Raw genomic sequence first — 72089 nt, forward strand, 5'->3', positions numbered from 1 at the left:
CATTTGTATTGAAAACAACATTGTCATATATCTTTTCTTGGATCTAAATAATACGAAACCTCGCTCTATGATTTGAAGTTAAAATCTTTAAATATTGTATAATAGTGACTTTTTCACGTTAATCATGTAGTTTGATATTACGTAAATATATTCATTTTTACCAATATTTCGATACTATTTCATGTAGTATCACGATATGTGATTTGGCCTTCAAATCTCAGAATGTCGCATAAAATTGCATTTTAAGCAAGTTTTCTTGCATTTTGTTTCGTACGAAAAATCATCGAATTTAGCAATATTTTGACATTTATCATCCCCTTTTCCTTTATGTGATTTAAACCAAATATCATCAAATTAAGCAATATTTTGCCGTTTTCCACGCTTTTGTGAATTTTCAGTTTATGGGTATTAATTCATTATACATACGATAGAAATGATGCAAACACATAATTGATTAGATAATAACCTTAAATACTTCATTTTCAATCAACTATTTGTTTCTCGTTATAATACTGAGTAAGATATTAAAAAGGGGAGAAGTTCTGTTTTTATTGCATATATCGACGTTTCAGCCGGATTAGAGCGTTTTACGTGTACATCTTCCATCGGTAATATAAACGGAAAATCAAGAACATTTTAGTTAATGCTAATGAAAACACATTGTTTTTTATCATTTGTATTGAAAACAACATTGTCATATATCTTTTCTTGGATCTAAATATTACGAAACCTCGCTCTATGATTTGAAGTTAAAATCCTCATATATGGTAAAATAGTGACTTTTTTCATGTAGTGTGATTTTACGTAAATATATACGTTTTTACCAATATTTCGATACTATTTCATGTAGTATCACGATATGTGATTTGGCCTTCAAATCTCAGAATGTCGCATAATATTGCATTTTAAGCAAGTTTTCTTGCATTTTGTTTCGTACGAAAAATCATCGAATTTAGCAATATTTTGACATTTATCATCCCCTTTTCCTTTATGTGATTTAAACAAAATATCATCAAATTAAGCAATATTTTGCCGTTTTTCCACGCTTTTGTGAATTTTCAGTCTATCGGTATTAATTCATTATACATACGATAAAAATGATGCAAACACATAATTGATTAGATAATAACCTTACATACTTCATTTTCAATCATCTGTTTGTTTCTCGTTAAAATACTGTGTAAGATATTGAAAAGGGGAGAAGTTCGGTTTTTATTGCATATATCGACGTTTCAGCCAGATTAGAGCGGTTTTACGTGTACATCTTCCATCGGGAATATAAACGGAAAATCAAGAACATTTTAATTAATGCTGACGAAAACACATTGTTTTTTATCATTTGTATTGAAAACAACATTGTCATATATCTTTTCTTGGATCTAAATAATACGAAACCTCGCTCTATGATTTGAAGTTAAAATCCTCAAATAAATTTCCGTTTATAATAGTGACTTTTTCACGTTAGTCTACTTTCAAGTGTGGTCTAGAGCAGACACTTGCGAGATACTGTACCAACGCTCAGTGCGCTCAACTCACACCAACGTATCACCTGTGTACTTCTGTATATTCGACCAAATATATATATAGTATCTTAGTGTCTGTGTTTATTTGTCACCATACTTTACGTAACAATAGAACCGTTACATTATGATCTATGATTTGAAGTTAAAATCCTCAAATAAATTTCCGTTTATAATAGTGACTTTTTCACGTTAGTCTACTTTCAAGTGTGGTCTAGAGCAGACACTTGCGAGTGTATAGTTTGATATTACGTAAATATATTCATTTTTACCAATATTTCGATACTATTTCATGTAGTATCACGATATGTGATTTGGCCTTCAAATCTCAGAATGTCGCATAATATTGCATTTTAAGCAAGTTTTCTTCCATTTTGATTCGTTCGAAAAATCATTGAATTTAGCAATATTTTGACGTTTATCATCCACTTTTCCTCCCTGTGATTTAAACAAAATATCATCGAATTAGGCAATATTTTGCCGTTTTTCCACGTTTTTGTGAATTTTCCGATTATGGGTATTAATTCATTATATATACGATAAAAATGATGCAAACAAATAATTGGTTAGATAATAACCTTAAATACTTCATTTTCAATCATCTGTTTGTTTCTCGTTTAAATACTGTGTAAGATATTGAAAAGGGGAGAAGTTCTGTTTTTATTGCATATATCGACGTTTCAGCAGGATTAGAGCGGTTTTACGTGTACATTTTCCATAGGTAATAAAAATAGAAAATCAGGAACATTTTAGTTAATGCTATTGAAAACACATTGATTTTTATCTTTTGAATTGGAAACAACATTGTCATGTCTTTTCTTGGATCTAAATAATATGAAACCTCGCTCTATGATTTGAAGTTAAAATCCTCATATATGGTAAAATAGTGACTTTTTTCATGTAGTGTGATTTTACGTAAATATATACGTTTTTACCAATATTTCGATACTATTTCATGTAGTATCACGATATGTGATTTGGGGTTCATATCTCAGAATTTCGCATAATATTGCATTTTAAGCAAGTTTTCTTGCATTTTCTTTCGTACGAAAAATCATCGAATATAGCAATATTTTGACGTTTATCATCTCCTTTTCCTTTATGTCATTTAAACAAAATATCATCGAATTAGGCAATATTTTGCCGTTTTTCCACGCTTTTGTGAATTTTCAGTCTATGGATATTAATTCATTATATATACGATAAAAAGGATGCAAACACATAATTGATTAGATAATAACCTTAAATACTTCATTTTTAATCATCTATTTGTTTCTCGTTAAAATACTGTGTAAGATATTGAAAAGGGGATAAGTTCGGTTTTTATTGCATATATCGACGTTTCAGCCGGATTAGAGCGGTTTTACGTGTACATCTTCCATCGGTAATATAAACGGAAAATCAAAAACATTTTAGTTAATGCTAATGAAAACACATTGTTTTTTATCATTTGTATTGAAAACAACATTGTCATATATCTTTTCTTGGATCTAAATAATACGAAACCTCGCTCTATGATTTGAAGTTAAAATCTTTAAATATTGTATAATAGTGACTTTTTCACGTTAATCATGTAGTTTGATATTACGTAAATATATTCATTTTTACCAATATTTCGATACTATTTCATGTAGTATCACGATATGTGATTTGGCCTTCAAATCTCAGAATGTCGCATAAAATTGCATTTTAAGCAAGTTTTCTTGCATTTTGTTTCGTACGAAAAATCATCGAATTTAGCAATATTTTGACATTTATCATCCCCTTTTCCTTTATGTGATTTAAACCAAATATCATCAAATTAAGCAATATTTTGCCGTTTTCCACGCTTTTGTGAATTTTCAGTTTATGGGTATTAATTCATTATACATACGATAGAAATGATGCAAACACATAATTGATTAGATAATAACCTTAAATACTTCATTTTCAATCAACTATTTGTTTCTCGTTATAATACTGAGTAAGATATTAAAAAGGGGAGAAGTTCTGTTTTTATTGCATATATCGACGTTTCAGCCGGATTAGAGCGTTTTACGTGTACATCTTCCATCGGTAATATAAACGGAAAATCAAGAACATTTTAGTTAATGCTAATGAAAACACATTGTTTTTTATCATTTGTATTGAAAACAACATTGTCATATATCTTTTCTTGGATCTAAATATTACGAAACCTCGCTCTATGATTTGAAGTTAAAATCCTCATATATGGTAAAATAGTGACTTTTTTCATGTAGTGTGATTTTACGTAAATATATACGTTTTTACCAATATTTCGATACTATTTCATGTAGTATCACGATATGTGATTTGGCCTTCAAATCTCAGAATGTCGCATAATATTGCATTTTAAGCAAGTTTTCTTGCATTTTGTTTCGTACGAAAAATCATCGAATTTAGCAATATTTTGACATTTATCATCCCCTTTTCCTTTATGTGATTTAAACAAAATATCATCAAATTAAGCAATATTTTGCCGTTTTTCCACGCTTTTGTGAATTTTCAGTTAATGGGTATTAATTCATTATACATACGATAAAAATGATGCAAACACATAATTGATTAGATAATAACCTTACATACTTCATTTTCAATCATCTGTTTGTTTCTCGTTAAAATACTGTGTAAGATATTGAAAAGGGGAGAAGTTCTGTTTTTATTGCATATATCGACGTTTCAGCAGGATTAGAGCGGTTTTACGTGTACATTTTCCATAGGTAATAAAAATAGAAAATCAGGAACATTTTAGTTAATGCTATTGAAAACACATTGATTTTTATCTTTTGAATTGGAAACAACATTGTCATGTCTTTTCTTGGATCTAAATAATATGAAACCTCGCTCTATGATTTGAAGTTAAAATCCTCATATATGGTAAAATAGTGACTTTTTTCATGTAGTGTGATTTTACGTAAATATATACGTTTTTACCAATATTTCGATACTATTTCATGTAGTATCACGATATGTGATTTGGGGTTCATATCTCAGAATTTCGCATAATATTGCATTTTAAGCAAGTTTTCTTGCATTTTCTTTCGTACGAAAAATCATCGAATATAGCAATATTTTGACGTTTATCATCTCCTTTTCCTTTATGTCATTTAAACAAAATATCATCGAATTATGCAATATTTTGCCGTTTTTCCACGCTTTTGTGAATTTTCAGTCTATGGATATTAATTCATTATATATACGATAAAAAGGATGCAAACACATAATTGATTAGATAATAACCTTAAATACTTCATTTTTAATCATCTATTTGTTTCTCGTTAAAATACTGTGTAAGATATTGAAAAGGGGATAAGTTCGGTTTTTATTGCATATATCGACGTTTCAGCCGGATTAGAGCGGTTTTACGTGTACATCTTCCATCGGTAATATAAACGGAAAATCAAAAACATTTTAGTTAATGCTAATGAAAACACATTGTTTTTTATCATTTGTATTGAAAACAACATTGTCATATATCTTTTCTTGGATCTAAATAATACGAAACCTCGCTCTATGATTTGAAGTTAAAATCTTTAAATATTGTATAATAGTGACTTTTTCACGTTAATCATGTAGTTTGATATTACGTAAATATATTCATTTTTACCAATATTTCGATACTATTTCATGTAGTATCACGATATGTGATTTGGCCTTCAAATCTCAGAATGTCGCATAAAATTGCATTTTAAGCAAGTTTTCTTGCATTTTGTTTCGTACGAAAAATCATCGAATTTAGCAATATTTTGACATTTATCATCCCCTTTTCCTTTATGTGATTTAAACCAAATATCATCAAATTAAGCAATATTTTGCCGTTTTCCACGCTTTTGTGAATTTTCAGTTTATGGGTATTAATTCATTATACATACGATAGAAATGATGCAAACACATAATTGATTAGATAATAACCTTAAATACTTCATTTTCAATCAACTATTTGTTTCTCGTTATAATACTGAGTAAGATATTAAAAAGGGGAGAAGTTCTGTTTTTATTGCATATATCGACGTTTCAGCCGGATTAGAGCGTTTTACGTGTACATCTTCCATCGGTAATATAAACGGAAAATCAAGAACATTTTAGTTAATGCTAATGAAAACACATTGTTTTTTATCATTTGTATTGAAAACAACATTGTCATATATCTTTTCTTGGATCTAAATATTACGAAACCTCGCTCTATGATTTGAAGTTAAAATCCTCATATATGGTAAAATAGTGACTTTTTTCATGTAGTGTGATTTTACGTAAATATATACGTTTTTACCAATATTTCGATACTATTTCATGTAGTATCACGATATGTGATTTGGCCTTCAAATCTCAGAATGTCGCATAATATTGCATTTTAAGCAAGTTTTCTTGCATTTTGTTTCGTACGAAAAATCATCGAATTTAGCAATATTTTGACATTTATCATCCCCTTTTCCTTTATGTGATTTAAACAAAATATCATCAAATTAAGCAATATTTTGCCGTTTTTCCACGCTTTTGTGAATTTTCAGTTAATGGGTATTAATTCATTATACATACGATAAAAATGATGCAAACACATAATTGATTAGATAATAACCTTACATACTTCATTTTCAATCATCTGTTTGTTTCTCGTTAAAATACTGTGTAAGATATTGAAAAGGGGAGAAGTTCTGTTTTTATTGCATATATCGACGTTTCAGCAGGATTAGAGCGGTTTTACGTGTACATTTTCCATAGGTAATAAAAATAGAAAATCAGGAACATTTTAGTTAATGCTATTGAAAACACATTGATTTTTATCTTTTGAATTGGAAACAACATTGTCATGTCTTTTCTTGGATCTAAATAATATGAAACCTCGCTCTATGATTTGAAGTTAAAATCCTCATATATGGTAAAATAGTGACTTTTTTCATGTAGTGTGATTTTACGTAAATATATACGTTTTTACCAATATTTCGATACTATTTCATGTAGTATCACGATATGTGATTTGGGGTTCATATCTCAGAATTTCGCATAATATTGCATTTTAAGCAAGTTTTCTTGCATTTTCTTTCGTACGAAAAATCATCGAATATAGCAATATTTTGACGTTTATCATCTCCTTTTCCTTTATGTCATTTAAACAAAATATCATCGAATTAGGCAATATTTTGCCGTTTTTCCACGCTTTTGTGAATTTTCAGTCTATGGATATTAATTCATTATATATACGATAAAAAGGATGCAAACACATAATTGATTAGATAATAACCTTAAATACTTCATTTTTAATCATCTATTTGTTTCTCGTTAAAATACTGTGTAAGATATTGAAAAGGGGATAAGTTCGGTTTTTATTGCATATATCGACGTTTCAGCCGGATTAGAGCGGTTTTACGTGTACATCTTCCATCGGTAATATAAACGGAAAATCAAAAACATTTTAGTTAATGCTAATGAAAACACATTGTTTTTTATCATTTGTATTGAAAACAACATTGTCATATATCTTTTCTTGGATCTAAATAATACGAAACCTCGCTCTATGATTTGAAGTTAAAATCTTTAAATATTGTATAATAGTGACTTTTTCACGTTAATCATGTAGTTTGATATTACGTAAATATATTCATTTTTACCAATATTTCGATACTATTTCATGTAGTATCACGATATGTGATTTGGCCTTCAAATCTCAGAATGTCGCATAAAATTGCATTTTAAGCAAGTTTTCTTGCATTTTGTTTCGTACGAAAAATCATCGAATTTAGCAATATTTTGACGTTTATCATCCGTTTTTCCTCTATGTGATTTAAACAAAATATCATCAAATTAAGCAATATTTTGCCGTTTTCCACGTTTTTGTGAATTTTCAATTAATGTGTATTAATTCATTTTACATACGATAAAAATGATGCAAACACATAATTGATTAGATAATAACCTTAAATACTTCATTTTCAATCAACTATTTGTTTCTCGTTATAATACTGAGTAAGATATTAAAAAGGGGAGAAGTTCTGTTTTTATTGCATATATCGACGTTTCAGCCGGATTAGAGCGTTTTACGTGTACATCTTCCATCGGTAATATAAACGGAAAATCAAGAACATTTTAGTTAATGCTAATGAAAACACATTGTTTTTTATCATTTGTATTGAAAACAACATTGTCATATATCTTTTCTTGGATCTAAATATTACGAAACCTCGCTCTATGATTTGAAGTTAAAATCCTCATATATGGTAAAATAGTGACTTTTTTCATGTAGTGTGATTTTACGTAAATATATACGTTTTTACCAATATTTCGATACTATTTCATGTAGTATCACGATATGTGATTTGGCCTTCAAATCTCAGAATGTCGCATAATATTGCATTTTAAGCAAGTTTTCTTGCATTTTGTTTCGTACGAAAAATCATCGAATTTAGCAATATTTTGACATTTATCATCCCCTTTTCCTTTATGTGATTTAAACAAAATATCATCAAATTAAGCAATATTTTGCCGTTTATCCACGCTTTTGTGAATTTTCAGTTTATGGGTATTAATTCATTATACATACGATAAAAATGATGCAAACACATAATTGATTAGATAATAACCTTACATACTTCATTTTCAATCATCTGTTTGTTTCTCGTTAAAATACTGTGTAAGATATTGAAAAGGGGAGAAGTTCAGTTTTTATTGCATATATCGACGTTTCAGCCGGATTAGAGCGGTTTTACGTGTACATCTTCCATAGGTAATATAAACGGAAAATCAAGAACATTTTAGTTAATGCTAATGAAAACACATTGTTTTTTATCATTTGTATTGAAAACAACATTGTCATATATCTTTTCTTGGATCTAAATAATACGAAACCTCACTCTATGATTTGAAGTTAAAATCTTGAAATATTGTATAATAGTGACTTTTTCACGTTAATCATGTAGTTTGATATTACGTAAATATATTCATTCTTACCAATATTTCGATACTATTTCATGTAGTATCACGATATGTGATTTCGCCTTCAAATCTCAGAATGTCGAATAATATTGCATTTTAAGCAAGTTTTCTTGCATTTTGTTTCGTACGAAAAATCATCGAATTTAGCAATATTTTGACGTTTATCATCCGCTTTTCCTCTATGTGATTTAAACAAAATATCATCGAATTAGGCAATATTTTGCCGTTTTTCCACGTTTTTGTGAATTTTCAGCTTATGGGTTTAATTCATTATATATACGATAAAAATGATGCAAACACATAATTGATTAGATAATAACCTTAAATACTTAATTTTCAATCAACTATTTGTTTCTCGTTATAATACTGAGTAAGATATTGAAAAGGGGAGAAGTTCTGTTTTTAATGCATATATCGACGTTTCAGCAGGATTAGAGCGGTTTTACGTGTACATTTTCCATAGGTAATATAAACAGAAAATCAGGAACATTTTAGTTAATGCTATTGAAAACACATTGATTTTTATCTTTTGAATTGGAAACAACATTGTCATATGTCTTTTCTTGGATCTAAATAATACGAAACCTCGCTCTATGATTTACAGTTAAAATCCTCATATATGGTAATATAGTGACTTTTTTCACGTTTTTCATATAGTGGAATTTTACGTAAATATATACGTTTTTACCAATATTTCGATACTATTTCATGTAGTATCACGATATGTGATTTGGCCTTCAAATCTCAGAATGTCGCATAATATTGCATTTTAAGCAAGTTTTCTTGCATTTTGTTTCGTACGAAAAATCATTGAATTTAGCAATATTTTGACGTTTATCATCCACTTTTCCTCTCTGTGATTTAAACAAAATATCATCGAATTAGGCAATATTTTGCCGTTTTTCCACGCTTTTGTGAATTTTCAGTTTATGGGTATTAATTCATTATATATACGATAAAAATGATGCAAACAAATAATTGGTTAGATAATAACCTTAAATACTTCATTTTCAATCATCTGTTTGTTTCTCGTTAAAATACTGTGTAAGATATTGAAAAGGGTAGAAGTTCAGTTTTTATTGCATATATCGACGTTTCAGCCGGATTAGAGCGGTTTTACGTGTACATCTTCCATCGGTAATATAAACGGAAAATCAAGAACATTTTAATTAATGCTGATGAAAACACATTGTTTTTTATCATTTATATTGAAAACAACATTGTCATATATCTTTTCTTGGATCTAAATAATACGAAACCTCGCTCTATGATTTGAAGTTAAAATCCTCAAATATTGTATAATAGTGACTTTTTCACGTTAATCATGTAGTTTGATATTACGTAAATATATTAATTTTTACCAATATTTCGATACTATTTTATGTAGTATCACGATATGTGATTTGGCCTTCAAATCTCAGAATGTCGCAAAATATTGCATTTTAAGCAAGTTTTCTTGCATTTTGTTTCATACGAAAAATCATCGAATTTAGCAATATTTTGACATTTATCATCCCCTTTTCCTTTATGTGATTTAAACAAAATATCATCAAATTAAGCAATATTTTGCCGTTTTCCAAGTTTTTGTGAATTTTCAATTAATGTGTATTAATTCATTATACATACGATAAAAATGATGCAAACACATAATTGATTAGATAATAACCTTAAATACTTAATTTTCAATCAACTATTTGTTTCTCGTTATAATACTGAGTAAGATATTGAAAAGGGGAGAAGTTCTGTTTTTAATGCATATATCGACGTTTCAGCAGGATTAGAGCGGTTTTACGTGTACATTTTCCATAGGTAATATAAACAGAAAATCAGGAACATTTTAGTTAATGCTATTGAAAACACATTGATTTTTATCTTTTGAATTGGAAACAACATTGTCATGTGTTTTCTTGGATCTAAATAATACGAAACCTCGCTCTAAGATTTGAAGTTAAAATCCTCATATATGATAAAATAGTGACTTTTTTCATGTAGTGTGATTTTACGTAAATATATACGTTTTTACCAATATTTCGATACTATTTCATGCAGTATCACGATATGTGATTTGGGCTTCATATCTCAGAATTTCGCATAATATTGCATTTTAAGCAAGTTTTCTTGCATTTTGTTTCGTACGAAAAATCATCGAATTTAGCAATATTTTGACGTTTATCATCTCCTTTTTCTTTATGTCATTTAATCAAAATATCATCGAATTAGGCAATATTTTGCCGTTTTTCCACGCTTTTGTGAATTTTCAGTCTATGGATATTAATTCATTATATATACGATAAAAATGATGCAAACACATAATTGATTAGATAATAACCTTAAATACTTCATTTTCAATCATCTATTTGTTTCTCGTTAAAATACTGTGTAAGATATTGAAAAGGGGATAAGTTCGGTTTTTATTGCATATATCGACGTTTCAGCCGGATTAGAGCGGTTTTACGTGTACATCTTCTATCGGTAATATAAACGGAAAATCAAGAACATTTTAGTTAATGCTAATGAAAACACATTGTTTTTTATCATTTGTATTGAAAACAACATTGTCATATATCTTTTCTTGGATCTAAATAATACGAAACCTCGCTCTATGATTTGAAGTTAAAATCTTTAAATATTGTATAATAGTGACTTTTTCACGTTAATCATGTAGTTTGATATTACGTAAATATATTCATTTTTACCAATATTTCGATACTATTTCATGTAGTATCACGATATGTGATTTAGCCTTCAAATCTCAGAATGTCGCATAATATTGCATTTTAAGCAAGTTTTCTTGCATTTTGTTTCGTACGAAAAATCATCGAATTTAGCAATATTTTGACGTTTATCATCCACTTTTCCTCTATATGATTTAAACAAAATATCATCGAATTAGGCAATATTTTGCCGTTTTTCCACGTTTTTGTGAATTTTCAGTTTATGGGTTTAATTCATTATATATACGATAAAAATGATGCAAACACATAATTGATTAGATAATAACCTTAAATACTTCATTTTCAATCAACTATTTGTTTCTCGTTAAAATACTGAGTAGGATATTAAAAAGGGGAGAAGTTCTGTTTTTATTGCATATATCGACGTTTCAGCCGGAATAGAGCGTTTTACGTGTACATCTTCCATCGGTATTATAAACGGAAAATCAGGAACATTTTAGTTAATTCTAATGAAAACACGTTGATTTTTATCATTTGTATTGGAAACAACATTGTCATATGTCTTTTCTTGGATTTAAATAATACGAAACCTCGCTCTATGATTTGAAGTTAAAATCGTCAAATAAAATTCCGTTTATAATAGTGACTTTTTCACGTTAATCATATAGTTTGATATTACGTAAATATATTCATTTTTACCAATATTTCGATACTATTTCATGTAGTATCACGATATGTGATTTGGCCTTCAAATCTCAGAATGTCGCATAATATTGCCTTTTAAGCAAATTTTCTTCCATTTTGTTTCGTACGAAAAATCATTGAATTTAGCAATATTTTGACGTTTATCATCCACTTTTCCTCCCTGTGATTTAAACAAAATATCATCGAATTAGGCAATATTTTGCCGTTTTTCCACGTTTATGTGAATTTTCCGATTATGGGTATTAATTCATTATATATACGATAAAAATGATGCAAACAAATAATTGGTTAGATAATAACCTAAAATACTTCATTTTCAATCATCTGTTTGTTTCTCGTTAAAATACTGTGTAAGATATTGAAAAGGGGAGAAGTTCTGTTTTTATTGCATATATCGACGTTTCATCCGGATTAGAGCGGTTTTACGTGTACATTTTCCATAGGTAATATAAACAGAAAATCAGGAACATTTTAGTTAATGCTATTGAAAACACATTGATTTTTATCTTTTGAATTGGAAACAACATTGTCATGTCTTTTCTTGGATCTAAATAATACGAAACCTCGCTCTATGATTTGAAGTTAAAATCCTCATATATGGTAAAATAGTGACTTTTTTCATGTAGTGTGATTTTACGTAAATATATACGTTTTTACCAATATTTCGATACTATTTCATGTAGTATCACGATATGTGATTTGGGCTTCATATCTCAGAATTTCGCATAATATTGCATTTTAAGCAAGTTTTCTTGCATTTTCTTTCGTACGAAAAATCATCGAATTTAGCAATATTTTGACGTTTATCATCTCCTTTTCCTTTATGTCATTTAAACAAAATATCATCGAATTAGGCAATATTTTGCCGTTTTTCCACGCTTTTGTGAATTTTCAGTCTATGGATATTAATTCATTATATATACGATAAAAATGATGCAAACACATAATTGATTAGATAATAACCTTAAATACTTCATTTTCAATCAACTATTTGTTTCTCGTTATAATACTGAGTAAGATATTGAAAAGGGCAGAAGTTCTGTTTTTATTGCATATATCGACGTTTCAGCAGGATTAGAGCGGTTTTACGTGTACATTTTCCATAGGTAATAAAAACAGAAAATCAGGAACATTTTAGTTAATGCTATTAAAAACACATTGATTTTTATCTTTTGAATTGGAAACAACATTGTCATGTCTTTTCTTGGATCTAAATAATACGAAACCTCGCTCTATGATTTGAAGTTAAAATCCTCATATATGGTAAAATAGTGACTTTTTTCATGTAGTGTGATTTTACGTAAATATATACGTTTTTACCAATATTTCGATACTATTTCATGTAGTATCACGATATGTGATTTGGGGTTCATATCTCAGAATTTCGCATAATATTGCATTTTAAGCAAGTTTTCTTGCATTTTCTTTTGTACGAAAAATCATCGAATATAGCAATATTTTGACGTTTATCATCTCCTTTTCCTTTATGTCATTTAAACAAAATATCATCGAATTAGGCAATATTTTGCCGTTTTTCCACGCTTTTGTGAATTTTCAGTCAATGGATATTAATTCATTATATATACGATAAAAAGGATGCAAACACATAATTGATTAGATAATAACCTTAAATACTTCATTTTTAATCATCTATTTGTTTCTCGTTAAAATACTGTGTAAGATATTGAAAAGGGGATAAGTTCGGTTTTTATTGCATATATCGACGTTTCAGCCGGATTAGAGCGGTTTTACGTGTACATCTTCCATCGGTAATATAAACGGAAAATCAAAAACATTTTAGTTAATGCTAATGAAAACACATTGTTTTTTATCATTTGTATTGAAAACAACATTGTCATATATCTTTTCTTGGATCTAAATAATACGAAACCTCGCTCTATGATTTGAAGTTAAAATCTTTAAATATTGTATAATAGTGACTTTTTCACGTTAATCATGTAGTTTGATATTACGTAAATATATTCATTCTTACCAATATTTCGATACTATTTCATGTAGTATCACGATATGTGATTTGGCCTTCAAATCTCAGAATGTCGCATAATATTGCATTTTAAGCAAGTTTTCTTGCATTTTGTTTCGTACGAAAAATCCTTGAATTTAGCAATATTTTGACGTTTATCATCCACTTTTCCTCCCTGTGATTTAAACAAAATATCATCGAATTAGGCAATATTTTCCGTTTTTCCACGCTTTTTTGAATTTTCAGTTTATGGGTATTAATTCATTATATATACAAAAAAAATGATGCAAACAAATAATTGGTTAGATAATAACCTTAAATACTTCATTTTCAATCATCTGTTTGTTTCTCGTTAAAATACTGTGTAAGATATTGAAAAGGGGAGAAGTTCAGTTTTTATTGCATATATCGACGTTTCAGCAGGATTAGAGCGGTTTTACGTGTACATTTTCCATAGGTAAATTTTGCGACAAATCTCAGAATGTCGCAAAATATTGCATTTTAAGCAAGTTTTCTTGCATTTTGTTTCATACGAAAAATCATCGAATTTAGCAATATTTTGACATTTATCATCCCCTTTTCCTTTATGTGATTTAAACAAAATATCATCAAATTAAGCAATATTTTGCCGTTTTCCAAGTTTTTGTGAATTTTCAATTAATGTGTATTAATTCATTAAACATACGATAAAAATGATGCAAACACATAATTGATTAGATAATAACCTTAAATACTTAATTTTCAATCAACTATTTGTTTCTCGTTATAATACTGAGTAAGATATTGAAAAGGGGAGAAGTTCTGTTTTTAATGCATATATCGACGTTTCAGCAGGATTAGAGCGGTTTTACGTGTACATTTTCCATAGGTAATATAAACAGAAAATCAGGAACATTTTAGTTAATGCTATTGAAAACACATTGATTTTTATCTTTTGAATTGGAAACAACATTGTCATATGTCTTTTCTTGGATCTAAATAATACGAAACCTCGCTCTATGATTTACAGTTAAAATCCTCATATATGGTAATATAGTGACTTTTTTCACGTTTTTCATATAGTGGAATTTTACGTAAATATATACGTTTTTACCAATATTTCGATACTATTTCATGTAGTATCACGATATGTGATTTGGCCTTCAAATCTCAGAATGTCGCATAATATTGCATTTTAAGCAAGTTTTCTTGCATTTTGTTTCGTACGAAAAATCATTGAATTTAGCAATATTTTGACGTTTATCATCCACTTTTCCTCTCTGTGATTTAAACAAAATATCATCGAATTAGGCAATATTTTGCCGTTTTTCCACGCTTTTGTGAATTTTCAGTTTATGGGTATTAATTCATTATATATACGATAAAAATGATGCAAACAAATAATTGGTTAGATAATAACCTTAAATACTTCATTTTCAATCATCTGTTTGTTTCTCGTTAAAATACTGTGTAAGATATTGAAAAGGGTAGAAGTTCAGTTTTTATTGCATATATCGACGTTTCAGCCGGATTAGAGCGGTTTTACGTGTACATCTTCCATCGGTAATATAAACGGAAAATCAAGAACATTTTAATTAATGCTGATGAAAACACATTGTTTTTTATCATTTATATTGAAAACAACATTGTCATATATCTTTTCTTGGATCTAAATAATACGAAACCTCGCTCTATGATTTGAAGTTAAAATCCTCAAATATTGTATAATAGTGACTTTTTCACGTTAATCATGTAGTTTGATATTACGTAAATATATTAATTTTTACCAATATTTCGATACTATTTTATGTAGTATCACGATATGTGATTTGGCCTTCAAATCTCAGAATGTCGCAAAATATTGCATTTTAAGCAAGTTTTCTTGCATTTTGTTTCATACGAAAAATCATCGAATTTAGCAATATTTTGACATTTATCATCCCCTTTTCCTTTATGTGATTTAAACAAAATATCATCAAATTAAGCAATATTTTGCCGTTTTCCAAGTTTTTGTGAATTTTCAATTAATGTGTATTAATTCATTATACATACGATAAAAATGATGCAAACACATAATTGATTAGATAATAACCTTAAATACTTAATTTTCAATCAACTATTTGTTTCTCGTTATAATACTGAGTAAGATATTGAAAAGGGGAGAAGTTCTGTTTTTAATGCATATATCGACGTTTCAGCAGGATTAGAGCGGTTTTACGTGTACATTTTCCATAGGTAATATAAACAGAAAATCAGGAACATTTTAGTTAATGCTATTGAAAACACATTGATTTTTATCTTTTGAATTGGAAACAACATTGTCATGTGTTTTCTTGGATCTAAATAATACGAAACCTCGCTCTATGATTTGAAGTTAAAATCCTCATATATGATAAAATAGTGACTTTTTTCATGTAGTGTGATTTTACGTAAATATATTCATTTTTACCAATATTTCGATACTATTTCATGTAGTATCACGATATGTGATTTGGCCTTCAAATCTCAGAATGTCGCATAATATTGCATTTAAGCAAGTTTTCTTGCATTTTGTTTCGTACGAAAAATCATCGAATTTAGCAATATTTTGACGTTTATCATCTCCTTTTTCTTTATGTCATTTAATCAAAATATCATCGAATTAGGCAATATTTTGCCGTTTTTCCACGCTTTTGTGAATTTTCAGTCTATGGATATTAATTCATTATATATACGATAAAAATGATGCAAACACATAATTGATTAGATAATAACCTTAAATACTTCATTTTCAATCATCTATTTGTTTCTCGTTAAAATACTGTGTAAGATATTGAAAAGGGGATAAGTTCGGTTTTTATTGCATATATCGACGTTTCAGCCGGATTAGAGCGGTTTTACGTGTACATCTTCTATCGGTAATATAAACGGAAAATCAAGAACATTTTAGTTAATGCTAATGAAAACACATTGTTTTTTATCATTTGTATTGAAAACAACATTGTCATATATCTTTTCTTGGATCTAAATAATACGAAACCTCGCTCTATGATTTGAAGTTAAAATCTTTAAATATTGTATAATAGTGACTTTTTCACGTTAATCATGTAGTTTGATATTACGTAAATATATTCATTTTTACCAATATTTCGATACTATTTCATGTAGTATCACGATATGTGATTTGGCCTTCAAATCTCAGAATGTCGCATAATATTGCATTTTAAGCAAGTTTTCTTGCATTTTGTTTCGTACGAAAAATCATCGAATTTAGCAATATTTTGACGTTTATCATCCGCTTTTCCTCTATGTGATTTAAACAAAATATCATCAAATTAAGCAATATTTTGCCGTTTTCCACGTTTTTGTGAATTTTCAATTAATGTGTATTAATTCATTATACATACGATAAAAATGATGCAAACACATAATTGATTAGATAATAACCTTAAATAATTCATTTTCAATCAACTATTTGTTTCTCGTTATAATACTGAGTAAGATATTGAAAAGGGGAGAAGTTCTGTTTTTATTGCATATATCGACGTTTCAGCAGGATTAGAGCGGTTTTACGTGTAATTTTCCATAGGTAATATAAACAGAAAATCAGGAACATTTTAGTTAATGCTATTAAAAACACATTGATTTTTATCTTTTGAATTGGAAACAACATTGTCATGTCTTTTCTTGGATCTAAATAATACGAAACCTCGCTCTATGATTTGAAGTTAAAATCCTCATATATGGTAAAATAGTGACTTTTTTCATGTAGTGTGATTTTACGTAAATATATACGTTTTTACCAATATTTCGATACTATTTCATGTAGTATCACGATATGTGATTTGGGCTTCATATCTCAGAATTTCGCATAATATTGCATTTTAAGCAAGTTTTCTTGCATTTTCTTTCGTACGAAAAATCATCGAATATAGCAATATTTTGACGTTTATCATCTCCTTTTCCTTTATGTCATTTAAACAAAATATCATCGAATTAGGCAATATTTTGCCGTTTTTCCACGCTTTTGTGAATTTTCAGTCTATGGATATTAATTCATTATATATACGATAAAAAGGATGCAAACACATAATTGATTAGATAATAACCTTAAATACTTCATTTTTAATCATCTATTTGTTTCTCGTTAAAATACTGTGTAAGATATTGAAAAGGGGATAAGTTCGGTTTTTATTGCATATATCGACGTTTCAGCCGGATTAGAGCGGTTTTACGTGTACATCTTCCATCGGTAATATAAACGGAAAATCAAAAACATTTTAGTTAATGCTAATGAAAACACATTGTTTTTTATCATTTGTATTGAAAACAACATTGTCATATATCTTTTCTTGGATCTAAATAATACGAAACCTCGCTCTATGATTTGAAGTTAAAATCTTTAAATATTGTATAATAGTGACTTTTTCACGTTAATCATGTAGTTTGATATTACGTAAATATATCCATTCGTACCAATATTTCGATACTATTTCATGTAGTGTCACGATATGTGATTTGGCCTTCAAATCTCAGAATGTCGCATAATATTGCATTTTAAGCAAGTTTTCTTGCATTTTGTTTCGTACGAAAAATCATTGAATTTAGCAATATTTTGACGTTTATCATCCACTTTTCCTCCCTGTGATTTACACAAAATATCATCGAATTAGGCAATATTTTCCGTTTTTCCACGCTTTTGTGAATTTTCAGTTTATGGGTATTAATTCATTATATATACGATAAAAATGATGCAAACAAATAATTGGTTAGATAATAACCTTAAATACTTCATTTTCAATCATCTGTTTGTTTCTCGTTAAAATACTGTGTAAGATATTGAAAAGGGGAGAAGTTCAGTTTTTATTGCATATATCTACGTTTCAGCCGGATTAGAGCGGTTTTACGTGTACATCTTCCATCGGTAATATAAACGGAAAATCAAGAACATTTTAATTAATGCTGATGAAAACACATTGTTTTTTATCATTTATATTGAAAACAACATTGTCATATATCTTTTCTTGGATCTAAATAATACGAAACCTCGCTCTATGATTTGAAGTTAAAATCCTCAAATATTGTATAATAGTGACTTTTTCACGTTAATCATGTAGTTTGATATTACGTAAATATATTCATTTTTACCAATATTTCGATACTATTTTATGTAGTATCACGATATGTGATTTGGCCTTCAAATCTCAGAATGTCGCAAAATATTGCATTTTAAGCAAGTTTTCTTGCATTTTGTTTCATACGAAAAATCATCGAATTTAGCAATATTTTGACATTTATCATCCCCTTTTCCTTTATGTGATTTAAACAAAATATCATCAAATTAAGCAATATTTTGCCGTTTTCCAAGTTTTTGTGAATTTTCAATTAATGTGTATTAATTCATTATACATACGATAAAAATGATGCAAACACATAATTGATTAGATAATAACCTTAAATACTTAATTTTCAATCAACTATTTGTTTCTCGTTATAATACTGAGTAAGATATTGAAAAGGGGAGAAGTTCTGTTTTTAATGCATATATCGACGTTTCAGCAGGATTAGAGCGGTTTTACGTGTACATTTTCCATAGGTAATATAAACAGAAAATCAGGAACATTTTAGTTAATGCTATTGAAAACACATTGATTTTTATCTTTTGAATTGGAAATAACATTGTCATATGTCTTTTCTTGGATCTAAATAATACGAAACCTCGCTCTATGATTTACAGTTAAAATCCTCATATATGGTAATATAGTGACTTTTTTCACGTTTTTCATATAGTGGGATTTTACGTAAATATATACGTTTTTACCAATATTTCGATACTATTTCATGTAGTATCACGATATGTGATTTGGCCTTCAAATCTCAGAATGTCGCATAATATTGCATTTTAAGCAAGTTTTCTTGCATTTTGTTTCGTACGAAAAATCATTGAATTTAGCAATATTTTGACGTTTATCATCCACTTTTCCTCTCTGTGATTTAAACAAAATATCATCGAATTAGGCAATATTTTGCCGTTTTTCCACGCTTTTGTGAATTTTCAGTTTATGGGTATTAATTCATTATATATACGATAAAAATGATGCAAACAAATAATTGGTTAGATAATAACCTTAAATACTTCATTTTCAATCATCTGTTTGTTTCTCGTTAAAATACTGTGTAAGATATTGAAAAGGGTAGAAGTTCAGTTTTTATTGCATATATCGACGTTTCAGCCGGATTAGAGCGGTTTTACGTGTACATCTTCCATCGGTAATATAAACGGAAAATCAAGAACATTTTAATTATTGCTGATGAAAACACATTGTTTTTTATCATTTATATTGAAAACAACATTGTCATATATCTTTTCTTGGATCTAAATAATACGAAACCTCGCTCTATGATTTGAAGTTAAAGTCCTCAAATATTGTATAATAGTGACTTTTTCACGTTAATCATGTAGTTTGATATTACGTAAATATATTCATTTTTACCAATATTTCGATACTATTTTATGTAGTATCACGGTATGTGATTTGGCCTTCAAATCTCAGAATGTCGCAAAATATTGCATTTTAAGCAAGTTTTCTTGCATTTTGTTTCATACGAAAAACCATCGAATTTAGCAATATTTTGACATTTATCATCCCCTTTTCCTTTATGTGATTTAAACAAAATATCATCAAATTAAGCAATATTTTGCCGTTTTCCAAGTTTTTGTGAATTTTCAATTAATGTGTATTAATTCATTATACATACGATAAAAATGATGCAAACACATAATTGATTAGATAATAACCTTAAATAATTCATTTTCAATCAACTATTTGTTTCTCGTTATAATACTGAGTAAGATATTGAAAAGGGGAGAAGTTCTGTTTTTATTGCATATATCGACGTTTCAGCAGGATTAGAGCGGTTTTACGTGTACATTTTCCATAGGTAATATAAACAGAAAATCAGGAACATTTTAGTTAATGCTATTAAAAACACATTGATTTTTATCTTTTGAATTGGAAACAACATTGTCATGTGTTTTCTTGGATCTAAATAATACGAAACCTCGCTCCATGATTTGAAGTTAAAATCCTCATATATGATAAAATAGTGACTTTTTTCATGTAGTGTGACTTTACGTAAATATATACGTTTTTACCAATATTTCGATACTATTTCATGCAGTATCACGATATGTGATTTGGGCTTCATATCTCAGAATTTCGCATAATATTGCATTTTAAGCAAGTTTTCTTGCATTTTGTTTCGTACGAAAAATCATCGAATTTAGCAATATTTTGACGTTTATCATCTCCTTTTTCTTTATGTCATTTAATCAAAATATCATCGAATTAGGCAATATTTTGCCGTTTTTCCACGCTTTTGTGAATTTTCAGTCTATGGATATTAATTCATTATATATACGATAAAAATGATGCAAACACATAATTGATTAGATAATAACCTTAAATACTTCATTTTCAATCATCTATTTGTTTCTCGTTAAAATACTGTGTAAGATATTGAAAAGGGGATAAGTTCGGTTTTTATTGCATATATCGACGTTTCAGCCGGATTAGAGTGGTTTTACGTGTACATCTTCTATCGGTAATATAAACGGAAAATCAAGAACATTTTAGTTAATGCTAATGAAAACACATTGTTTTTTATCATTTGTATTGAAAACAACATTGTCATATATCTTTTCTTGGATCTAAATAATACGAAACCTCGCTCTATGATTTGAAGTTAAAATCTTTAAATATTGTATAATAGTGACTTTTTCACGTTAATCATGTAGTTTGATATTACGTAAATATATTCATTTTTACCAATATTTCGATACTATTTCATGTAGTATCACGATATGTGATTTGGCCTTCAAATCTCAGAATGTCGCATAATATTGCATTTAAGCAAGTTTTCTTGCATTTTGTTTCGTACGAAAAATCATCGAATTTAGCAATATTTTGACGTTTATCATCCGCTTTTCCTCTATGTGATTTAAACAAAATATCATCAAATTAAGCAATATTTTGCCGTTTTCCACGTTTTTGTGAATTTTCAATTAATGTGTATTAATTCATTATACATACGATAAAAATGATGCAAACACATAATTGATTAGATAATAACCTTAAATAATTCATTTTCAATCAACTATTTGTTTCTCGTTATAATACTGAGTAAGATATTGAAAAGGGGAGAAGTTCTGTTTTTATTGCATATATCGACGTTTCAGCAGGATTAGAGCGGTTTTACGTGTAATTTTCCATAGGTAATATAAACAGAAAATCAGGAACATTTTAGTTAATGCTATTAAAAACACATTGATTTTTATCTTTTGAATTGGAAACAACATTGTCATGTCTTTTCTTGGATCTAAATAATACGAAACCTCGCTCTATGATTTGAAGTTAAAATCCTCATATATGGTAAAATAGTGACTTTTTTCATGTAGTGTGATTTTACGTAAATATATACGTTTTTACCAATATTTCGATACTATTTCATGTAGTATCACGATATGTGATTTGGGCTTCATATCTCAGAATTTCGCATAATATTGCATTTTAAGCAAGTTTTCTTGCATTTTCTTTCGTACGAAAAATCATCGAATATAGCAATATTTTGACGTTTATCATCTCCTTTTCCTTTATGTCATTTAAACAAAATATCATCGAATTAGGCAATATTTTGCCGTTTTTCCACGCTTTTGTGAATTTTCAGTCTATGGATATTAATTCATTATATATACGATAAAAAGGATGCAAACACATAATTGATTAGATAATAACCTTAAATACTTCATTTTTAATCATCTATTTGTTTCTCGTTAAAATACTGTGTAAGATATTGAAAAGGGGATAAGTTCGGTTTTTATTGCATATATCGACGTTTCAGCCGGATTAGAGCGGTTTTACGTGTACATCTTCCATCGGTAATATAAACGGAAAATCAAAAACATTTTAGTTAATGCTAATGAAAACACATTGTTTTTTATCATTTGTATTGAAAACAACATTGTCATATATCTTTTCTTGGATCTAAATAATACGAAACCTCGCTCTATGATTTGAAGTTAAAATCTTTAAATATTGTATAATAGTGACTTTTTCACGTTAATCATGTAGTTTGATATTACGTAAATATATCCATTCGTACCAATATTTCGATACTATTTCATGTAGTGTCACGATATGTGATTTGGCCTTCAAATCTCAGAATGTCGCATAATATTGCATTTTAAGCAAGTTTTCTTGCATTTTGTTTCGTACGAAAAATCATTGAATTTAGCAATATTTTGACGTTTATCATCCACTTTTCCTCCCTGTGATTTACACAAAATATCATCGAATTAGGCAATATTTTCCGTTTTTCCACGCTTTTGTGAATTTTCAGTTTATGGGTATTAATTCATTATATATACGATAAAAATGATGCAAACAAATAATTGGTTAGATAATAACCTTAAATACTTCATTTTCAATCATCTGTTTGTTTCTCGTTAAAATACTGTGTAAGATATTGAAAAGGGGAGAAGTTCAGTTTTTATTGCATATATCTACGTTTCAGCCGGATTAGAGCGGTTTTACGTGTACATCTTCCATCGGTAATATAAACGGAAAATCAAGAACATTTTAATTAATGCTGATGAAAACACATTGTTTTTTATCATTTATATTGAAAACAACATTGTCATATATCTTTTCTTGGATCTAAATAATACGAAACCTCGCTCTATGATTTGAAGTTAAAATCCTCAAATATTGTATAATAGTGACTTTTTCACGTTAATCATGTAGTTTGATATTACGTAAATATATTCATTTTTACCAATATTTCGATACTATTTTATGTAGTATCACGATATGTGATTTGGCCTTCAAATCTCAGAATGTCGCAAAATATTGCATTTTAAGCAAGTTTTCTTGCATTTTGTTTCATACGAAAAATCATCGAATTTAGCAATATTTTGACATTTATCATCCCCTTTTCCTTTATGTGATTTAAACAAAATATCATCAAATTAAGCAATATTTTGCCGTTTTCCAAGTTTTTGTGAATTTTCAATTAATGTGTATTAATTCATTATACATACGATAAAAATGATGCAAACACATAATTGATTAGATAATAACCTTAAATACTTAATTTTCAATCAACTATTTGTTTCTCGTTATAATACTGAGTAAGATATTGAAAAGGGGAGAAGTTCTGTTTTTAATGCATATATCGACGTTTCAGCAGGATTAGAGCGGTTTTACGTGTACATTTTCCATAGGTAATATAAACAGAAAATCAGGAACATTTTAGTTAATGCTATTGAAAACACATTGATTTTTATCTTTTGAATTGGAAATAACATTGTCATATGTCTTTTCTTGGATCTAAATAATACGAAACCTCGCTCTATGATTTACAGTTAAAATCCTCATATATGGTAATATAGTGACTTTTTTCACGTTTTTCATATAGTGGGATTTTACGTAAATATATACGTTTTTACCAATATTTCGATACTATTTCATGTAGTATCACGATATGTGATTTGGCCTTCAAATCTCAGAATGTCGCATAATATTGCATTTTAAGCAAGTTTTCTTGCATTTTGTTTCGTACGAAAAATCATTGAATTTAGCAATATTTTGACGTTTATCATCCACTTTTCCTCTCTGTGATTTAAACAAAATATCATCGAATTAGGCAATATTTTGCCGTTTTTCCACGCTTTTGTGAATTTTCAGTTTATGGGTATTAATTCATTATATATACGATAAAAATGATGCAAACAAATAATTGGTTAGATAATAACCTTAAATACTTCATTTTCAATCATCTGTTTGTTTCTCGTTAAAATACTGTGTAAGATATTGAAAAGGGTAGAAGTTCAGTTTTTATTGCATATATCGACGTTTCAGCCGGATTAGAGCGGTTTTACGTGTACATCTTCCATCGGTAATATAAACGGAAAATCAAGAACATTTTAATTATTGCTGATGAAAACACATTGTTTTTTATCATTTGTATTGAAAACAACATTGTCATATATCTTTTCTTGGATCTAAATAATACGAAACCTCGCTCTATGATTTGAAGCTAAAATCTTTAAATATTGTATAATAGTGACTTTTTCACGTTAATCATGTAGTTTGATATTACGTAAATATATTCATTTTTACCAATATTTCGATACTATTTCATGTAGTATCACGATATGTGATTTGGCCTTCAAATCTCAAAATGTCGCATAATATTGCATTTTAAGCAAGTTTTCTTGCATTTTGTTTCGTACGAAAAATCATCGAATTTAGCAATATTTTGACGTTTGTCATCCGCTTTTCCTCTATGTGATTTAAACAAAATATAATCGAATTAGGCAATATTTTGCCGTTTTTCTACGTTTTTGTGAATTTTCAGTTTATGGGTTTAATTCATTATATATACGATAAAAATGATGCAAACACATAATTGATTAGATAATAACCTTAAATACTTCATTTTCAAACAACTATTTGTTTCTCGTTATAATACTGAGTAAGATATTAAAAAAGGGAAAAGTTCTGTTTTTATTGCATATATCGACGTTTCAGCAGGATTAGAGCGGTTTTACGTGTACATTTTCCATAGGTAATATAAACAGAAAATCGGGAACATTTTAGTTAATTCTAGTGAAAACACATTGATTTTTATCTTTTGAATTGGAAACAACATTGTCATATGTCTTTTCTTGGATCTAAATAATACGAAACCTCGCTCTATGATTTACAGTTAAAATTCTCTTATAGTGACTTTTTTCACGTTTTTCATGTAGTGGGATTTTACGTAAATATATACGTTTTTACCAATATTTCGATACTATTTCATGTAGTATCACGATATGTGATTTGGCCTTCAAATCTCAGAATGTCGCATAATATTGCATTTTAAGCAAGTTTTCTTGCATTTTGTTTCGTACGAAAAATCATTGAATTTAGCAATATTTTGACGTTTTTTGACATCCACTTTTCCTCCCTGTGATTTAAACAAAATATCATCGAATTAGGCAATATTTTGCCGTTTTTCCACGTTTTTGTGAATTTTCAGTTTATGGGTATTAATTCATTATATATACGATAAAAATGATGCAAACAAATAATTGGTTAGATAATAACCTTAAATACTTCATTTTCAATCATCTGTTTGTTTCTCGTTAAAATACTGTGTAAGATATTGAAAAGGGGAGAAGTTCAGTTTTTATTGCATATATCGACGTTTCAGCCGGATTAGAGCGGTTTTACCTGTACATCTTCCATCGGTAATATAAACGGAAAATCAAGAACATTTTAATTAATGCTGATGAAAACACATTGTTTTTTATCATTTGTATTGAAAACAACATTGTCATATATCTTTTCGTGGATCTAAATAATACGAAACCTCGCTCTATGATTTGAAATTAAAATCCTCAAATATTGTATAATAGTAACTTTTTCACGTTAATCATGTAGTTTGATATTACGTAAATATATTCATTTTTACCAATATTTCGATACTATTTCATGTAGTATCACGATATGTGATTTGGCCTTCAAATCTCAGAATGTCTCATAATATTGCATTTTAAGCAAGTTTTCGTGCATTTTGTTTCGTACGAAAAATCATCGAATTTAGCAATATTTTGACGTTTATCATCCACTTTTCCTCTATGTGATATATCCTCTTTTCCTCTATGACAAAATATCATCGAATTAGGCAATATTTTGCCGTTTTTCCACGTTTTTGTGAATTTTCAGTTTATGGGTTTAATTTATTATATATACGATAAAAATGATGCAAACACATAATTGATTAGATAATAACCTTAAATACTTCATTTTCAATCAACTATTTGTTTCTCGTTAAAATACTGAGTAAGATATTAAAAAGGGGAGAAGTTCAGTTTTTATTGCATATATCAACGTTTCAGCCGGGAGTTATGGGGGCCTGTGCCGGGAAATATTGTTCCCACTTTAACTTAACTATGCTAATCTAACCTTGCCTTCCTAGGTACCAGTGTGTCAAGTGTCTGTGTTTCTTAAGAACTATTCCATGTGCCAAGCAAGCCTTCCTGTGTGTCAAGTAACAACGTTTCACGATTTTGAGGTAAGTCATCCTATATATTTTGTTTGTGCAGTGAGGCCAAGCGAATTTTCAGTGTGGTGACAATTTTACAGTGAAGTGTAGTTCAGTGCCATTGTTTAATTACTGTTGTGAATCAAGTGCCAAGTGTTAGTAACGATGGAGGAGAAAGTTGCAGCGTTGGTGGCTCACCCAGACTTTGAAGGGATTCAGAACCTTAAAAAGACTGAGTTAATACAAATGGCAAATCAGTTGGATTTGACCGCCACCAATAGAATGGTTAAAGCCCAAATATTGAAAGTCATTGTGACGCATTTTGTTGAGAATGGGGAGTTAGAGGAAGAAATTCTAGAGGAGTTAAGAGAGGAGTCGAGTGATCAGATGACGTTAAAGCGTCTTGAGTTAGAAGCGCAAATAGCCAATGCTAAGCTTGAAGCTCAAAAGGAACAGAAAATATTAGAGGCTGAAGCTCGTCAAAGAGAGATTGAAGCTCAACAGCAACAGCAAATATTAGAGGCTGAAGCTCAGCAAAGGGAGCTTGAGACTAGGCGTTTAGAAAATGCGGTACAGTTGCAAATAGAAGCCACAAAGAAGCAACAAGCCGAGGAACAAACTAGGCAATTAGAGATTCAACAACAAATAGCTGACAATAACTTCAGGCTTGAATCACAGCGTATGGCAGCTGGGCATGGAAATACTAGTAATGTTTCAATAAATAGTGATAATAATCCCATCAGGATGAATAAGTATATAGAGTTACCCAAGTTCAATGAGGTTCCTGAGGTTTTCTTTGCACATTTTTATAAAATTGCCATCAGTAGCTGATCTGGAACCAGGGAGATAACATCTAGTTGGAGTTAAGTTATACATTTTTGGTTCTGTCATAGCCATACATATAATAATTTTTAATTTAATGTCTGGAAGATACAGTGATATTTTTAATGTGATATATTGTGACCATATAATCATCTGTTTGCTATTGAGATTTATTTAATATATATATATATATATATAAGATTGTCTCTATTCTTCAGTCCTAAGGAAGATTTTATTTATGTGCTCATTACTTATTAAGGGGTTATACTGGTGATTCGCTATTGAGAACAGCAGTTGTCTCGTATCCCTAGACGTAATTAAAGTTTGGCTGCTGTAGGGTCACGAGCCGTAACGTACGATAGGTAACAAAGAGTTATGGGTACACGGTGATGTACACGTTTTACGTGTACATCTTCCATCGGTAATATAAACGGAAAATCAAGAACATTTTAGTTAATGCTAATGAAAACACATTGTTTTTTATCATTTGTATTGAAAACAACATTGTCATATATCTTTTCTTGGATCTAAATAATACGAAACCTCGCTCTGTGATTTGAAGTTAAAATCCTCAAATATTGTATAATAGTGACTTTTTCACGTTAATCATGCAGTTTGATATTACGTATATATATTCATTTCTACCAATATTTCGATACTATTTCATATAGTATCACGATATGTGATTTGGCCTTCAAATCTCAGAATGTCGCATAATATTGCATTTTAAGCAAGTTTTCTTGCATTTTGTTTCGTACGAAAAATCATCGATTTTAGCAATATTTTGACGTTTATCATCCACTTTTCCGCTATATGATTTAAACAAAATATCATCGAATTAGGCAATATTTTGCCGTTTTTCCACGTTTTTGTGAATTTTCAGTTTATGGGTTTAATTCATTATATATACGATAAAAATGATGCAAACACACAATTGATTAGATAATAACCTTAAATACTTCATTTTCAATCAACTATTTGTTTCTCGTTAAAATACTAAGTAAGATATTAAAAAGGGGAGAAGTTCTGTTTTTATTGCATATATCGACGTTTCAGCCGGAATAGAGCGTTTTACGTGTACATCTTCCATCGGTATTATAAACGTAAAATCAGGAACATTTTAGTTAATTCTAATGAAAACACGTTGATTTTTATCATTTGTATTGGAAACAACATTGTCATATGTCTTTTTTTGGATCTAAATAATACGAAACCTCGCTCTATGATTTGAAGTTAAAATCCTTAAATAATATAATAGTGACTTTTTCACGTTAATCATGTAGTTTGATATTACGTAAATATATTCACTTTTACCAATATTTCGATACTATTTTATGTAGTATCACGATATGTGATTTGGCCTTCAAATCTCAGAATGTCGCATAATATTGCATTTTAAGCAAGTTTTCTTGCATTTTGTTGTTTACGAAAAATCATTGAATTTAGCAATATTTTGACATTTATCATCCCCTTTTCCTTTATGTGATTTAAACAAAATATCATCAAATTAAGCAATATTTTGCCGTTTTCCACGTTTTTGTGAATTTTCAATTAATATGTATTAATTCATTATACATACGACAAAAATGATGCAAACACATAATTGATTAGATAATAACCGTAAATACTTCATTTTCAATCAACTATTTGTTTCTCGTTATAATACTGAGTAAAATATTGAAAAGGGGAGAAGTTCTGTTTTTATTGCATATATCGACGTTTCAGCAGGATTAGAGCGGTTTTACGTGTACATTTTCCATAGGTAATATAAACAGAAAATCAGGAACATTTTAGTTAATGCTATTGAAAACACATTGATTTTTATCTTTTGAATTGGAAACAACATTGTCATGTCTTTTCTTGGATCTAAATAATACGAAACCTCGCTCTATGATTTGAAGTTAAAATCCTCATATATGATAAAATAATGACTTTTTTCATGTAGTGTGATTTTACGTAAATATATACGTTTTTACCAATATTTCGATACTATTTCATGTAGTATCACGATATGTGATTTGGGCTTCATATCTCAGAATTTCGCATAATATTGCATTTTAAGGGGGCGTCTGGTTATTATAATGAAAGTTGTTCAATGTCAACCAATATTATTTTTCTAGTTGTATATGAAAAGTGCTTAAATTGTCCCAAGTTTCAGTACTGCAGCGTAAATAGAAAGGGAGTTTTTTTTTTTTTTTTTTTTTTGAACGTTTTTTACACATTTTCAAGTCCACACTTCAGAACACACGTTTCAGATAAAATTATTCTGTGACACTTTTCTGACACATTAGCATATAATAAAGGATTTGGGGATTTAGAATTTCCAAAACATCTTTAGTTTTCCTAATACAAATGTTCAAAGTTCCCCAAAAATTTTTTGCAAATATGGCATGTTTATTGCTATTATAAAATCAATAAATGAACTTAGAGAAAAATGAAAGCCCCCCAATGTAGAGACATGCCCTCCACATATACTGTGTAAGATTCATGTAAATTGAATAAAAAAAGAATGAGTTTTGTAAACGTTTGTGTCAATTGAAAAAAAAACAGAAATGAATAAAGTCTAAGGTTCTAAAATCTGTGGCTGGGGTTGACATCAACCAATTTTCTCCAAAATAGGCATCCTTACAGATAGGCTTACGTACAGTCAGGTGTGTAAGTTTGATGCAAATCGCCCCAAAAAAAAATGAAAAAAAAAAATATTTAAAAAAAAAAAAGAAAAAAAAATCCTTTTTTTTTTTTTTTCCTTAAATTTTTTTTCCAATTAAACTAATAATAATATTTGTTTAATATATGCTATTGTGATAGCAAAGAGTTGTAGTTATGATTTCAGTTGACACTTTTGATTGATAATCGATTTTGACCATTTTTGCATAATTTTCACAACTACTTCAATATTTTTTTTCTCCCTTCCTATTTATGCTACAATGCTGAAACTTGGACCAGATGAAACACTTTTCATATAGAACTTGTCAAAAAAGTTTGATTGAAATCGAATGAGTTTTCATTTTTGCATTTTTGGACCCAGATGCCAACCAGACGCCCCCTTAAGCAAGTTTTCTTGCATTTTGTTTCGTACGAAAAATCATCGAATTTAGCAATATTTTGACGTTTATCATCCACTTTTCCTCCCTGTGATTTAAACAAAATATCATCGAATTAGGCAATATTTTGCCGTTTTTCCACGTTTTTGTGAATTTTCAGTTTATGGGTATTAATTCATTATATATACGATAAAAATGATGCAAACAAATAATTGGTTAGATAATACCTTAAATACTTCATTTTCAATCATCAGTTTGTTTCTCGTTAAAATACTGTGTAAGATATTGAAAAGGGGAGAAGTTCAGTTTTTATTGCATATATCGACGTTTCAGCCGGATTAGAGCGGTTTTACGTGTACATCTTCCATCGGTAATATAAACGGAAAATCAAGAACATTTTAATTAATGCTGATGAAAACACATTGTTTTTTATCATTTGTATTGAAAACAACATTGTCATATATCTTCTCTTGGATCTAAATAATACGAAACCTCGCTCTATGATTTGAAGTTAAAATCCTCAAATATTGTATAATAGTAACTTTTTCACGTTAATCATGTAGTTTGATATTACGTAAATATATTCATTTTTACCAATATTTCTATACTATTTCATGTAGTATCACGATATGTGATTTGGCCTTCAAATCTCGGAATGTCGCATAATATTGCATTTTAAGCAAGTTTTCTTGCATTTTGTTTCGTACGAAAAATCATCGAATTTAGCAATATTTTGACGTTTATCATCCACTTTTCCTCTATGTGATTTAAACAAAATATCATCGAATTAGGCAATATTTTGCCGTTTTTCCACGTTTTTGTGAATTTTCAGTTTATGGGTTTAATTTATTATATATACGATAAAAATGATGCAAACACATAATTGATTAGATAATAACCTTAAATACTTCATTTTCAATCAACTATTTGTTTCTCGTTAAAATACTGAGTAAGATATTAAAAAGGGGAGAAGTTCTGTTTTTATTGCATATATCGACGTTTCAGCCGGATTACAGCGTTTTACGTGTACATCTTCCATCGGTAATATAAACGGAAAATCAAGAACATTTTAGTTAATGCTAATGAAAACACATTGTTTTTTATCATTTGTATTGAAAACAACATTGTCATATATCTTTTCTTGGATCTAAATAATACGAAACCTCGCTCTGTGATTTGAAGTTAAAATCCTCAAATATTGTATAACACTTTTTCACGTTAATCATGTAGTTTGATATTACGTAAATATATTCATTTTTACCAATATTTCGATACTATTTTATGTAGTATCACGATATGTGATTTGGCCTTCAAATCTCAGAATGTCGCATAATATTGCATTTTAAACAAATTTTCTTGCATTTTGTTTCGTACGAAATGTCATCGAATTTAGTAATATTTTGACGTTTATCATCTCCTTTTCCTTTATGTCATTTAAACAAAATATCATCGAATTAGGCAATATTTTGCCGTTTTTCCACGCTTATGTGAATTTTCAGTCTATGGATATTAATTCATTATATATACGATAAAAATGATGCAAACACATAATTGATTAGATAATAACCTTAAATACTTCATTTTCAATCATCTATTTGTTTCTCGTTAAAATACTGTGTAAGATATTGAAAAGGGGATAAGTTCGGTTTTTAATGCATATATCGACGTTTCAGCAGGATTAGAGCGGTTTTACGTGTACATCTTCCATCGGTAATATAAACAGAAAATCAAGAACATTTTAGTTAATGCTAATGAAAACACATTGTTTTTTATCATTTGTATTGAAAACAACATTGTCATATATCTTTTCTTGGATCTAAATAATACGAAACCTCGCTCTATGATTTGAAGTTAAAATCTTTAAATATTGTATAATAGTGACTTTTTCACGTTAATCATGTACTTTGATATTACGTAAATATATTCATTTTTCCCAATATTTCGATACTATTTCATGTAGTATCACGATATGTGATTTGGCCTTCAAATCTCAGAATTTCGCATAATATTGCATTTTAAGCAAGTTTTCTTGCATTTTGTTTCGTACGAAAAATCATCGAATTTATCAATATTTGGACGTTTATCATCCGCTTTTCCTCTATGTGATTTAAACAAAATATCATCGAATTAGGCAATATTTTGCCGTTTTTCCACGTTTTTGTAAATTTTCAGTTTATGGGTTTAATTCATTATATATACGATAAAAATGATGCAAACACATAATTGATTAGATAATAACCTTAAATACATCATTTTCAATCAACTATTTGTTTCTCGTTATAATACTGAGTAAGATATTGAAAAAGGGAGAAGTTCTGTTTTTATTGCATATATCGACGTTTCAGCAGGATTAGAGCGGTTTTACGTGTACATTTTCCATAGGTAATATAAACAGAAAATCGGGAACATTTTAGTTAATTCTAATGAAAACACATTGATTTTTATCTTTTGAATTGGAAACAACATTGTCATATGTCTTTTCTTGGATCTAAATAATACGAAACCTCGCTCTATGATTTACAATTAAAATCCTCATATATGGTAATATAGTGACTTTTTTCACGTTTTTCATGTAGTGGGATTTTACGTAAATATATACGTTTATACCAATATTTCGATACTATTTCATGTAGTATCACAATATGTGATTTGGCTTTCAAATCTCAGAATGTCGCATAATATTGCATTTTAAGCAAGTTTTCTTGCATTTTGTTTCGTACGAAAAATCATTGAATTTAGCAATATTTTGACGTTTATCATCCACTTTTCCGCTATATGATTTAAACAAAATATCTGAGGGTATTTACAATTAGGCAATATTTTGCCGTTTTTCCACGTTTTTGTGAATTTTCAGTTTATGGGTTTAATTCATTATATATACGATAAAAATGATGCAAACACACAATTGATTAGATAATAACCTTAAATACTTCATTTTCAATCAACTATTTGTTTCTCGTTAAAATACTGAGTAAGATATTAAAAAGGGGAGAAGTTCTGTTTTTATTGCATATATCGACGTTTCAGCCGGAATAGAGCGTTTTACGTGTACATCTTCCATCGGTATTATAAACGTAAAATCAGGAACATTTTAGTTAATTCTAATGAAAACACGTTGATTTTTATCATTTGTATTGGAAACAACATTGTCATATGTCTTTTCTTGGATCTAAATAATACGAAACCTCGCTCTATGATTTGAAGTTAAAATCCTTAAATAATATAATAGTGACTTTTTCACGTTAATCATGTAGTTTGATATTACGTAAATATATTCACTTTTACCAATATTTCGATACTATTTTATGTAGTATCACGATATGTGATTTGGCCTTCAAATCTCAGAATGTCGCATAATATTGCATTTTAAGCAAGTTTTCTTGCATTTTGTTGTTTACGAAAAATCATTGAATTTAGCAATATTTTGACATTTATCATCCCCTTTTCCTTTATGTGATTTAAACAAAATATCATCAAATTAAGCAATATTTTGCCGTTTTCCACGTTTTTGTGAATTTTCAATTAATATGTATTAATTCATTATACATACGATAAAAATGATGCAAACACATAATTGATTAGATAATAACCGTAAATACTTCATTTTCAATCAACTATTTGTTTCTCGTTATAATACTGAGTAAAATATTGAAAAGGGGAGAAGTTCTGTTTTTATTGCATATATCGACGTTTCAGCAGGATTAGAGCGGTTTTACGTGTACATTTTCCATAGGTAATATAAACAGAAAATCAGGAACATTTTAGTTAATGCTATTGAAAACACATTGATTTTTATCTTTTGAATTGGAAACAACATTGTCATGTCTTTTCTTGGATCTAAATAATACGAAACCTCGCTCTATGATTTGAAGTTAAAATCCTCAAATATTGTATAATAGTAACTTTTTCACGTTAATCATGTAGTTTGATATTACGTAAATATATTCATTTTTACCAATATTTCGATACTATTTCATGTAGTATCACGATATGTGATTTGGTCTTCAAATCTCAGAATGTCTCATAATATTGCATTTTAAGCAAGTTTTCTTGCATTTTGTTTCGTACGAAAAATCATCGAATTTAGCAATATTTTGACGTTTATCATCCACTTTTCCTCTATGTGATTTAAACAAAATATCATCGAATTAGGCAATATTTTGCCGTTTTTCCACGTTTTTGTGAATTTTCAGTTTATGGGTTTAATTTATTATATATACGATAAAAATGATGCAAACACATAATTGATTAGATAATAACCTTAAATACTTCATTTTCAATCAACTATTTGTTTCTCGTTAAAATACTGAGTAAGATATTAAAAAGGGGAGAAGTTCTGTTTTTATTGCATATATCGACGTTTCAGCCGGATTACAGCGTTTTACGTGTACATCTTCCATCGGTAATATAAACGGAAAATCAAGAACATTTTAGTTAATGCTAATGAAAACACATTGTTTTTTATCATTTGTATTGAAAACAACATTGTCATATATCTTTTCTTGGATCTAAATAATACGAAACCTCGCTCTGTGATTTGAAGTTAAAATCCTCAAATATTGTATAACACTTTTTCACGTTAATCATGTAGTTTGATATTACGTAAATATATTCATTTTTACCAATATTTCGATACTATTTTATGTAGTATCACGATATGTGATTTGGCCTTCAAATCTCAGAATGTCGCATAATATTGCATTTTAAACAAATTTTCTTGCATTTTGTTTCGTACGAAATGTCATCGAATTTAGTAATATTTTGACGTTTATCATCTCCTTTTCCTTTATGTCATTTAAACAAAATATCATCGAATTAGGCAATATTTTGCCGTTTTTCCACGCTTATGTGAATTTTCAGTCTATGGATATTAATTCATTATATATACGATAAAAATGATGCAAACACATAATTGATTAGATAATAACCTTAAATACTTCATTTTCAATCATCTATTTGTTTCTCGTTAAAATACTGTGTAAGATATTGAAAAGGGGATAAGTTCGGTTTTTAATGCATATATCGACGTTTCAGCCGGATTAGAGCGGTTTTACGTGTACATCTTCCATCGGTAATATAAACGGAAAATCAAGAACATTTTAGTTAATGCTAATGAAAACACATTGTTTTTTATCATTTGTATTGAAAACAACATTGTCATATATCTTTTCTTGGATCTAAATAATACGAAACCTCGCTCTATGATTTGAAGTTAAAATCTTTAAATATTGTATAATAGTGACTTTTTCACGTTAATCATGTACTTTGATATTACGTAAATATATTCATTTTTACCAATATTTCGATACTATTTCATGTAGTATCACGATATGTGATTTGGCCTTCAAATCTCAGAATTTCGCATAATATTGCATTTTAAGCAAGTTTTCTTGCATTTTGTTTCGTACGAAAAATCATCGAATTTATCAATATTTTGACGTTTATCATCCGCTTTTCCTCTATGTGATTTAAACAAAATATCATCGAATTAGGCAATATTTTGCCGTTTTTCCACGTTTTTGTGAATTTTCAGTTTATGGGTTTAATTCATTATATATACGATAAAAATGATGCAAACACATAATTGATTAGATAATAACCTTAAATACTTCATTTTCAATCAACTATTTGTTTCTCGTTATAATACTGAGTAAGATATTGAAAAAGGGAGAAGTTCTGTTTTTATTGCATATATCGACGTTTCAGCAGGATTAGAGCGGTTTTACGTGTACATTTTCCATAGGTAATATAAACAGAAAATCGGGAACATTTTAGTTAATTCTAATGAAAACACATTGATTTTTATCTTTTGAATTGGAAACAACATTGTCATATGTCTTTTCTTGGATCTAAATAATACGAAACCTCGCTCTATGATTTACAATTAAAATCCTCATATATGGTAATATAGTGACTTTTTTCACGTTTTTCAAGTAGTGGGATTTTACGTAAATATATACGTTTATACCAATATTTCGATACTATTTCATGTAGTATCACAATATGTGATTTGGCTTTCAAATCTCAGAATGTCGCATAATATTGCATTTTAAGCAAGTTTTCTTGCATTTTGTTTCGTACGAAAAATCATTGAATTTAGCAATATTTTGACGTTTATCATCCACTTTTCCTCCCTGTGATTTAAACAAAATATCATCGAATTAGGCAATATTTTGCCGTTTTTCCACGTTTTTGTGAATTTTCAGTTTATGGGTATTAATTCATTATATATACGATAAAAATGATGCAAACAAATAATTGGTTAGATAATAACCTTAAATACTTTATTTTCAATCATCTGTTTGTTTCCCGTTAAAATACTGCGTAAGATATTGAAAATTGGAGAAGTTCAGTTTTTATTGCATATATCGACGTTTCAGCCGGATTAGAGCGGTTTTTACGTGTACATCTTCCATCGGTAATATAAACTGAAAATCAAGAACATTTTAATTAATGCTCATGAAAACACATTGTTTTTTATCATTTGTATTGAAAACAACATTGTCATATATCTTTTCTTGGATCTAAATAATACGAAACCTCGCTCTATGATTTGAAGTTAAAACCCTCAAATATTGTATAATAGTGACTTTTTCACGTTAATCATGTAGTTTGATATTACGTAAATATATTCATTTTTACCAATATTTCGATACTATTTCATATAGTATCACGATATGTGATTTGGCCTTCAAATCTCAGAATGTCGCATAATATTGCATTTTAAGCAAGTTTTCTTGCCTTTTGTTTCGTACGAAAAATCATCGAATTTAGCAATATTTTGACGTTTATCATCCACTTTTCCTCTATGTGATTTAAACAAAATATCATCGAATTAGGCAATATTTTGCCGTTTTTCCACGTTTCTGTGAATTTTCAGTTTATGGGTTTAATTCATTATATATACGATAAAAATGATGCAAACACATAATTGATTAGATAATAACCTTAAATACTTCATTTTCAATCAACTATTTGTTTCTCGTTATAATACTGAGTAAGATATTGAAAAAGGGAGTTTTTATTGCATATATCGACGTTTCAGCAGGATTAGAGCGGTTTTACGTGTACATTTTCCATAGGTAATATAAACAGAAAATCGGGAACATTTTAGTTAATTCTAATGAAAACATATTGATTTTTATCTTTTGAATTGGAAACAACATTGTCATATGTCTTTTCTTGGATCTAAATAATACGAAACCTCGCTCTATGATTTACAGTTAAAATCCTCATATATGGTAATAGAGTGACTTTTTTCACGTTTTTCATGTAGTGGGATTTTACGTAAATATATACGTTTTTACCAATATTTCGATACTATTTCATGTAGTATCACGATATGTGATTTGGCCTTCAAATCTCAGAATGTCGCATAATATTGCATTTTAAGCAAGTTTTCTTGCATATTGTTTCGTACGAAAAATCATTGAATTTAGCAATATTTTGACGTTTATCATCCACTTTTCCTCCCTGTGATTTAAACAAAATATCATCGAATTAGGCAATATTTTGCCGTTTTTCCACGTTTTTGTGAATTTTCAGTTTATGGGTTTAATTCATTATATATACGATAAAAATGATGCAAACACATAATTGATTAGATAATAACCTTAAATACTTCATTTTCAATCAACTATTTGTTTCTCGTTATAATACTGAGTAAGATATTGAAAAAGGGAGAAGTTCTGTTTTTATTGCATATATCGACGTTTCAGCAGGATTAGAGCGGTTTTACGTGTACATTTTCCATAGGTAATATAAACAGAAAATCGGGAACATTTTAGTTAATTCTAATGAAAACACATTGATTTTTATCTTTTGAGTTGGAAACAACATTGTCATATGTCTTTTCTTGGATCTAAATAATACGAAACCTCGCTCTATGATTTACAGTTAAAATCCTCATATATGGTAATATAGTGACTTTTTTCACGTTTTTCATGTAGTGGGATTTTACGTAAATATATTCATTTTTACCAATATTTCGATACTATTTCATGTAGTATCACGATATGTGATTTGGCCTTCAAATCTCAGAATGTCGCATAATATTGCATTTTAAGCAAGTTTTCTTGCATTTTGTTTCGTACGAAAAATCATTGAATTTAGCAATATTTTGACGTTTATCATCCACTTTTCCTCCCTGTGATTTAAACAAAATATCATCGAATTAGGCAATATTTTGCCGTTTTTCCACGTTTTTGTGAATTTTCAGTTTATGGGTATTAATTCATTATATATACGATAAAAATGATGCAAACAAATAATTGGTTAGATTAATTAACCTTAAATACTTCATTTTCAATCATCTGTTTGTTTCTCGTTAAAATACTGCGTAAGATATTGAAAAGGGGAGATGTTCAGTTTTTATTGCATATATCGACGTTTCAGCCGGATTAGAGCGGTTTTACGTGTACATCTTCCATCGGTAATATAAACTGAAAATCAAGAACATTTTAATTAATGCTGATGAAAACACATTGTTTTTTATCATTTGTATTGAAAACAACATTGTCATATATCTTTTCTTGGATCTAAATAATACGAAACCTCGCTCTATGATTTGAAGTTAAAACCCTCAAATATTGTATAATAGTGACTTTTTCACGTTAATCATGTAGTTTGATATTACGTAAATATATTCATTTTTACCAATATTTCGATACTATTTCATATAGTATCACGATATGTGATTTGGCCTTCAAATCTCGGAATGTCGCATAATATTGCATTTTAAGCAAGTTTTCTTGCATTTTGTTTCGTACGAAAAATCATCGATTTTAGCAATATTTTGACGTTTATCATCCACTTTTCCGCTATATGATTTAAACAAAATATCATCGAATTAGGCAATATTTTGCCGTTTTTCCACGTTTTTGTGAATTTTCAGTTTATGGGTTTAATTCATTATATATACGATAAAAATGATGCAAACACACAATTGATTAGATAATAACCTTAAATACTTCATTTTCAATCAACTATTTGTTTCTCGTTAAAATACTAAGTAAGATATTAAAAAGGGGAGAAGTTCTGTTTTTATTGCATATATCGACGTTTCAGCCGGAATAGAGCGTTTTACGTGTACATCTTCCATCGGTATTATAAACGTAAAATCAGGAACATTTTAGTTAATTCTAATGAAAACACGTTGATTTTTATCATTTGTATTGGAAACAACATTGTCATATGTCTTTTTTTGGATCTAAATAATACGAAACCTCGCTCTATGATTTGAAGTTAAAATCCTTAAATAATATAATAGTGACTTTTTCACGTTAATCATGTAGTTTGATATTACGTAAATATATTCACTTTTACCAATATTTCGATACTATTTTATGTAGTATCACGATATGTGATTTGGCCTTCAAATCTCAGAATGTCGCATAATATTGCATTTTAAGCAAGTTTTCTTGCATTTTGTTGTTTACGAAAAATCATTGAATTTAGCAATATTTTGACATTTATCATCCCCTTTTCCTTTATGTGATTTAAACAAAATATCATCAAATTAAGCAATATTTTGCCGTTTTCCACGTTTTTGTGAATTTTCAATTAATATGTATTAATTCATTATACATACGACAAAAATGATGCAAACACATAATTGATTAGATAATAACCGTAAATACTTCATTTTCAATCAACTATTTGTTTCTCGTTATAATACTGAGTAAAATATTGAAAAGGGGAGAAGTTCTGTTTTTATTGCATATATCGACGTTTCAGCAGGATTAGAGCGGTTTTACGTGTACATTTTCCATAGGTAATATAAACAGAAAATCAGGAACATTTTAGTTAATGCTATTGAAAACACATTGATTTTTATCTTTTGAATTGGAAACAACATTGTCATGTCTTTTCTTGGATCTAAATAATACGAAACCTCGCTCTATGATTTGAAGTTAAAATCCTCATATATGATAAAATAATGACTTTTTTCATGTAGTGTGATTTTACGTAAATATATACGTTTTTACCAATATTTCGATACTATTTCATGTAGTATCACGATATGTGATTTGGGCTTCATATCTCAGAATTTCGCATAATATTGCATTTTAAGCAAGTTTTCTTGCATTTTGTTTCGTACGAAAAATCATCGAATTTAGCAATATTTTGACGTTTATCATCCACTTTTCCTCCCTGTGATTTAAACAAAATATCATCGAATTAGGCAATATTTTGCCGTTTTTCCACGTTTTTGTGAATTTTCAGTTTATGGGTATTAATTCATTATATATACGATAAAAATGATGCAAACAAATAATTGGTTAGATAATACCTTAAATACTTCATTTTCAATCATCAGTTTGTTTCTCGTTAAAATACTGTGTAAGATATTGAAAAGGGGAGAAGTTCAGTTTTTATTGCATATATCGACGTTTCAGCCGGATTAGAGCGGTTTTACGTGTACATCTTCCATCGGTAATATAAACGGAAAATCAAGAACATTTTAATTAATGCTGATGAAAACACATTGTTTTTTATCATTTGTATTGAAAACAACATTGTCATATATCTTCTCTTGGATCTAAATAATACGAAACCTCGCTCTATGATTTGAAGTTAAAATCCTCAAATATTGTATAATAGTAACTTTTTCACGTTAATCATGTAGTTTGATATTACGTAAATATATTCATTTTTACCAATATTTCTATACTATTTCATGTAGTATCACGATATGTGATTTGGCCTTCAAATCTCGGAATGTCGCATAATATTGCATTTTAAGCAAGTTTTCTTGCATTTTGTTTCGTACGAAAAATCATCGAATTTAGCAATATTTTGACGTTTATCATCCACTTTTCCTCTATGTGATTTAAACAAAATATCATCGAATTAGGCAATATTTTGCCGTTTTTCCACGTTTTTGTGAATTTTCAGTTTATGGGTTTAATTTATTATATATACGATAAAAATGATGCAAACACATAATTGATTAGATAATAACCTTAAATACTTCATTTTCAATCAACTATTTGTTTCTCGTTAAAATACTGAGTAAGATATTAAAAAGGGGAGAAGTTCTGTTTTTATTGCATATATCGACGTTTCAGCCGGATTACAGCGTTTTACGTGTACATCTTCCATCGGTAATATAAACGGAAAATCAAGAACATTTTAGTTAATGCTAATGAAAACACATTGTTTTTTATCATTTGTATTGAAAACAACATTGTCATATATCTTTTCTTGGATCTAAATAATACGAAACCTCGCTCTGTGATTTGAAGTTAAAATCCTCAAATATTGTATAACACTTTTTCACGTTAATCATGTAGTTTGATATTACGTAAATATATTCATTTTTACCAATATTTCGATACTATTTTATGTAGTATCACGATATGTGATTTGGCCTTCAAATCTCAGAATGTCGCATAATATTGCATTTTAAACAAATTTTCTTGCATTTTGTTTCGTACGAAATGTCATCGAATTTAGTAATATTTTGACGTTTATCATCTCCTTTTCCTTTATGTCATTTAAACAAAATATCATCGAATTAGGCAATATTTTGCCGTTTTTCCACGCTTATGTGAATTTTCAGTCTATGGATATTAATTCATTATATATACGATAAAAATGATGCAAACACATAATTGATTAGATAATAACCTTAAATACTTCATTTTCAATCATCTATTTGTTTCTCGTTAAAATACTGTGTAAGATATTGAAAAGGGGATAAGTTCGGTTTTTAATGCATATATCGACGTTTCAGCAGGATTAGAGCGGTTTTACGTGTACATCTTCCATCGGTAATATAAACAGAAAATCAAGAACATTTTAGTTAATGCTAATGAAAACACATTGTTTTTTATCATTTGTATTGAAAACAACATTGTCATATATCTTTTCTTGGATCTAAATAATACGAAACCTCGCTCTATGATTTGAAGTTAAAATCTTTAAATATTGTATAATAGTGACTTTTTCACGTTAATCATGTACTTTGATATTACGTAAATATATTCATTTTTCCCAATATTTCGATACTATTTCATGTAGTATCACGATATGTGATTTGGCCTTCAAATCTCAGAATTTCGCATAATATTGCATTTTAAGCAAGTTTTCTTGCATTTTGTTTCGTACGAAAAATCATCGAATTTATCAATATTTGGACGTTTATCATCCGCTTTTCCTCTATGTGATTTAAACAAAATATCATCGAATTAGGCAATATTTTGCCGTTTTTCCACGTTTTTGTAAATTTTCAGTTTATGGGTTTAATTCATTATATATACGATAAAAATGATGCAAACACATAATTGATTAGATAATAACCTTAAATACATCATTTTCAATCAACTATTTGTTTCTCGTTATAATACTGAGTAAGATATTGAAAAAGGGAGAAGTTCTGTTTTTATTGCATATATCGACGTTTCAGCAGGATTAGAGCGGTTTTACGTGTACATTTTCCATAGGTAATATAAACAGAAAATCGGGAACATTTTAGTTAATTCTAATGAAAACACATTGATTTTTATCTTTTGAATTGGAAACAACATTGTCATATGTCTTTTCTTGGATCTAAATAATACGAAACCTCGCTCTATGATTTACAATTAAAATCCTCATATATGGTAATATAGTGACTTTTTTCACGTTTTTCATGTAGTGGGATTTTACGTAAATATATACGTTTATACCAATATTTCGATACTATTTCATGTAGTATCACAATATGTGATTTGGCTTTCAAATCTCAGAATGTCGCATAATATTGCATTTTAAGCAAGTTTTCTTGCATTTTGTTTCGTACGAAAAATCATTGAATTTAGCAATATTTTGACGTTTATCATCCACTTTTCCGCTATATGATTTAAACAAAATATCTGAGGGTATTTACAATTAGGCAATATTTTGCCGTTTTTCCACGTTTTTGTGAATTTTCAGTTTATGGGTTTAATTCATTATATATACGATAAAAATGATGCAAACACACAATTGATTAGATAATAACCTTAAATACTTCATTTTCAATCAACTATTTGTTTCTCGTTAAAATACTGAGTAAGATATTAAAAAGGGGAGAAGTTCTGTTTTTATTGCATATATCGACGTTTCAGCCGGAATAGAGCGTTTTACGTGTACATCTTCCATCGGTATTATAAACGTAAAATCAGGAACATTTTAGTTAATTCTAATGAAAACACGTTGATTTTTATCATTTGTATTGGAAACAACATTGTCATATGTCTTTTCTTGGATCTAAATAATACGAAACCTCGCTCTATGATTTGAAGTTAAAATCCTTAAATAATATAATAGTGACTTTTTCACGTTAATCATGTAGTTTGATATTACGTAAATATATTCACTTTTACCAATATTTCGATACTATTTTATGTAGTATCACGATATGTGATTTGGCCTTCAAATCTCAGAATGTCGCATAATATTGCATTTTAAGCAAGTTTTCTTGCATTTTGTTGTTTACGAAAAATCATTGAATTTAGCAATATTTTGACATTTATCATCCCCTTTTCCTTTATGTGATTTAAACAAAATATCATCAAATTAAGCAATATTTTGCCGTTTTCCACGTTTTTTTGAATTTTCAATTAATATGTATTAATTCATTATACATACGATAAAAATGATGCAAACACATAATTGATTAGATAATAACCGTAAATACTTCATTTTCAATCAACTATTTGTTTCTCGTTATAATACTGAGTAAAATATTGAAAAGGGGAGAAGTTCTGTTTTTATTGCATATATCGACGTTTCAGCAGGATTAGAGCGGTTTTACGTGTACATTTTCCATAGGTAATATAGACAGAAAATCAGGAACATTTTAGTTAATGCTATTGAAAACACATTGATTTTTATCTTTTGAATTGGAAACAACATTGTCATGTCTTTTCTTGGATCTAAATAATACGAAACCTCGCTCTATGATTTGAAGTTAAAATCCTCAAATATTGTATAATAGTAACTTTTTCACGTTAATCATGTAGTTTGATATTACGTAAATATATTCATTTTTACCAATATTTCGATACTATTTCATGTAGTATCACGATATGTGATTTGGTCTTCAAATCTCAGAATGTCTCATAATATTGCATTTTAAGCAAGTTTTCTTGCATTTTGTTTCGTACGAAAAATCATCGAATTTAGCAATATTTTGACGTTTATCATCCACTTTTCCTCTATGTGATTTAAACAAAATATCATCGAATTAGGCAATATTTTGCCGTTTTTCCACGTTTTTGTGAATTTTCAGTTTATGGGTTTAATTTATTATATATACGATAAAAATGATGCAAACACATAATTGATTAGATAATAACCTTAAATACTTCATTTTCAATCAACTATTTGTTTCTCGTTAAAATACTGAGTAAGATATTAAAAAGGGGAGAAGTTCTGTTTTTATTGCATATATCGACGTTTCAGCCGGATTACAGCGTTTTACGTGTACATCTTCCATCGGTAATATAAACGGAAAATCAAGAACATTTTAGTTAATGCTAATGAAAACACATTGTTTTTTATCATTTGTATTGAAAACAACATTGTCATATATCTTTTCTTGGATCTAAATAATACGAAACCTCGCTCTGTGATTTGAAGTTAAAATCCTCAAATATTGTATAACACTTTTTCACGTTAATCATGTAGTTTGATATTACGTAAATATATTCATTTTTACCAATATTTCGATACTATTTTATGTAGTATCACGATATGTGATTTGGCCTTCAAATCTCAGAATGTCGCATAATATTGCATTTTAAACAAATTTTCTTGCATTTTGTTTCGTACGAAATGTCATCGAATTTAGTAATATTTTGACGTTTATCATCTCCTTTTCCTTTATGTCATTTAAACAAAATATCATCGAATTAGGCAATATTTTGCCGTTTTTCCACGCTTATGTGAATTTTCAGTCTATGGATATTAATTCATTATATATACGATAAAAATGATGCAAACACATAATTGATTAGATAATAACCTTAAATACTTCATTTTCAATCATCTATTTGTTTCTCGTTAAAATACTGTGTAAGATATTGAAAAGGGGATAAGTTCGGTTTTTAATGCATATATCGACGTTTCAGCCGGATTAGAGCGGTTTTACGTGTACATCTTCCATCGGTAATATAAACGGAAAATCAAGAACATTTTAGTTAATGCTAATGAAAACACATTGTTTTTTATCATTTGTATTGAAAACAACATTGTCATATATCTTTTCTTGGATCTAAATAATACGAAACCTCGCTCTATGATTTGAAGTTAAAATCTTTAAATATTGTATAATAGTGACTTTTTCACGTTAATCATGTACTTTGATATTACGTAAATATATTCATTTTTACCAATATTTCGATACTATTTCATGTAGTATCACGATATGTGATTTGGCCTTCAAATCTCAGAATTTCGCATAATATTGCATTTTAAGCAAGTTTTCTTGCATTTTGTTTCGTACGAAAAATCATCGAATTTATCAATATTTTGACGTTTATCATCCGCTTTTCCTCTATGTGATTTAAACAAAATATCATCGAATTAGGCAATATTTTGCCGTTTTTCCACGTTTTTGTGAATTTTCAGTTTATGGGTTTAATTCATTATATATACGATAAAAATGATGCAAACACATAATTGATTAGATAATAACCTTAAATACTTCATTTTCAATCAACTATTTGTTTCTCGTTATAATACTGAGTAAGATATTGAAAAAGGGAGAAGTTCTGTTTTTATTGCATATATCGACGTTTCAGCAGGATTAGAGCGGTTTTACGTGTACATTTTCCATAGGTAATATAAACAGAAAATCGGGAACATTTTAGTTAATTCTAATGAAAACACATTGATTTTTATCTTTTGAATTGGAAACAACATTGTCATATGTCTTTTCTTGGATCTAAATAATACGAAACCTCGCTCTATGATTTACAATTAAAATCCTCATATATGGTAATATAGTGACTTTTTTCACGTTTTTCAAGTAGTGGGATTTTACGTAAATATATACGTTTATACCAATATTTCGATACTATTTCATGTAGTATCACAATATGTGATTTGGCTTTCAAATCTCAGAATGTCGCATAATATTGCATTTTAAGCAAGTTTTCTTGCATTTTGTTTCGTACGAAAAATCATTGAATTTAGCAATATTTTGACGTTTATCATCCACTTTTCCTCCCTGTGATTTAAACAAAATATCATCGAATTAGGCAATATTTTGCCGTTTTTCCACGTTTTTGTGAATTTTCAGTTTATGGGTATTAATTCATTATATATACGATAAAAATGATGCAAACAAATAATTGGTTAGATAATAACCTTAAATACTTTATTTTCAATCATCTGTTTGTTTCCCGTTAAAATACTGCGTAAGATATTGAAAATTGGAGAAGTTCAGTTTTTATTGCATATATCGACGTTTCAGCCGGATTAGAGCGGTTTTTACGTGTACATCTTCCATCGGTAATATAAACTGAAAATCAAGAACATTTTAATTAATGCTCATGAAAACACATTGTTTTTTATCATTTGTATTGAAAACAACATTGTCATATATCTTTTCTTGGATCTAAATAATACGAAACCTCGCTCTATGATTTGAAGTTAAAACCCTCAAATATTGTATAATAGTGACTTTTTCACGTTAATCATGTAGTTTGATATTACGTAAATATATTCATTTTTACCAATATTTCGATACTATTTCATATAGTATCACGATATGTGATTTGGCCTTCAAATCTCAGAATGTCGCATAATATTGCATTTTAAGCAAGTTTTCTTGCCTTTTGTTTCGTACGAAAAATCATCGAATTTAGCAATATTTTGACGTTTATCATCCACTTTTCCTCTATGTGATTTAAACAAAATATCATCGAATTAGGCAATATTTTGCCGTTTTTCCACGTTTCTGTGAATTTTCAGTTTATGGGTTTAATTCATTATATATACGATAAAAATGATGCAAACACATAATTGATTAGATAATAACCTTAAATACTTCATTTTCAATCAACTATTTGTTTCTCGTTATAATACTGAGTAAGATATTGAAAAAGGGAGTTTTTATTGCATATATCGACGTTTCAGCAGGATTAGAGCGGTTTTACGTGTACATTTTCCATAGGTAATATAAACAGAAAATCGGGAACATTTTAGTTAATTCTAATGAAAACATATTGATTTTTATCTTTTGAATTGGAAACAACATTGTCATATGTCTTTTCTTGGATCTAAATAATACGAAACCTCGCTCTATGATTTACAGTTAAAATCCTCATATATGGTAATAGAGTGACTTTTTTCACGTTTTTCATGTAGTGGGATTTTACGTAAATATATACGTTTTTACCAATATTTCGATACTATTTCATGTAGTATCACGATATGTGATTTGGCCTTCAAATCTCAGAATGTCGCATAATATTGCATTTTAAGCAAGTTTTCTTGCATATTGTTTCGTACGAAAAATCATTGAATTTAGCAATATTTTGACGTTTATCATCCACTTTTCCTCCCTGTGATTTAAACAAAATATCATCGAATTAGGCAATATTTTGCCGTTTTTCCACGTTTTTGTGAATTTTCAGTTTATGGGTTTAATTCATTATATATACGATAAAAATGATGCAAACACATAATTGATTAGATAATAACCTTAAATACTTCATTTTCAATCAACTATTTGTTTCTCGTTATAATACTGAGTAAGATATTGAAAAAGGGAGAAGTTCTGTTTTTATTGCATATATCGACGTTTCAGCAGGATTAGAGCGGTTTTACGTGTACATTTTCCATAGGTAATATAAACAGAAAATCGGGAACATTTTAGTTAATTCTAATGAAAACACATTGATTTTTATCTTTTGAGTTGGAAACAACATTGTCATATGTCTTTTCTTGGATCTAAATAATACGAAACCTCGCTCTATGATTTACAGTTAAAATCCTCATATATGGTAATATAGTGACTTTTTTCACGTTTTTCATGTAGTGGGATTTTACGTAAATATATTCATTTTTACCAATATTTCGATACTATTTCATGTAGTATCACGATATGTGATTTGGCCTTCAAATCTCAGAATGTCGCATAATATTGCATTTTAAGCAAGTTTTCTTGCATTTTGTTTCGTACGAAAAATCATTGAATTTAGCAATATTTTGACGTTTATCATCCACTTTTCCTCCCTGTGATTTAAACAAAATATCATCGAATTAGGCAATATTTTGCCGTTTTTCCACGTTTTTGTGAATTTTCAGTTTATGGGTATTAATTCATTATATATACGATAAAAATGATGCAAACAAATAATTGGTTAGATTAATTAACCTTAAATACTTCATTTTCAATCATCTGTTTGTTTCTCGGTAAAATACTGCGTAAGATATTGAAAAGGGGAGATGTTCAGTTTTTATTGCATATATCGACGTTTCAGCCGGATTAGAGCGGTTTTACGTGTACATCTTCCATCGGTAATATAAACTGAAAATCAAGAACATTTTAATTAATGCTGATGAAAACACATTGTTTTTTATCATTTGTATTGAAAACAACATTGTCATATATCTTTTCTTGGATCTAAATAATACGAAACCTCGCTCTATGATTTGAAGTTAAAACCCTCAAATATTGTATAATAGTGACTTTTTCACGTTAATCATGTAGTTTGATATTACGTAAATATATTCATTTTTACCAATATTTCGATACTATTTCATATAGTATCACGATATGTGATTTGGCCTTCAAATCTCGGAATGTCGCATAATATTGCATTTTAAGCAAGTTTTCTTGCATTTTGTTTCTTACGAAAAATCATCGAATTTAGCAATATTTTGACATTTATCATCCCCTTTTCCTTTATGTGATATAAACAAAATATCATCAAATTAAGCAATATTTTGCCGTTTTCCACGTGTTTGTGAATTTTCAATATATGTGTAATAATTCATTATACATACGATAAAAATGATGCAAACACATAATTGATTAGATAATAACCTTAAATACTTCATTTTCAATCAACTATTTGTTTCTCGTTATAATACTGAGTAAGATATTGAAAAGGGAAAAGTTCTGTTTTTATTGCATATATCGACGTTTCAGCAGGATTAGAGCGGTTTTACGTGTACATTTTCCATAAGTAATATAAACAGAAAATCAGGAACATTTTAGTTAATGCTATTGAAAACACATTGATTTTTATCTTTTGAATTGGAAACAACATTGTCATGTCTTTTCTTGGATCTAAATAATGCAATATTATGCGAAACCTCGCATAATATACGAAATTATATTATACGAATTATATTATACGAAACCTCGCTCTATGATTTGAAGTTAAAATCCTCATATATGGTAAAATAGTGACTTTTTTCATGTAGTGTGATTTTACGTAAATATATAAGTTTTTACCAATATTTCGATACTATTTCATGTAGTATCACGATATGTGATTTGGGCTTCATATCTCAGAATTTCGCATAATATTGCATTTTAAGCAGGTTTTCTTGCATTTTGTTTCGTACGAAAAATCATCGAATTTAGCAATATTTTGACGTTTATCATCTCCTTTTCCTTTATGTCATTTAAACAAAATATTATCGAATTAGGCAATATTTTGCCGTTTTTCCACGCTTTTGTGAATTTTCAGTCTATGGATATTAATTCATTATATATACGATAAAAATGATGCAAACACATAATTGATTAGATAATAACCTTAAATACTTCATTTTCAATCATCTATTTGTTTCTCGTTAAAATACTGTGTAAGATATTGAAAAGGGGATAAGTTCGGTTTTTATTGCATATATCGACGTTTCAGCCGGATTAGAGCGGTTGTACGTGTACATCTTCCATCGGTAATATAAACGGAAAATCAAGAACATTTTAGTTAATGCTAATGAAAACACATTGTTTTTTATCATTTGTATTGAAAACAACATTGTCATATATCTTTTCTTGGATCTAAATAATACGAAACCTCGCTCTATGATTTGAAGTTAAAATCTTTAAATATTGTATAATAGTGACTTTTTCACGTTAATCATGTAGTTTGATATTACGTAAATATATTCATTTTTACCAATATTTCGATACTATTTCATGTAGTATCACGATATGTGATTTGGCCTTCAAATCTCAGAATTTCGCATAATATTGCATTTTAAGCAAGTTTTCTTGCATTTTGTTTCGTACGAAAAATCATCGAATTTATCAATATTTTGACGTTTATCATCCGCTTTTCCTCTATGTGATTTAAACAAAATATCATCGAATTAGGCAATATTTTGCCGTTTTTCCACGTTTTTGTGAATTTTCAGTATTTTGGGTTTAATTCATTATATATACGATAAAAATGATGCAAACACATAATTGATTAGATAATAACCTTAAATACTTCATTTTCAATCAACTATTTGTTTCTCGTTATAATACTGAGTAAGATATTGAAAAAGGGAGAAGTTCTGTTTTTATTGCATATATCGACGTTTCAGCAGGATTAGAGCGGTTTTACGTGTACATTTTCCATAGGTAATATAAACAGAAAATCGGGAACATTTTAGTTAATTCTAATGAAAACACATTGATTTTTATCTTTTGAGTTGGAAACAACATTGTCATATGTCTTTTCTTGGATCTAAATAATACGAAACCTCGCTCTATGATTTACAGTTAAAATCCTCATATATGGTAATATAGTGACTTTTTTCACGTTTTTCATGTAGTGGGATTTTACGTAAATATATTCATTTTTACCAATATTTCGATACTATTTCATGTAGTATCACGATATGTGATTTGGCCTTCAAATCTCAGAATGTCGCATAATATTGCATTTTAAGCAAGTTTTCTTGCATTTTGTTTCGTACGAAAAATCATTGAATTTAGCAATATTTTGACGTTTATCATCCACTTTTCCTCCCTGTGATTTAAACAAAATATCATCGAATTAGGCAATATTTTGCCGTTTTTCCACGTTTTTGTGAATTTTCAGTTTATGGGTATTAATTCATTATATATACGATAAAAATGATGCAAACAAATAATTGGTTAGATAATAACCTTAAATACTTCATTTTCAATCATCTGTTTGTTTCTCGTTAAAATACTGCGTAAGATATTGAAAAGGGGAGAAGTTCAGTTTTTATTGCATATATCGACGTTTCAGCCGGATTAGAGCGGTTTTACGTGTACATCTTCCATCGGTAATATAAACTGAAAATCAAGAACATTTTAATTAATGCTGATGAAAACACATTGTTTTTTATCATTTGTATTGAAAACAACATTGTCATATATCTTTTCTTGGATCTAAATAATACGAAACCTCGCTCTATGATTTGAAGTTAAAACCCTCAAATATTGTATAATAGTGACTTTTTCACGTTAATCATGTAGTTTGATATTACGTAAATATATTCATTTTTACCAATATTTCGATACTATTTCATATAGTATCACGATATGTGATTTGGCCTTCAAATCTCGGAATGTCGCATAATATTGCATTTTAAGCAAGTTTTCTTGCATTTTGTTTCTTACGAAAAATCATCGAATTTAGCAATATTTTGACATTTATCATCCCCTTTTCCTTTATGTGATATAAACAAAATATCATCAAATTAAGCAATATTTTGCCGTTTTCCACGTGTTTGTGAATTTTTAATATATGTGTAATAATTCATTATACATACGATAAAAATGATGCAAACACATAATTGATTAGATAATAACCTTAAATACTTCATTTTCAATCAACTATTTGTTTCTCGTTATAATACTGAGTAAGATATTGAAAAGGGAAAAGTTCTGTTTTTATTGCATATATCGACGTTTCAGCAGGATTAGAGCGGTTTTACGTGTACATTTTCCATAAGTAATATAAACAGAAAATCAGGAACATTTTAGTTAATGCTATTGAAAACACATTGATTTTTATCTTTTGAATTGGAAACAACATTGTCATGTCTTTTCTTGGATCTAAATAATGCAATATTATGCGAAACCTCGCATAATATACGAAATTATATTATACGAATTATATTATACGAAACCTCGCTCTATGATTTGAAGTTAAAATCCTCATATATGGTAAAATAGTGACTTTTTTCATGTAGTGTGATTTTACGTAAATATATAAGTTTTTACCAATATTTCGATACTATTTCATGTAGTATCACGATATGTGATTTGGGCTTCATATCTCAGAATTTCGCATAATATTGCATTTTAAGCAAGTTTTCTTGCATTTTGTTTCGTACGAAAAATCATCGAATTTAGCAATATTTTGACGTTTATCATCTCCTTTTTCTTTATGTCATTTAAACAAAATATCATCGAATTAGGCAATATTTTACCGTTTTTCCACGCTTTTGTGAATTTTCAGTCTATGGATATTAATTCATTATATATACGATAAAAATGATGCAAACACATAATTGATTAGATAATAACCTTAAATACTTCATTTTCAATCATCTATTTGTTTCTCGTTAAAATACTGTGTAAGATATTGAAAAGGGGATAAGTTCGGTTTTTATTGCATATATCGACGTTTCAGCCGGATTAGAGCGGTTTTACGTGTACATCTTCCATCGGTAATATAAACGGAAAATCAAGAACATTTTAGCTAATGCTAATGAAAACACATTGTTTTTTATCATTTGTATTGAAAACAACATTGTCATATATCTTTTCTTGGATCTAAATAATACGAAACCTCGCTCTATGATTTGAAGTTAAAATCTTTAAATATTGTATAATAGTGACTTTTTCACGTTAATCATGTAGTTTGATATTACGTAAATATATTCATTTTTACCAATATTTCGTTACTATTTCATGTAGTATCACGATATGTGATTTGGCCTTCAAATCTCAGAATGTCGCATAATATTGCATTTTAAGCAAGTTTTCTTGCCTTTTGTTTCGTACGAAAAATCATCGAATTTAGCAATATTTTGACGTTTATCATCCACTTTTCCTCTATGTGATTTAAACAAAATATCATCGAATTAGGCAATATTTTGCCGTTTTTCCACGTTTCTGTGAATTTTCAGTTTATGGGTTTAATTCATTATATATACGATAAAAATGATGCAAACACATAATTGATTAGATAATAACCTTAAATACTTCATTTTCAATCAACTATTTGTTTCTCGTTATAATACTGAGTAAGATATTGAAAAAGGGAGAAGTTCTGTTTTTATTGCATATATCGACGTTTCAGCAGGATTAGAGCGGTTTTACGTGTACATTTTCTATAGGTAATATAAACAGAAAATCGGGAACATTTTAGTTAATTCTAATGAAAACATATTGATTTTTATCTTTTGAATTGGAAACAACATTGTCATATGTCTTTTCTTGGATCTAAATAATACGAAACCTCGCTCTATGATTTACAGTTAAAATCCTCATATATGGTAATATAGTGACTTTTTTCACGTTTTTCATGTAGTGGGATTTTACGTAAATATATACGTTTTTACCAATATTTCGATACTATTTCATGTAGTATCACGATATGTGATTTGGCCTTCAAATCTCAGAATGTCGCATAATATTGCATTTTAAGCAAGTTTTCTTGCATATTGTTTCGTACGAAAAATCATTGAATTTAGCAATATTTTGACGTTTATCATCCACTTTTCCTCCCTGTGATTTAAACAAAATATCATCGAATTAGGCAATATTTTGCCGTTTTTCCACGTTTTTGTGAATTTTCAGTTTATGGGTTTAATTCATTATATATACGATAAAAATGATGCAAACACACAATTGATTAGATAATAACCTTAAATACTTCATTTTCAATCAACTATTTGTTTCTCGTTAAAATACTGAGTAAGATATTAAAAAGGGGAGAAGTTCTGTTTTTATTGCATATATCGACGTTTCAGCCGGAATAGAGCGTTTTACGTGTACATCTTCCATCGGTATTATAAACGTAAAATCAGGAACATTTTAGTTAATTCTAATGAAAACACGTTGATTTTTATCATTTGTATTGGAAACAACATTGTCATATGTCTTTTCTTGGATCTAAATAATACGAAACCTCGCTCTATGATTTGAAGTTAAAATCCTTAAATATTGTATAATAGTGACTTTTTCACGTTAATCATGTAGTTTGATATTACGTAAATATATTCACTTTTACCAATATTTCGATACTATTTTATGTAGTATCACGATATGTGATTTGGCCTTCAAATCTCACAATGTCGCATAATATTGCATTTTAAGCAAGTTTTCTTGCATTTTGTTGTTTACGAAAAATCATTGAATTTAGCAATATTTTGACATTTATCATCCCCTTTTCCTTTATGTGATTTAAACAAAATATCATCAAATTAAGCAATATTTTGCCGTTTTCCACGTTTTTGTGAATTTTCAATTAATATGTATTATTTCATTATACATACGATAAAAATGATGCAAACACATAATTGATTAGATAATAACCGTAAATACTTCATTTTCAATCAATTATTTGTTTCTCGTTATAATACTGAGTAAAATATTGAAAAGGGGAGAAGTTCTGTTTTTATTGCATATATCGACGTTTCAGCAGGATTAGAGCGGTTTTACGTGTACGTTACGTTTTTACGTTATATTTCCATAGGTAATATAAACAGAAAATCAGGAACATTTTAGTTAATGCTATTGAAAACACATTGATTTTTATCTTTTGAATTGGAAACAACATTGTCATGTCTTTTCTTGGATCTAAATAATACGAAACCTCGCTCTATGATTTGAAGTTAAAATCCTCATATATGGTAAAATAATGACTTTTTTCATGTAGTGTGATTTTACGTAAATATATACGTTTTTACCAATATTTCGATACTATTTCATGTAGTATCACGATATGTGATTTGGGCTTCATATCTCAGAATGTCGCATAATATTGCATTTTAAGCAAGTTTTCTTGCATATTGTTTCGTACGAAAAATCATTGAATTTAGCAATATTTTGACGTTTATCATCCACTTTTCCTCCCTGTGATTTAAACAAAATATCATCGAATTAGGCAATATTTTGCCGTTTTTCCACGTTTTTGTGAATTTTCAGTTTATGGGTTTAATTCATTATATATACGATAAAAATGATGCAAACACACAATTGATTAGATAATAACCTTAAATACTTCATTTCCAATCAACTATTTGTTTCTCGTTAAAATACTGAGTAAGATATTAAAAAGGGGAGAAGTTCTGTTTTTATTGCATATATCGACGTTTCAGCCGGAATAGAGCGTTTTACGTGTACATCTTCCATCGGTATTATAAACGTAAAATCAGGAACATTTTAGTTAATTCTAATGAAAACACGTTGATTTTTATCATTTGTATTGGAAAAAACATTGTCATATGTCTTTTCTTGGATCTAAATAATACGAAACCTCGCTCTATGATTTGAAGTTAAAATCCTTAAATATTGTATAATAGTGACTTTTTCACGTTAATCATGTAGTTTGATATTACGTAAATATATTCACTTTTACCAATATTTCGATACTATTTTATGTAGTATCACGATATGTGATTTGGCCTTCAAATCTCAGAATGTCGCATAATATTGCATTTTAAGCAAGTTTTCTTGCATTTTGTTGTTTACGAAAAATCATTGAATTTAGCAATATTTTGACATTTATCATCCCCTTTTCCTTTATGTGATTTAAACAAAATATCATCAAATTAAGCAATATTTTGCCGTTTTCCACGTTTTTGTGAATTTTCAATTAATATGTATTAATTCATTATACATACGATAAAAATGATGCAAACACATAATTGATTAGATAATACTTCATATACTTCAAAGTAAATACTTCATTTTCAATCAACTATTTGTTTCTCGTTATAATACTGAGTAAAATATTGAAAAGGGGAGAAGTTCTGTTTTTATTGCATATATCGACGTTTCAGCAGGATTAGAGCGGTTTTACGTAAACATTTTCCATAGGTAATATAAACAGAAAATCAGGAACATTTTAGTTAATGCTATTGAAAACACATTGATTTTTATCTTTTGAATTGGAAACAACATTGTCATGTCTTTTCTTGGATCTAAATAATACGAAACCTCGCTCTATGATTTGAAGTTAAAATCCTCATATATGGTAAAATAATGACTTTTTTCATGTAGTGTGATTTAACGTAAATATATTCATTTTTACCAATATTTCGATACTATTTCATGTAGTATCACGATATGTGATTTGGCCTTCAAATCTCAGAATTTCGCATAATATTGCATTTTAAGCAAGTTTTCTTGCATTTTGTTTCGTACGAAAAATCATCGAATTTATCAATATTTTGACGTTTATCATCCGCTTTTCCTCTATGTGATTTAAACAAAATATCATCGAATTAGGCAATATTTTGCCGTTTTTCCACGTTTTTGTGAATTTTCAGTTTATGGGTTTAATTCATTATATATACGATAAAAATGATGCAAACACATAATTGATTAGATAATAACCTTAAATACTTCATTTTCAATCAACTATTTGTTTCTCGTTATAATACTGAGTAAGATATTGAAAAAGGGAGAAGTTCTGTTTTTATTGCATATATCGACGTTTCAGCAGGATTAGAGCGGTTTTACGTGTACATTTTCCATAGGTAATATAAACAGAAAATCGGGAACATTTTAGTTAATTCTAATGAAAACACATTGATTTTTATCTTTTGAATTGGAAACAACATTGTCATATGTCTTTTCTTGGATCTAAATAATACGAAACCTCGCTCTATGATTTACAGTTAAAATCCTCATATATGGTAATATAGTGACTTTTTTCACGTTTTTCATGTAGTGGGATTTTACGTAAATATATTCATTTTTACCAATATTTCGATACTATTTCATGTAGTATCACGATATGTGATTTGGCCTTCAAATCTCAGAATGTCGCATAATATTGCATTTTAAGCAAGTTTTCTTGCATTTTGTTTCGTACGAAAAATCATCGAATTTCGCAATATTAATATCATCGAATTAGGCAATATTTTGCCGTTTTTCCACGTTTTTGTGAATTTTCAGTTTATGGGTTTAATTCATTATATATACGATAAAAATGATGCAAACACATAATTGATTAGATAATAACCTTAAATACTTGATTTTCAATCAACTATTTGTTTCTCGTTATAATACTAAGTAAGATATTGAAAAAGGGAGAAGTTCTGTTTTTATTGCATATATCGACGTTTCAGCAGGATTAGAGCGGTTTTACGTGTACATTTTCCATAGGTAATATAAACAGAAAATCGGGAACATTTTAGTTAATTCTAATGAAAACACATTGATTTTTATCTTTTGAATTGGAAACAACATTGTCATATGTCTTTTCTTGGATCTAAATAATACGAAACCTCGCTCTATGATTTACAATTAAAATCCTCATATATGGTAATATAGTTACTTTTTTCACGTTTTTCATGTAGTGGGATTTTACGTAAATATATACGTTTATACCAATATTTCGATACTATTTCATGTAGTATCACAATATGTGATTTGGCTTTCAAATCTCAGAATGTCGCATAATATTGCATTTTAAGCAAGTTTTCTTGCATTTTGTTTCGTACGAAAAATCATTGAATTTAGCAATATTTTGACGTTTATCATCCACTTTTCCTCCCTGTGATTTAAACAAAATATCATCGAATTAGGCAATATTTTGCCGTTTTTCCACGTTTTTGTGAATTTTCAGTTTATGGGAATTAATTCATTATATATACGATAAAAATGATGCAAACAAATAATTGGTTAGATAATAACCTTAAATACTTCATTTTCAATCATCTGTTTGTTTCTCGTTAAAATACTGCGTAAGATATTGAAAAGGGGAGAAGTTCAGTTTTTATTGCATATATCGACGTTTCAGCCGGATTAGAGCGGTTTTACGTGTACATCTTCCATCGGTAATATAAACTGAAAATCAAGAACATTTTAATTAATGCTGATGAAAACACATTGTTTTTTATCATTTGTATTGAAAACAACATTGTCATATATCTTTTCTTGGATCTAAATAATACGAAACCTCGCTCTATGATTTGAAGTTAAAACCCTCAAATATTGTATAATAGTGACTTTTTCACGTTAATCATGTAGTTTGATATTTCGTAAATATATTCATTTTTACCAATATTTCGATACTATTTCATATAGTATCACGATATGTGATTTGGCCTTCAAATCTCGGAATGTCGCATAATATTGCATTTTAAGCAAGTTTTCTTGCATTTTGTTTCTTACGAAAAATCATCGAATTTAGCAATATTTTGACATTTATCATCCCCTTTTCCTTTATGTGATTTAAACAAAATATCATCAAATTAAGCAATATTTTGCCGTTTTCCACGTTTTTGTGAATTTTCAATTTATGTGTAATAATTCATTATACATACGATAAAAATGATGCAAACACATAATTGATTAGATAATAACCTTAAATACTTCATTTTCAATCAACTATTTGTTTCTCGTTATAATACTGAGTAAGATATTGAAAGGGGAGAAGTTCTGTTTTTATTGCATATATCGACGTTTCAGCAGGATTAGAGCGGTTTTACGTGTACATTTTCCATAAGAAATATAAACAGAAAATCAGGAACATATTAGTTAGAAAACACATTGATTTTTATCTTTTGAATTGGAAACAACATTGTCATGTCTTTTCTTGGATCTAAATAATGCAATATTTTGCGAAACCTCGCATAATATACGAAATTATATTATACGAATTATATTATACGAAACCTCGCTCTATGATTTGAAGTTAAAATCCTCATATATGGTAAAATAGTGACTTTTTTCATGTAGTGTGATTTTACGTAAATATATAAGTTTTTACCAATATTTCGATACTATTTCATGTAGTATCACGATATGTGATTTGGGCTTCATATCTCAGAATTTCGCATAATATTGCATTTTAGGCAAGTTTTCTTGCATTTTGTTTCGTACGAAAAATCATCGAATTTAGCAATATTTTGACGTTTATCATCTCCTTTTCCTTTATGTCATTTAAACAAAATATCATCGAATTAGGCAATATTTTGCCGTTTTTCCACGCTTTTGTGAATTTTCAGTCTATGGATATTAATTCATTATATATACGATAAAAATGATGCAAACACATAATTGATTAGATAATAACCTTAAATACTTCATTTTCAATCATTTATTTGTTTCTCGTTAAAATACTGTGTAAGATATTGAAAAGGGGATAAGTTCGGTTTTTATTGCATATATCGACGTTTCAGCCGGATTAGAGCGGTTTTACGTGTACATCTTCCATCGGTAATATAAACGGAAAATCAAGAACATTTTAGTTAATGCTAATGAAAACACATTGTTTTTTATCATTTGTATTGAAAACAACATTGTCATATATCTTTTCTTGGATCTAAATAATACGAAACCTCGCTCTATGATTTGAAGTTAAAATCTTTAAATATTGTATAATAGTGACTTTTTCACGTTAATCATGTAGTTTGATATTACGTAAATATATTCATTTTTACCAATATTTCGATACTATTTCATGTAGTATCACGATATGTGATTTGGCCTTCAAATCTCAGAATTTCGCATAATATTGCATTTTAAGCAAGTTTTCTTGCATTTTGTTTCGTACGAAAAATCATCGAATTTAGCAATATTTTGACGTTTATCATCCGCTTTTCCTCTATGTGATATAAACAAAATATCATCGAATTAGGCAATATTTTGCCGTTTTTCCACGTTTTTGTGAATTTTCAGTTTATGGGTTTAATTCATTATATATACGATAAAAATGATGCAAACACATAATTGATTAGATAATAACCTTAAATACTTCATTTTCAATCAACTATTTGTTTCTCGTTATAATACTGAGTAAGATATTGAAAAAGGGAGAAGTTCTGTTTTTATTGCATATATCGACGTTTCAGCAGGATTAGAGCGGTTTTACGTGTACATTTTCCATAGGTAATATAAACAGAAAATCGGGAACATTTTAGTTAATTCTAATGAAAACATATTGATTTTTTCCTTTTGAATTGGAAACAACATTGCCATATGTCTTTTCTTGGATCTAAATAATACGAAACCTCGCTCTATGATTTACAGTTAAAATCCTCATATATGGTAATATAGTGACTTTTTTCACGTTTTTCATGTAGTCGGATTTTACGTAAATATATACGTTTTTACCAATATTTCGATACTATTTCATGTAGTATCACGATATGTGATTTGGCCTTCAAATCTCAGAATGTCGCATAATATTGCATTTTAAGCAAGTTTTCTTGCATATTGTTTCGTACGAAAAATCATTGAATTTAGCAATATTTTGACGTTTATCATCCACTTTTCCTCCCTGTGATTTAAACAAAATATCATCGAATTAGGCAATATTTTGCCGTTTTTCCACGTTTTTGTGAATTTTCAGTTTATGGGTTTAATTCATTATATATACGATAAAAATGATGCAAACACACAATTGATTAGAGAATAACCTTAAATACTTCATTTTCAATCAACTATTTGTTTCTCGTTATAATACTGAGTAAAATATTGAAAAGGCGAGAAGTTCTGTTTTTATTGCATATATCGACGTTTCAGCAGGATTAGAGCGGTTTTACGTGTACATTTTCCATAGGTAATATAAACAGAAAATCAGGAACATTTTAGTTAATGCTATTGAAAACACATTGATTTTTATCTTTTGAATTGGAAACAACATTGTCATGTCTTTTCTTGGATCTAAATAATACGAAACCTCGCTCTATGATTTGAAGTTAAAATCCTCATATATGGTAAAATAATGACTTTTTTCATGTAGTGTGATTTTACGTAAATATATACGTTTTTACCAATATTTCGATACTATTTCATGTAGTATCACGATATGTGATTTGGGCTTCATATCTCAGAATGTCGCATAATATTGCATTTTAAGCAAGTTTTCTTGCATTTTGTTTCGTACGAAAAATCATCGAATTTAGCAATATTTTGACGTTTATCATCCACTTTTCCTCTATGTGATTTAAACAAAATATCATCGAATTAGGCAATATTTTGCCGTTTTTCCACGTTTTTGTGAATTTTCAGTTTATGGGTTTAATTTATTATATATACGATAAAAATGATGCAAACACATAATTGATTAGATAATAACCTTAAATACTTCATTTTCAATCATCTATTTGTTTCTCGTTAAAATACTGTGTAAGATATTGAAAAGGGGATAAGTTCGGTTTTTATTGCATATATCGACGTTTCAGCCGGATTAGAGCGGTTTTACGTGTACATCTTCCATCGGTAATATAAACGGAAAATCAAGAACATTTTAGTTAATGCTAATGAAAACACATTGTTTTTTATCATTTGTATTGAAAACAACATTGTCATATATCTTTTCTTGGATCTAAATAATACGAAACCTCGCTCTATGATTTGAAGTTAAAATCTTTAAATATTGTATAATAGTGACTTTTTCACGTTAATCATGTAGTTTGATATTACGTAAATATATTCATTTTTACCAATATTTCGATACTATTTCATGTAGTATCACGATATGTGATTTGGCCTTCAAATCTCAGAATTTCGCATAATATTGCATTTTAAGCAAGTTTTCTTGCATTTTGTTTCGTACGAAAAATCATCGAATTTAGCAATATTTTGACGTTTATCATCCGCTTTTCCTCTATGTGATTTAAACAAAATATCATCGAATTAGGCAATATTTTGCCGTTTTTCCACGTTTTTGTGAATTTTCAGTTTATGGGTTTAATTCATTATATATACGATAAAAATGATGCAAACACATAATTGATTAGATAATAACCTTAAATACTTCATTTTCAATCAACTATTTGTTTCTCGTTATAATACTGAGTAAGATATTGAAAAAGGGAGAAGTTCTGTTTTTATTGCATATATCGACGTTTCAGCAGGATTAGAGCGGTTTTACGTGTACATTTTCCATAGGTAATATAAACAGAAAATCGGGAACATTTTAGTTAATTCTAATGAAAACACATTGATTTTTATCTTTTGAATTGGAAACAACATTGTCATATGTCTTTTCTTGGATCTAAATAATACGAAACCTCGCTCTATGATTTACAGTTAAAATCCTCATATATGGTATTATAGTGACTTTTTTCACGTTTTTCATGTAGTGGGATTTTACGTAAATATATTCATTTTTACCAATATTTCGATACTATTTCATGTAGTATCACGATATGTGATTTGGCCTTCAAATCTCAGAATGTCGCATAATATTGCATTTTAAGCAAGTTTTCTTGCATTTTGTTTCGTACGGAAAATCATCGAATTTAGCAATATTAATATCATCGAATTAGGCAATATTTTGCCGTTTTTCCACGTTTTTGTGAATTTTCAGTTTATGGGTTTAATTCATTATATATACGATAAAAATGATGCAAACACATAATTGATTAGATAATAACCTTAAATACTTCATTTTCAATCAACTATTTGTTTCTCGTTATAATACTGAGTAAGATATTGAAAAAGGGAGAAGTTCTGTTTTTATTGCATATATCGACGTTTCAGCAGGATTAGAGCGGTTTTACGTGTACATTTTCCATAGGCAATATAAACAGAAAATCGGGAACGTTTTAGTTAATTCTAATGAAAACACATTGATTTTTATCTTTTGAATTGGAAACAACATTGTCATATGTCTTTTCTTGGATCTAAATAATACGAAACCTCGCTCTATGATTTACAGTTAAAATCCTCATATATGGTAATATAGTGACTTTTTTCACGTTTTTCATGTAGTGGGATTTTACGTAAATATATACGTTTATACCAATATTTCGATACTATTTCATGTAGTATCACAATATGTGATTTGGCTTTCAAATCTCAGAATGTCGCATAATATTGCATTTTAAGCAAGTTTTCTTGCATTTTGTTTCGTACGAAAAATCATTGAATTTAGCAATATTTTGACGTTTATCATCCACTTTTCCTCCCTGTGATTTAAACAAAATATCATCGAATTAGGCAATATTTTGCCGTTTTTCCACGTTTTTGTGAATTTTCAGTTTATGGGTTTAATTCATTATATATACGATAAAAATGATGCAAACACACAATTGATTAGATAATAACCTTAAATACTTCATTTTCAATCAACTATTTGTTTCTCGTTAAAATACTGTGTAAGATATTGAAAAGGGGAGAAGTTCAGTTATTATTGCATATATCGACGTTTCAGCCGGATTAGAGCGGTTTTACGTGTACATCTTCCATCGGTAATATAAACGGAAAATCAAGAACATTTTATTTAATGCTGATGAAAACACATTGTTTTTTATCATTTGTATTGAAAACAACATTGTCATATATCTTCTCTTGGATCTAAATAATACGAAACCTCGCTCTATGATTTGAAGTTAAAATCCTCAAATATTGTATAATAGTAACTTTTTCACGTTGATCATGTAGTTTGATATTACGTAAATATATTCATTTTTACCAATATTTCGATACTATTTCATGTAGTATCACGATATGTGATTTGGTCTTCAAATCTCAGAATGTCTCATAATATTGCATTTTAAGCAAGTTTCCTAGCATTTTGTTTCGTACGAAAATCATCGAATTTAGCAATATTTTGACGTTTATCATCTCCTTTTCCTCTATGTGATTTAAACAAAATATCATCGAATTAGGCAATATTTTGCCGTTTTTCCACGTTTTTGTGAATTTTCAGTTTATGGGTTTAATTTATTATATATACGATAAAAATGATGCAAACACATAATTGATTAGATAATAACCTTAAATACTTCATTTTCAATCATCTATTTGTTTCTCGTTAAAATACTGTGTAAGATATTGAAAAGGGGATAAGTTCGGTTTTTATTGCATATATCGACGTTTCAGCCGGATTAGAGCGGTTTTACGTGTACATCTTCCATCGGTAATATAAACGGAAAATCAAGAACATTTTAGTTAATGCTAATGAAAACACATTGTTTTTTATCATTTGTATTGAAAACAACATTGTCATATATCTTTTCTTGGATCTAAATAATACGAAACCTCGCTCTATGATTTGAAGTTAAAATCTTTAAATATTGTATAATAGTGACTTTTTCACGTTAATCATGTAGTTTGATATTACGTAAATATATTCATTTTTACCAATATTTCGATACTATTTCATGTAGTATCACGATATGTGATTTGGCCTTCAAATCTCAGAATTTCGCATAATATTGCATTTTAAGCAAGTTTTCTTGCATTTTGTTTCGTACGAAAAATCATCGAATTTAGCAATATTTTGACGTTTATCATCCGATTTTCCTCTATGTGATTTAAACAAAATATCGAATTAGGCAATATTTTGCCGTTTTTCCACGTTTTTGTGAATTTTCAGTTTATGGGTTTAATTCATTATATATACGATAAAAATGATGCAAACACATAATTGATTAGATTAATAACCTTAAATACTTCATTTTCAATCAACTATTTGTTTCTCGTTATAATACTGAGTAAGATATTGAAAAAGGGAGAAGTTCTGTTTTTATTGCATATATCGACGTTTCAGCAGGATTAGAGCGGTTTTACGTGTACATTTTCCATAGGTAATATAAACAGAAAATCGGGAACATTTTAGTTAATTCTAATGAAAACACATTGATTTTTATCTTTTGAATTGGAAACAACATTGTCATATGTCTTTTCTTGGATCTAAATAATACGAAACCTCGCTCTATGATTTCAGTTAAAATCCTCATATATGGTAATATAGTGACTTTTTTCACGTTTTTCATATAGTGGGATTTTACGTAAATATATTCATTTTTACCAATATTTCGATACTATTTCATGTAGTATCACGATATGTGATTTGGCCTTCAAATCTCAGAATGTCGCATAATATTGCATTTTAAGCAAGTTTTCTTGCATTTTGTTTCGTACGAAAAAATCATCGAATTTAGCAATATTAATATCATCGAATTAGGCAATATTTTGCCGTTTTTCCACGTTTTTGTGAATTTTCAGTTTATGGGTTTAATTCATTATATATACGATAAAAATTATGCAAACACATAATTGATTAGATAATAACCTTAAATACTTCATTTTCAATCAACTATTTGTTTCTCGTTATAATACTGAGTAAGATATTGAAAAAGGGAGAAGTTCTGTTTTTATTGCATATATCGACGTTTCAGCAGGATTAGAGCGGTTTTACGTGTACATTTTCCATAGGTAATATAAACAGAAAATCGGGAACATTTTAGTTAATTCTAATGAAAAACACATTGATTTTTATCTTTTGAATTGGAAACAACATTGTCATATGTCTTTTCTTGGATCTAAATAATAAGAAACCTCGCTCTAATGATTTACAGTAAAATCCTCATATATGGTAATATAGTGACTTTTTTCACGTTTTTCATGTAGTGGGATTTTACGTAAATATATACGTTTATACCAATATTTCGATACTATTTCATGTAGTATCACAATATGTGATTTGGCTTCAAATCTCAGAATGTCGCATAATATTGCATTTTAAGCAAGTTTTCTTGCATTTTGTTTCGTACGAAAAATCATTGAATTTAGCAATATTTTGACTTTTATCATCACTTTTCCTCCCTGTGATTTAAACAAAATATCATCGAATTAGGGAATATTTTGCCGTTTTCCACGTTTTTGTGAATTTTCAGTTTATGGGTATTAATTCATTATATATACGATAAAAATGATGCAAACAAATAATTGGTTAGATAATAACCTTAAATACTTCATTTTCAATCATCTGTTTGTTTCTCGTTAAAATACTGCGTAAGATATTGAAAAGGGGAGAAGTTCAGTTTTATTGCATATATCGACGTTTCAGCCGGATTAGAGCGGTTTTACGTGTACATCTTCCATCGGTAATATAAACGGAAAATCAAGAACATTTTATTTAATGCTGATGAAAACACATTGTTTTTTATCATTTGTATTGAAAACAACATTGTCATATATCTTCTCTTGGATCTAAATAATACGAAACCTCGCTCTATGATTTACAGTTAAAATCCTCATATATGGTAATATAGTGACTTTTTTCACGTTTTTCCATGTAGTGGGATTTTACGTAAATATATTCATTTTTACCAATATTTCGATACTATTTCATGTAGTATCACGATATGTGATTTGGCCTTCAAATCTCAGAATGTCGCATAATATTGCATTTTTAGCAAGTTTTCTTGCATTTTGTTTCGTACGAAAAATCATCGAATTTAGCAATATTAATATCATCGAATTAGGCAATATTTTGCCGTTTTTCCACGTTTTTTGTGAATTTTCAGTTTATGGGTTTAATTCATTATATATACGATAAAAATGATGCAAACACATAATTGATTAGATAATAACCTTAAATACTTCATTTTCAACCAACTATTTGTTTCTCGTTATAATACTGAGTAAGATATTGAAAAAGGGAGAAGTTCTGTTTTTATTGCATATATCGACGTTTCAGCAGGATTAGAGCGGTTTTACGTGTACATTTTCCATAAGTAATATAAACAGAAAATCAGGAACATTTTAGTTAATGCTATTGAAAACACATTGATTTTTATCTTTTGAATTGGAACAACATTGTCATGTCTTTCTCGGATCTAAATAATGCTTTGAAACCTCGCATAATATACGAAATTATATTATACGAATTATATTATACGAAACCTCGCTCTATGATTTGAAGTTAAAATCCTCATATATGTTAAAATAGTGACTTTTTTCATGTAGTGTGATTTTACGTAAATATATAAGTTTTTACCAATATTCGATACTATTTCATGTAGTATCACGATATGTGATTTGGGCTTCATATCTCAGAATTTCGCATAATATTGCATTTTAAGCGAGTTTTCTTGCATTTTGATTCGTACGAAAAATCATCGAATTTAGCAATATTTTGACGTTTATCATCTCCTTTTCCTTTATGTCATTTAAACAAAATATCATCGAATTAGGCAATATTTTGCCGTTTTTTCCACGCTTTTGTGAATTTTCAGTCTATGGATATTAATTCATTATATATACGATAAAAACGATGCAAACACATAATTGATTAGATAATAACCTTAAATACTTCATTTCCAATCATCTATTTGTTTCTCGTTAAAATACTGTGTAAGATATTGAAAAGGGGATAAGTTCGGTTTTTATTGCATATATCGACGTTTCAGCCGGATTAGAGCGGTTTTACGTGTACATCTTCCATCGGTAAATATAAACGCAAAATCAAGAACATTTTAGTTAATGCTAATGAAAACACATTGTTTTTTATCATTTGTATTGAAAACAACATTGTCATATATCTTTTCTTGGATCTAAATAATACGAAACCTCGCTCTATGATTTGAAGTTAAAATCTTTAAATATTGTATAATAGTGACTTTTTCACGTTAATCATGTAGTTTGATATTACGTAAATATATTCATTTTTACCAATATTTCGTTACTATTTCATGTAGTATCACGATATGTGATTTGGCCTTCAAATCTCAGAATGTCGCATAATATTGCATTTTAAGCAAGTTCTCTTGCATTTTGTTTCGTACGAAAAATCATCGAATTTAGCAATATTTTGACGTTTATCATCCACTTTTCCTCTATGTGATTTAAACAAAATATCATCGAATTAGGCAATATTTTGCCGTTTTCCCGTTTCGTGAATTTTCAGTTTATGGGTTTTAATTTCATTATATATACGATAAAAATGATGCAAACACATAATTGATTAGATAATAACCTTAAATACTTCATTTTCAATCAACTATTTGTTTCTCGTTATAATACCTGAGTAAGATATTGAAAAAGGGAGAAGTTCTGTTTTATTGCATATATCGACGTTTCAGCAGGATTAGAGCGGTTTTACGTGTACATTTTCCATAGGTAATATAAACAGAAAATCGGGAACATTTTAGTTAATGCTATTGAAAACACATTGATTTTTATCTTTTGAATTGGAAACAACATTGTCATGTCTTTTCTTGGATCTAAATAATACGAAACCTCGCTCTATGATTTGAAGTAAAATCATCATATATGGTAAAATAATGACTTTTTTCATGTAGTGTGATTTTACGTAAATATATACGTTTTTTACCAATATTTCGATACTATTTCATGTAGTATCACGATATGTGATTTGGGCTTCATATCTCAGAATGTCGCATAATATTGCATTTTAAGCAAGTTTTCTGCATTTTGTTTTCGTACGAAAAATCATCGAATTTAGCAATATTTTGACGTTTATCATCCACTTTTCCTCCTGTGATTTAAACAAAATATCATCGAATTAGGCAATATTTTGCCGTTTTTCCCACGTTTTGTGAATTTTCAGTTTATGGGTATTAATTCATTATATATACGATAAAAATGATGCAAACAAATAATTGGTTAGATAATAACCTTAAATACTTCATTTTCAATCATCTGTTTGTTTCTCGTTAAAATACTGTGTAAGATATTGAAAAGGGGAGAAGTTCAGTTATTATTGCATATATCGACGTTTCAGCCGGATTAGAGCGGTTTTACGTGTACATCTTCCATCGGTAATATAACGGAAAATCAAGAACATTTTATTTAATGCTGATGAAAACACCATTGTTTTTTATCATTTGTATTGAAAACAACATTGTCATATATCTTCTCTTGGATCTAAATAATACGAAACCTCGCTCTATGATTTGAAGTTAAAATCCTCAAATATTGTATAATAGTAACTTTTTCACGTTGATCATGTAGTTTTGATATTACGTAAATATATTCATTTTTACCAATATTTCGATACTATTTCATGTAGTATCACGATATGTGATTTGGTCTTCAAATCTCAGAATGTCTCATAATATTGCATTTTAAGCAAGTTTCCTAGCATTTTGTTTCGTACGAAAATCATCGAATTTAGCAATATTTTGACGTTTATCATCCACTTTTCCTCTATGTGATTTAAACAAAATATCATCGAATTAGGCAATATTTTGCCGTTTTTCCACGTTTTTGTGAATTTTCAGTTTATGGGTTTAAATTTATTATATATACGATAAAAATGATGCAAACACATAATTGATTAGATAATAACCTTAAATACTTCATTTCAATCATCTATTTGTTTCTCGTTAAAATACTGTGTAAGATATTGAAAAGGGGATAAGTTCGGTTTTTATTGCATATATCGACGTTTCAGCCGGATTAGAGCGGTTTTACGTGTACATCTTCCATCGGTAATATAAACGGAAAATCAAGAACATTTAGTTAATGCTAATGAAAACACATTGTTTTTTATCATTTGTATTGAAAACAACATTGTCATATATCTTTTCTTGGATCTAAATAATACGAAACCTCGCTCTATGATTTGAAGTTAAAATCTTTAAATATTGTATAATAGTGACTTTTTCACGTTAATCATGTAGTTTGATATTACGTAAATATATTCATTTTTACCAATATTTCGATACTATTTCATGTAGTATCACGATATGTGATTTGGCCTTCAAATCTCAGAATTTCGCATAATATTGCATTTTAAGCAAGTTTTCTTGCATTTTGTTTCGTACGAAAAATCATCGAATTTAGCAATATTTTGACGTTTATCATCCGATTTTCCTCTATGTGATTTAAACAAAATATCGAATTAGGCAATATTTTGCCGTTTTTCCACGTTTTTGTGAATTTTCAGTTTATGGGTTTAATTCATTATATATACGATAAAAATGATGCAAACACATAATTGATTAGATAATAACCTTAAATACTTCATTTTCAATCAACTATTTGTTTCTCGTTATAATACTGAGTAAGATATTGAAAAAGGGAGAAGTTCTGTTTTTATTGCATATATCGACGTTTCAGCAGGATTAGAGCGGTTTTACGTGTACATTTTCCATAGGTAATATAAACAGAAAATCGGGAACATTTTAGTTAATTCTAATGAAAACACATTGATTTTTATCTTTTGAATTGGAAACAACATTGTCATATGTCTTTTCTTGGATCTAAATAATACGAAACCTCGCTCTATGATTTCAGTTAAAATCCTCATATATGGTAATATAGTGACTTTTTTCACGTTTTTCATATGTGGGATTTTACGTAAATATATTCATTTTTACCAATATTTCGATACTATTTCATGTAGTATCACGATATGTGATTTGGCCTTCAAATCTCAGAATGTCGCATAATATTGCATTTTAAGCAAGTTTTCTTGCATTTTGTTTCGTACGAAAAATCATCGAATTTAGCAATATTAATATCATCGAATTAGGCAATATTTTGCCGTTTTTCCACGTTTTTGTGAATTTTCAGTTTATGGGTTTAATTCATTATATATACGATAAAAATTATGCAAACACATAATTGATTAGATAATAACCTTAAATACTTCATTTTCAATCAACTATTTGTTTCTCGTTATAATACTGAGTAAGATATTGAAAAGGGAGAAGTTCTGTTTTTATTGCATATATCGACGTTTCAGCAGGATTAGAGCGGTTTTACGTGTACATTTTCCATAGGTAATATAAACAGAAAATCGGGAACATTTTAGTTAATTCTAATGAAAACACATTGATTTTTATCTTTTGAATTGGAAACAACATTGTCATATGTCTTTTCTTGGATCTAAATAATAAGAAACCTCGCTCTATGATTTACAGTTAAAATCCTCATATATGGTAATATAGTGACTTTTTTCACGTTTTTCATGTAGTGGGATTTTACGTAAATATATACGTTTATACCAATATTTCGATACTATTTCATGTAGTATCACAATATGTGATTTGGCTTTCAAATCTCAGAATGTCGCATAATATTGCATTTTAAGCAAGTTTTCTTGCATTTTGTTTCGTACGAAAAATCATTGAATTTAGCAATATTTTGACTTTTATCATCCACTTTTCCTCCCTGTGATTTAAACAAAATATCATCGAATTAGGGAATATTTTGCCGTTTTTCCACGTTTTTGTGAATTTTCAGTTTATGGGTATTAATTCATTATATATACGATAAAAATGATGCAAACAAATAATTGGTTAGATAATAACCTTAAATACTTCATTTTCAATCATCTGTTTGTTTCTCGTTAAAATACTGCGTAAGATATTGAAAAGGGGAGAAGTTCAGTTTTTATTGCATATATCGACGTTTCAGCCGGATTAGAGCGGTTTTACGTGTACATCTTCCATCGGTAATATAAACGGAAAATCAAGAACATTTTATTTAATGCTGATGAAAACACATTGTTTT

This window comes from Procambarus clarkii, chromosome 12 (genome assembly GCF_040958095.1).
Source record: "Procambarus clarkii isolate CNS0578487 chromosome 12, FALCON_Pclarkii_2.0, whole genome shotgun sequence".
Classification (NCBI taxonomy): domain Eukaryota; kingdom Metazoa; phylum Arthropoda; class Malacostraca; order Decapoda; family Cambaridae; genus Procambarus; species Procambarus clarkii.